Raw genomic sequence first — 72,089 nt, 5'->3', positions numbered from 1 at the left:
GGGAACACGCATCTCTGTGGTTTGGCGCAGGCCGCAGTTTTGTCTTTAATTGCTGTGAAACTTGCTGTTAGAGATTGTCCTGGTTTTCGTGTTTCTGGCTGGGGGTAGTTGGTGCCATCGTGTCTGAGAAGTCAGGGTAGCGCTTCCCACGAGCTGGTGTTTTGCAAGCCTGGTGGTTTGTTGGGTGGTCAAGGTTCAGGGGGGAGGCGAGGTAGCGCCCAAAAACCGTGTGGGTGGGAGAGAAGAAGCGGGAGGTAAAGCCACAGTTGAAGGCGGAAGGGAAAGTTGAGAATCCTCCAGCATGTCTGCTTTCGTTTTTTTTTTTTTTTTTTTTTTTTTCACAAGACACACTATGGTTTCTGTTTTCTGTGAATGTCTAATAAACAAGCAGACGTGCAAGCTTTTGTGCAGTTTTCATAGAGATGGAGTCAAACCCGGTGATCTTACTAGATATTTGATTTCGATCTCTTACTGTTCTACTGAGAATGCTCCTCTAGATCACATGTTTCAAGGCCAAGAGAAAGTGCCACATCAGGCAAATTACTTTTCTTTTTCTCCTACTTAGTTTAACGGAAAACATTTTTTTTTTTAAAGATTTTATTTATTTATTCATGAGAGATGCAGAGAGAGATGCCAAGACATAGACAGAGGAGAAGCAGGGTCCAGGCAGGGAGCCCGACACGGGACTTGATCCCAGGACCTAGGATCACGCCCTGGGCTGAAGGCAGGTGCCAAACCGCTGAGCCCCCCAGGGATCCCCTAAAGAACAGCTTTTTATGTTGTATTAAAATCCCTGAAAATTCGCCTTCCTCTTTAAACTTTTTTTTTATCCAGATTCATTGATTCCTTAAATATCCCCATTTTCATGCGTTCTCTTGAGTTAAGCCGAAAATGTTTCTTGCACTGCAAATGAAGATGCACTTGAAAGGGGTAACATGTGGAGTTCTTAGCAGTCATGACACCTCGCTAAAAATGTGCTGATCAGATCGCTCTCTTTTAAAATAGGAAACATTTGGTATTACCTGGCTGCTGCTTATGTGGATCCGGCTTATGTAGGCGAAGGCGGAGGAATGGGGAGGAGGAGGGCGTGGTAAAATAGGTAGGAGACCAGTGTGCTGGGAAAGAATGGTGAAACGACCCAGAAAGAGGAAGGACGCCGTCTGTAAGACTGCCTGCCTCCTCCACGGGCTGGCCTACCCCTACCTGCGCTACGCACCACGCCCAGAGAAAGCCCCGCAAGTGCTTCCCTAAAGCTCTGCAACGTTGACTGCCCTTGCTGACCTCAGGTTGCTGGAACTTAAGGCATTGTCCTGCTTTGATGGCTGGGAAAGATCCCAGCTGCAGCTCCCAGAGGGACACCCGGCTCGTCACCACTTGGCGATGGTTGCAGCTTCTGTCACGGCCAGGACAGTGCGCTGCTGTTGTTGCTGTTGTTGTAGTTCAGACTTGTTCAGACCCTTTGAATTTGGCCACAATCCAGTTCTGCAGCTATTTATTCAGCACCTTCTTGTCCTCTGTAGGCACCGTGCCAGGAACCGGAGGGCGAAGGTGAGCGACCTAGACAGGTTCACCCCCGTAGGTGTATATACCTGAGCAACACAGACCAGTAAAAGGATAGCGACACTGGAGTATCACCTGCTGATTTCAGGCTGTTTTTTTTTTTTTTTTAATTTTTTATTCATTTATGATAGTCACAGAGAGAGAGTGAGAGAGAGAGAGGCAGAGAGAGAAGCAGGCTCCATGCACCGGGAGCCTGATGTGGGATTCGATCCCGGATCTCCAGGATCGCGCCCTGGGCCAAAGGCAGGTGCCAAACCGCTGCGCCACCCAGGGATCCCTGATTTCAGGCTGTTAAAAGGTCCTTCCTGCTCTGGGGCCTGGGTCCACCACCACCTCTGACCCACTGCAGCTGTTGATCACGGGGTCTTGATGATGCAGATGCTCTTTGCATGGCAGCCTTATGGTCCAAGTAATGAGACCATGGAATTTCTGGTTTGCACCAAGAAAATCGACTAGTGGGCACAGACAAGTGGTACTAAGATTTGCTCTCTCTCAAAGATTCAAATGCAGAGAATTTCGGTCAAATATCCTCCTGGAACTCTCTAGGTGACTGAGCCCCCAGCCCTCCTCTCGATGGAGATATTTGAAATCAGTTTGAATATGCTAGGACTCTGCTAACACTAACATATTACCTTTCTGCCTATTTTAGCCAAAAAGACAATTTGATGAACATTTCTCTACTCCTTTATACTATCATTTGAAACACGTCAAATATGTGGGGGCAGAGTGACATCAACACCAGGGGTTTAGCTTTTAGGCACAACCTTGAAAGGCAAGGCCTTGCCTGCATGTCCGCTCTCCCTCCCTCCCTCTTCTCATTTGTAGTTTGCTGCTGGCATCGACTCGTTGCCGTAGTTCTTGAGATACTGTGCTCACGTTAAACTGGGGAGTAGCTGTGAACGGGATGGTCATTTAAAAACTATCCATAGCCACTCTGCCTTCTAGGCGGAGGGCTTTGGAATCCTTTGTAACAGAAGTTCGATTTATCCTCTTTTCTCTATGGTGACTGGTGGGGGGAAACGTGTAACACAGATGTTCACGGGGTCACTCTGCTCCTCAGCATCAGGATGGGACAGGGTCAGGTCACACTCTGCAGCTATGTTTTATGGCGGGTCCAATGCCCCCAGGATTTCTGCAAATATATTTGTGCTAGCCACTTGACTCCAGTTTCCTGCTTTTGTTGAATTCTCATTACTCTGAGTCTTGAGGCTGCTTTATCTCTGCCCTGGCTCCAAGTCAGATGTGGGAGCATTTCCTTCTCTATTTTATGTCCTGCTTGTCCTCCTATTGCTCACAAGAGGCAGCTGTGGATACCAAAAAAATTCACTGACACTTAGGGTTACAGAGTGTAGGGAAGGGGCATATACAACACAGATAGCTTGAAGTTGGATATTACATCTTTCTGGCCTCATAAAGTTCCTCGGCCATTATTTCCAAACCAAGCTGTGACCCCTGACTTCTCTCCGTGTAACCCTTTCTTTGCCTCATCTTCTGTCCCAACCACACAAATAATCATCTCACTTTTTAATATGCAGAAAAACGCAGCTCTCTTCAGACTAGAATATGTCTCCTCTTGGCACGTGGTTCTGCGTACACTCGAAAAGAGTGTACATTCTGTTGATGTTGAGTGGAGTGCTTTATAAATGTCAATTAGATCAAGTTTAACAGTGTCGTTCAAATCTTCTACGGCCTTGTTTTCTGGTCTATCAGTGATTGAAGAGGGGTGGCGAAATGTCTAACTAAAATGTTGGATTTGTTTTTGTGGTTCTATCGGTTTTTGCCTCATGTGTTTTGAGGCTCTGCTTTCAGGTGTACACGTGTTTACCATTCTTATCTCCTGTTGATTAATTGGCCCCTTTATCATTATGAAATGACTTTTTCTTTAGCCTTGCTAAAATCCTTGGCTCTGAAATCCCATCTTGTCTAATTCCAATATTGTCGCTCCACCTTTATTTCGATTAGCGTAAGCATGGTATGTTTAAAACCTCCAACTCCATCACTATAACACCCCCACCAGAGGGGCATGTTTGTTATAATCCATAAGCCTAGATTAACCACTCATTATCACCAATGTCCATGGTTTACCCGAGAGTCCCTCCTGGTGCTGCTGTGCATTCCATGCGTCCTGACAGCTGTAGAAGGTCAGGTGCCCACCACTGTAATATACAGAACAGTTGTACTGCCCTAAAGATCTCCTGTGCTCTGCGTATTCATCCTCCCCTCCCGCCGCAGCCCCTGCCAACCACTGATCTCGTCCCAGTTTCCACTGTTTTGCCTTTTCCAGAATGTCACAGAGTTGGAATCGTACATCTAACTTTTCCAGTTTGAATCTTTCCCTTAGTAATATGCATTTAAGGTTCCTCTCTGTCCTTCCATGGCTTGATAGCTCCTTTATTTTTAGTGTTGAAGACTATTCCATTCTCTGGAGGTATCACAGTTTATCCATTTACCTACGGAAGGGTAGCTCAGTTGCTTTCAAATGTTGGCAGTTATGAATAAAACTCCATAAATCTGTGTGGAGATTCTTTACGAAGATGAGTTTTCATCTTCGTAAAAACCAAGGAGTATAGCTGCTGGATCACATGGTAAGAATATGCTTAGTCTTGCAGGCATTTGCCCAGTGGTCTGTACCATTTTGCATCCCTACCAGCAATGAGCGAGAATTCCTTTTGAAACAGCATTGGTCTTGAGGGTTAACTTGCTTCAAGTTGACACACTCTTTGCTTGCCGACTTAAGGGCCTTGATATGTAACAGAACTACTTCACTTTCTCTGAGATTGGGAGAGAGCTGGCCACAGGGGATGAAGGAGCAGAACATTCACAGGCCACAGAGGCCAGCAGGTCTGTTTGAAGCCCCTCAAGCTTTCTGATTAGCCCAGAAACCTTTCAGCAAAATGTTTTTTTCTTTTTAAAGGTCACACAAGTGACTTTACTAACCTCCCTACCCTTCCATAGACCTTGCCCTCCTTCTCAGAAAGAACACAGTGCTCTTGGGTGCCAAGGAATTAGAACTTCTTGCACAACCTTCAAGCACTGAGATAACTTTGGAGCTGGCATCATCAAATCTGTACATAATCATGAAAAGTCACAGACCCCTGCACTCCCTTAGCTGATGAAACCCCTTTAAAAAGCTCTGTGCCAGGTGGAAGCCCGGGAGTTGGCCTTTGGAACCAGAGTCAACCTCCTCCCCAGGTGGCTGGCCTCCTGAATAAAGCTTCTATTCCTTTCCGGTCAAAACTCTGTCTCTTGAGTTTGGCCTCTCGAGTGCGGGGCAGCCGACTTGGGGTTGGCTGATGCTCTCGCTCCACATCCTCATCAGCATTCGGTGTGGGCAGTGTTTTGGATCGAGCCATTTTAATAGGTCTATGCTGGTGGTTCAGTGTTGTTTAAATTTGTATTTTCCTAATGACCTATTATGTTGAGAATCTTTTCATATGTTTATTTCCCATCTGTATATCTTCTTTGTTGAGGTATCTGTTCAGTCCTTTGCTCATTTTTTAATCAGGTGGTTCATTTTCTTATTGTTGAGTTTTAAGAAGTCTTTGTGTATTTTAGATGATAATCCTTTACCAGATGTGTCTTTGGCAAATATTTTCTCCAAGTCCATGGCTTGTTTTCTCATTCTCTTGACGTTATCTTTTGCAGAGCAGAAACTGAATTTTAATAAAGTCCAGCTTTTCAATTATTTTTTTTCATGGATGACAATATAGTTTGTAAGGGAAAGAATGTCATATTCATGTTTATATCTTCTGCTTCTGGCACAGTGACTGGCACATTTTAGACACTTAGTATTGAATGAATGAGTGAATGCCCTGTTCAAATAATTTATCTTTTCAAAACAGGTTCACCCACATTATTATATTAATGAAAGAACTTAATGGATTTAATAAGTGAAAAGAGTAATAACAAGTGATTGACTATTTGCTTATCTAGCTGATTCAGCACTGACGTTTGCATATCTTGCTATCTACTTTCCTTCATGAGTTACACTAGAATGTTTATTATGTTTACCAATTGTCCCTGCTTCAGCTACGAGAAAACTTTCCGTTATACACAGGAAACCTCTAATCTTCTGGGGTGATTGAATCCTGACATTTATCTGTTCAGAAATCATCTCATTTTCCTTTTTTTAAAATATTTTATTTATTTATTTATGAGAGACGCAGAGAGAGAGGCAGAGACACAGGCAGAGGGAGAAGCAGGCTCCATGCAGGGAGCCTGATGTGGGACTTGATCCCAAGACCTGGGATCATGTCCTGAGCTGAAGGCAGATGCTCAACCGCTGAGCCTCCCAGGTGTCCCCATCTCATTTTCTATAACCTAAAAACTACACCTAGATATCAAAGTTGCACACTATAGTCAAATGCCATTCTCTTATTAATTAAAATCTATTCTCTCCCTCTTTATAGTATTTTAGTATAAGCATCAAAAAATGCTTGAAAATTTAACAGAAATATTATTTTTATGAAATTTATGATGTTCAACTGTTAATTCCGAATGAATCCAAAGTTATGCCAAATATATTGTGCTTGGGCCTTAAACCTGAGCATGAATACTGTATAGAGATAATGAAAGTATTCTTCAAAATAAAAATGTTAAAAGGTAGGAGTTATGAACACATTTTTATAAATATCTCTTAAAGTTTTAAGTATTCTGTTTAATAGTTACTTGAATATAAAGTAAACTGAAAAGAAATTGCTTTGGAGAACCAAGATGCATGGCTTTTGGATATATAAAGGGCAAAATCATTTATTTTGGACCCCATTAATTAGAAATTTAAAACTATGTAGTACGGGAGCATATTACAGTAAAACTTTGTTTTGAAGCTTTTTCTCAACATGAAATGCAAATTGCAATCTACCTAAGACTGTAAAATAAGACTATAACATGATATTAACAAACAATTTCAATCTGTACATTCTGGAAATTTATTAATAAGCAACAACTTTGTCTACAGCGTAATTCCTTAGGGATATTCCATAATTTATACTTTTCTTCATTCACCCACTGGGACTGACTTTCCTCCCGGTTAACTTGAATTTGCGATTAAATATTTTTAGTTTCCTTATGTGAATTTACTTTCTACAGTGTTATCCACATGTAGATTTTGACACTATTGTCACTAAAAGAATAAAGAATGTAAGCGTGTGCACTGTACGTCATTTTTCTTTGTTGAACACTTTCTGCATCTAAGGTGCTCCAGAATGTGTTGGGAGGCCCATGACACAAAGATGAATTAGAGAGTCTGATTTTTTTTAAAGGATTTATTCATTTATTTATTTGAGAGAGAAAAAGAGTGTGAGTGAGAGAGAGGGGTGGGAAGGGCAGATGGAGAGAGAAAGAATCTCAAGTAGACTCACACCGAGTGGGGAGCCCGACGCTGGGCTCGACCCCAGCCCCCGGACAGCATGAGCAGAGCTGAATTCAAGAGTCAGCTGCTTAACCGACTGAGTCACCCAGGCACCTCTAGAGGGCCCGATTTTTATTCTCTATAGCTAATAGCTATTAGTAGCTAATAATCCAGCAGGCTAAAACAATTCTACACAACTCACTGTGATGCTGGGTAGCAGGTAAGGAGTTCTGAATAACAGAAAGAGATACTTAGTGTTTGAAATCATGAGTAGTCTTTAAAGAAATATATTATTACTCATGACGGGGTTTTATTTTTAAGGGAGAGCATTCATTATTAGAAAACAAACCATGCGTACGCAAGATTCACAAACAACGGAATCCTAGCTATTAACCAATTTTAACTCTGTTAAAATACCTTTGAAATGAATTTCGTGTAATATTACTATATTTAACTTTTTGGTGACGATTATAATCATCAGAGGCTTGTGTTACCGTCAGAGGCCACTGAGCTATGGAAGGTGGCTCTCCCACACTAAATGGCCACAGACTGGTCTACTTTTGGAGCTCTGATTTCTGCTTTCTAAAGCCTTTTTTCTTTCACATTCCTTTTTATCTGTCATCACAGCTTTTCTGCTGTTAATGTGCATGGCTCAAAATGAGGTCCTGTCTGCAGCCAGCTTATTACTTCTAATTTGCTTTTAGGCAGTAAACTAGTTAACCAAGCTTGTTAGAAATTTCTAAAATAGGAGTTAATTAAATCTGATTAGGACTTTCCTAGGAATGAAATGTATGAGTTTTAATGGATGTATTTCTTGGTAGTTAATATATAATGGATTCCTAATCATTTGTTTGCATTTTTACTTAGAATTTCATATTTAGTTTTAGACGTAAGCCCAAAATTACAGCCTTTCTATTCAATATTTATAATATCCATGGAAATATCTTTCATGGAAACAATAGCACATTTATATGTCTGTCACTTGATTAAATTTTTTTTTCCTATTTCAGCAAATAGGAAATTCTCGAGTCATTATATTGGTTCCAGTTAAAGCTGGTCTTAATAACTCCAAGTACATTACTTAAACATTGCATGGAATATTATACCAGGTGTGGGCAGGTTAAATATTAGCAGCAATATGGTTGAAAAATTCTCTCATTTCGAATTTATGAGGCTAAAAATGCCGTGTGGAATTCTGCTAATTTTTCTCCTTAATCACATGATTGTAACTGCCATAATTAGTGTAAAGTCTAAACGAGAGCCATTTACTGAGAATCATTCTAAGTGCAGATGTTATTTTGTGTGTGTTGGGGGAGGGATATTGAATTGTATGCATGACCAAATGTCCATTGTAGAGTTTTTCCAACTAAAACTCCTGTTTTTCCCAACTCAGAGCAGAATGCCTGTTCTGTTGGTAATATCTACAGTTCATAGTGAGCCACTGTAGACTGGCTTTATGGGTTTGAAAGTTCTCCGACTTTGATGAATTATAATGTCTAAGTACACGTTTTGAAAGTTGAATTAACAAAATAAATTTCTGTTGATGTAGTGAGATCGTAAACTCTGCCCAACCATAAAATATTAGTATTCCCAAGTTTTTGGCCTCAGCATTTAAATCGTATCTCAACTTTTCTTAGGCGATCTCATCAATTAATACTTTGGTTCAGTTATCAACTGTCTGGTGAGGACAAAGGATCCTACCCCACCCTTTGGAATTTCAGTCCCGTTACACAACTACCTTTTGGGTATAATTATTTATGTGTGTATTTCAAATTAAATATGTTAAAAAATAAACTAATGTTTTCATGTCAAATCTTGCCCCTACACTTGTGTTCCAGCCAATTGCAATTCAGGTCCCAAATCTGAAATCATTCTTTACTGATGTTTTCACACTACCACTCCACCAAGCAGATACCAAGTCTTGATTACTAAAGGTCAATAAATGTTTGAAAATCTGTCTATTTCTCTCCATTCCATCCGCCATATCCTTAGTATAGGACATTACCTTCAATTTGAATATTGTCATAGCTTCTTCTTCTCTTTGAGACTTCTTTTTTTCTAATAAAAATTTTTTCACTCAATTTTCTTTTTCTATTTTTAAGGTTTTTAGAAACTTTTTAAAGATAACTTGATATGCAATAAAATGCACAGGTTTGGAGTATACAGCTTGATAAATGTTGACATATTTATTATACACCTGTGAAATTCCTACAATCAAGAAAGTAAATATATCCATTATCCACAAAAGTTTTCTTGAATTCCTTTTAATCCTTGCCTTCTTTCCCGATACCCAGGCAACCATGAATCTGCCTAAGTCACTATACATTACTTTTCATTTTCTAGAATTTTATGTACATGGAATCATAACTATATATGCTCTGGGTTCTTTCTCACTCCTAGTTATTTTGAGATTCATCTATGTTGTTGTGTATCCGTAGCTTGTTCTTTTTCGTCACTGAGCAATATTCCATTGTAAGGATATACTGTAGTTTAGCTATTCATCTATTGATGAACATTTTAGTTGTTTCTAGTTTTATACTATTACCAAAAAAAAAAAAAAAGCTACTGTGAACATTCACATACAAGTCTTGGGGTATTTGCTTTCATCTCTCTTGGGTAAACACCCTGGAATAGATTTACTGGGTCTAAAGTAAATGCATATTTAGGTTTTTATGAAACTGCCAAATTATTTCTTAGCAGTCAATTCATCTTCTCACCAAGAGTAGGTATAGGACATTCTTTTAATTTAAGATAGTAGTGTTATCACATTGTGGTTTTGGATTGTATTTTCCTTAATAGTTAATGCTGTTGAACACCTTTTTCTTGTGTTCAGTGGTACATTTTTTGGACAAGTGTCTCTAGATTTTTTTGCCTGCTTTCTATTGTTTTTTTTTTTTGTTTGTTTTATTTTGTTTTCTTATTGAGTGTTGAAAGTTCTCATATATTCTGGATACAAATGCTTCAGCAGATATTTGATTTTCAAATATTTTTCCTACCTCAGTACCTTGTGTTACCATTTTACTAACAGTTTAGTGGAAGAGCAGAAGACTGTTTTGATGAGGTATATATGTGTGTACATGTATATTAATGAATCATGTTTTAGTGTAGTATAAATAAGAACACTTTGCCTAACATAAAATTGAAAAATTTTTCTATGTCTTCTAGAAGGCTTATGGTTTTAGGTGTTATATTGAAGTCTGTAGTCCACTTTGAGTGTATTTTTAAATATGATACAAGATATGAATTAAATTAAATTTTTATTTGTATAGAGTATCTATTTTCCCAACACTATTTGCTGAAAAGACTATCCTTTCCCTATTTCTCCTTTGTCCTTCAAACACTGCCAAAAATCACCTTTGTCTACCATTTTGTTGAAGAGACTATTCTTTCTCCACTGAATTTCCTTTTAAACCTTTGTTTGATATCAGTTGTCCATATCTGTTGTGTTTCTGAATTCTATTCTGTTCTATCTTTATGCCAAGCCCACGCTGTTACTGTTACTGTAGCTTTACGATGATAAGTCTTGAGGTCAGGTACTATAGGTCCTAAGAATTTGTTCATCCTTTTAGATTTGCTTTGATTTTGCTAAGTCATTTGCATTTCTATATAGAGTTTTTAATCAGCTTTTCATTTCTACAAAAAAAATACACTTTGGGATTTTGATGGAGTTCCATTAGGTCCATAGATCAATTTCCAGAGATTGCCAACTTAACAATACTGAGTCTTCTGTTCCATGAATCTCTCTCAGCATTGCTTTATGCTTTTCAATGTAAAGGTCTTGCACATATTTTAATATATTTATCTGAAGTAGTTCATATTTTTGGCATTTTATAAATATTATTTTTTAAAAGTTTCAACTTCTGAATTTTTTAGTACATAGAAATACAGTTGATATTTTGAAATTTTGATTTCATGTCATGCAACCTTGCTAAACTACCTTATTCATTATAGTGGCTTTTTCTGGTGGGTCCACAGATGACTATGGCATTTTAAAATAAAACCAGGTTTTTGTTTTTGCTCCTTTCTAATCTGGATGCCCTTTATTTCTGTTACGTATCTTACTGCACTGGCTACAACCTCTAGTACAAAGTTGGATAGAAATAGGGCAAGCAGAATTCCTTGCCTTTTGTAATCTTAATGAGGAAAGTTTTAGCCTTTCATTACTACTTGTGATGTTAGCTGTAGAGTTTTCATAGATACTCTTTCTCAGATTGAGGAAGTTCTTTTTTATTTCTATTTTGCTGAGAATTTATATCAGGTGTTGGATTTCGTCCATTGCTTTTGTCGCATCCATTGACATGATCATGTGTGTTTTATTTTTGTTTGTTTTTGTTTTGCTTATTAATACAGTAAATTTCATTGATTTTTTTTTTTGAATGGTAAACCAGCTGGCATCCTAGGGATAATCCTCATTCAGTCATGTGTTATACTTTTTATATGTTATTGCATTCAGTTTACTAAAATAAAATTTTTGTTAAAACTTTTCATATTTATGTTCATGTGAGATACTGGCAGATAGTTTTCTTTCCTTGAAATGTCTTTATGTGGTTTTGATATCAGAATAATTCTGGCTTCATAGAGTGAGTTGAAAAAAACTCTTTTTCAGTTGTCTGGTAGAATTTCTACAGAACTGATATTATTTCTTTCTTAAGTGTTTGGTAGCAGTCTCCAGTATAGCCATCTGGGCCTGGAGTAGAAGACGTTTATTAATTTTTTTAGTAGCTGTCGGGTTCTTCAGGTTATCTGTTTTTTCTTGAGTGAGCTTTGGTAACTTGTATCTTTCAAAGAATTTGTCCATTTCAACTATGTTGTTGAATGTATTTAGGGTAAATTTGTTCGTAATATTCCCTTATTCTTTCAATAACTCTATTTGTAGGGATGTCACTCCTAATATTGGTAAATTGTGTCTTTTCCGTTTTCCTTGACCAATATTGACAGAGGCTTATCAGTTGTATTGATCCTCTCAAATAATCTCTTTTTGAATTGATTGATTTTCTCTATTATTTTTCTGTTTTCAACTTGACTGATTTTGGCTCCGATCTTGATTTCCTTTCTTCTGCTTCTAGGATTGTTCTTCTCCACCACATGCCCTGCTTTATTGTGGTATAATCGTCAAATAAAAATGGTATATTTTTAAGATATACAATGTAGTAGCATTTTGGCATATGTATATATTGTGCAATGATTGAACTAATTAGCATCTTTTATTTTTCTTGTGAAGATCTATTCTTTTAGCAAATTTCAAGTACACAATACAGTATTATTAACTATAGTCACCAGACTGTCCATTAGCTCTCCAGAACCTATTTATCCTGCAAAGTGAAACTCTGTACCCTTTGTCCAACATCTCCCCAGTTTCTCCACACCCAGGCCCTAGCAGCCACCATTCTACTCTCTTTGTGTTCAACTTTTTTTAGATTCTACGTGTAAGCGAGATCACAGCATTGCTTCTCTTTATTCTCTGTGACTTATTTTTCCTCCTCTGGAAGATATAAACATTTTTTCTATATCCCTGGGATTTTGAAATTTAATGATAGTGTAACTTGGTGTGTGTCTTTTTCAGCTATTTTCCTGAGCATTCATGTAGTACTTTTAGTTGAGAAATGCATGTTCTTCAGATCAGGGAAATGCTATTGTATCTCTAATATAAACCTCTCTGTATTCCATAGTACTCATATAATTCAATGTAGGACCTACTGGATTTATCCTCTTCTTTTCTCTCTCTCTCTCTCTCTCTCTCTCTTTTTCAACTGTATCCTTGTTTTCTTATTTGGGACATCTTATTAGCTTTATCTTTAAACACTTTTCTTCTATTTAATTCTAAGATTTTTAAATCTGATGTTATCTCATACTCTTCCATTTTTATAACCTCTTGTTCTTCTTTCATTGATGTAACACCTTTTATTTTAGGATATAAATTATAGAATCCCATTTTGAAGTATGCTCTTATATTTCCTCCATTAATTCTGTTTTCTCTTGTTCCTTTTTTCTGTTTTTTTTTTTCTTTTTTAAAAAATCTCTGCCTTTCTGCCTTTTTTGCAGGATGCTTCTGTCATATGTCTGGATGTGTGGTTTTCTTGCCCCTCTGTTCATACATAACACTGAGGTAATAAAAGTCATATGAGAGCTCTGTGTCATGAGTGTGTTTATGTAGTATGTGTGTGTTGTGTAGAGAGATGATTGTCATTGAGTTGGCTTTATGGTAGGATGATTAAAGGAAACTTAACCAATTCACTGGCAAGTCCTGACTCTCAATGTCGGCATTTCTTTTCTCTGGGCTAGCCAATTTCTCCAAAAAGAGGTCAGTATTGTGTGAATCAAAGAGTTCGCCTCTCTTTAGGATGTAGAATTTCACTGATTTTTTTTCTGTTTTCTACTTGGATGTCATGTCTGTCCTTTACTAAATCTTATGGTACTGATTTTAGAGCTTATCCACCTCCATTTCTCTAAAAAATAAACAGCTACTCTTCCTCCAGGTTGGGAACAGAGTCACCTAGTTGTGTGTGCTGGAGTGGAGACTTGACATCAAATTACTCCTTATAAAAGCTTGAAATCAATCCTCCTATTTTAAGCCATGTCATTCTCTCCCGATCTCAGACACCTTGAGTCTCTATTTCCTAAGTCTAGCCTTCTTCTGTGAATCATTCTGATGCTCATTCTCATCCCTCCCTGTAGGCATTTAGAATTCCATTTTCTCTGCACTGCATAAATACTCTTCCATTGACTTGCCATCATGCAAAAATTTATTTCCTTCCCTTGTTCTATTTCCTTTCCTCTTTTTGTTTGTCCTCTTGGCTTCACACCATTTTTATTACATTATTCCTTTTTGTAGGTTTTAGGGAGGAGTCAATAAAAACCCATATGTTTGGATCTTTTGTGTCCAAGAGACAATTTCTAACAAAAATCTTTCATACTGTCTCTAGAGCGATCTTTCTAAAGTGCAACTCTAACAAGATTTCACTGCTTAGATATTACCATGGCCTGCCATTATCTGCAGGAAAAATTCTTTCTCATGTCATTCAGGGCTCCTTGTGCTCTATTATGTGCTTTCTTCTGCAGCTCTGTGCTTGAGAGCTGTCACACTCATGCTCTAAGTGTACTAAAACACTCATTGTTTCACTGACATGTGGCATTGCAGACTTTTTTTCCCCCTGCCTTTCCCCTTCTTACCCCTGAACTCTTTCTAGTTGTAGCTTGGATAGATCAGCAAAGATAAGCAAGCTTCCTGTGTACACCTTCTACATGGTATTGAAATTGTTCAGGTGCTTGTCTTTCACCTTGGCTAAATTATAAGGGCTCGTTATAAAAGGCTATCTTTTCATTGATTTATTCCCAGGAGCTATTATAGTACCTGAAACAGAGTAGTCAAATCCATAATTAAAGCTTAATTTAACCAATAAGTAAGTTTATTATTATTTCTATAACAGAATAAACCTGGCATGGGATGGGTATCCTGGGATGGATAATGGTGACATCTTAAAGAGATTGCTGTAAGGTAACTTTCTGAGTTCCTCAAACTTAATTTCTAAGGCTACATAGTATGGTGTGGGTACAGTTATGATTTCTAGTTTGGTCTATCCTAAAACATCTTCTGTTAGTAATATTTAAAGGTTTTATATGACAATAGTTATTTAAATAGTACTTTTTGAAAAGTTTTCTTTTTTATTCCTTGTTTTCCTTTTTCCCCTCGACTCACTTTATATATTACAGACAAATTATGACTTGGCTATCAGATAACCCGTTCTGGTTCAAAGATCAAGCTAATAACTTTGCAGTACACTTTTGATATATAACCTCACCTTTTAAAACACAAGACTCTAGGAACTCTTCAAAAGTCAGAGAAGGTGAAGTATGTTTGCAAATCACAGTGGAACTGCTCTTCACAAGTGCTTGAGGGGAGAGAAAGCAATAGTGTCAGGAGGCAACGCAAGGACTTACATCCGGTCAGATAGTTTCATGATGTATTTACTTTGGAATAAAGCTAACTCTTTAGCATCGTGTGTGTGTGTGTGTGTGTGTGTGTAGTCATTAAAACAGAAAACAAGACACCAGAGTCAATCCTCAGGTGTTCTTCTTTTCAGTTGTCCAGCATTAGATGCCAGTGCTATGTAAAAATGCATCCATATTAATCTGTTTCATGGGATTAGTAGAGAAGAGCAGAGACTTTTGTTTACCAATATAACACGCCTAGAAAATATGGTTTGGTATAGTAGAGGAAGAGGAGATATGAGGCATCTGGTGGGATTTTGGATGGATGGAGAATATGTGGAGGAAGGTACATGACTTTTTACTATAAGTGGCTTCTTAGCTTTTAGAAGTCATCATAAAATCATAAAAGATAGCGAAGGTCTTAGAGAATAAGAATATTCAAGAGAAAGAGAAGAATGAAAAAGGGAGAGAAGAAATGAGGATGGAGTGGGAGGGATAGCTTTCTTTAAAAACATCCAGTGTGTGGTCGGTGCAGTGGCATGGGAGTTCGCTCCCAAGGGCAGATCTGTCTCAGTCCTTCTGACAACTTAAATAATTTCACAGGTAATTGCTAACAACTGCAAAATACCCTTTTCGCCTCTTGTGTGTGGAGCTCAGGTCGTTCAAAATGTCCGGGTTAATTAACATGAACTCTGCTTTTTAGGTGGGGAAGGTGGCTGGTCCTAATTAGCCTTGCCCAGCTGATGAGTCCATTTGATCATAGAGGTTGGGACTCTTGCTCCAGGATATTCTGCAGCTCAGCCGTACAATCTGAAGTGAACAGGGTCTCTTGATACCCTGTGGCCTACTTCTCCCTCCCTGGCTCCCCCCCACTGCCTTTCTCTTTCTGTCTCACCTAACTATACACAGAACTAAGTCTATAAATGGTGAGAGAATCTTTAATCTTCAGTTGAGGAATCCATTTCATTTTCAACATCCACCAGTGTTTACCACAAAGACAATTTTTTAATTCTCTTTGTTTTCCTATTAGCTTAGCTCAAAATAAACAGTTTCTCTTCACACTGCTTACCTCCCCTTGTACATTGGCGGGGGGGAGAGTAATTTTTTTAAAGGTTGTATTTATTTATTCATGAGAGACACACAGAGAGAGAGAGAGAGAAAGAGAGAGACAGAGGCAGAGGCAGAGGGAGAAGCAGGCTCCATGCAGGGAGCCCGATCCCAGGCCCTGGGATCACGACCTAAGCCAAAGGCAGACGTTCAACCACTGAGTCACCCAGGGCCCATTAATTTTTTAAAACATTTTCTGAATATGTTTGCTTTTAGTTCTGGGATTTTCTAAAAACCTACTGTGGATCCATTTGCTGCTGAATCTCAAATCTGAGTCTCCAGTGAGGCCCACTGACTAACGATGGCCAGCTCGTCTGGTTTTCATTGCTGGGTATGTATCCCCGGTGGTTGGTTTGCTCTAACGCTGCTCCACCGTAAAAAGTAGCCCTACGGTTCTGAAGAACAGTTTCCTTTACACAGTGGGTTGATGCACAGATGGGGCCTCCTCCCTCTTTGGCTGGGTGTTCTCCATTTCTTTGGAGTTGTGCTAAGCTCTGCCCCGGTTAGAATACTGCAGAGGTGCTTAGGTGAACTATTATATCGTCAAGCTTGTGTTCTGTGGTTTATAATAGGTTTGGGGCCACATCAAAGAAGGAGAAGCCATATGGAGTGTAACAGCTTAAACGAAAGGCAACAGCGATTGTCAGAAGAAGTTAACCCAACGACAGCATTGAAAGACAGGGGTCAGGCACGGGGGCAGGAGATGCAAGCACAGCTGAGGCAGGCCACAGTGGGACATGCATTGGGTCATAGGATAATATTCTCTGGAGGAGAAAGATACTTTTAAGCCGTTAGAAAGAAATGCAATAAATATTTCACAAGCCTGCCAAGAAAAGCAAGAGGTGGAGAAGTTATTTATTACCCAGAGACCTCCGTATAGTTGATTCCCTCCTACACCAGGAAAGGAAAAAAAAAAATCTTTCAGTTTATCTTTATAATATGATTTTCTTTTTGCTTGCTGAAATTAAATTGGACTGAAATAAGGAAGAACCATGGACTGTCAAAAGGCTCAAATAAGTAATGGATGCGTATTTCATTTCGGCTTCACCTATTTGTAAAATAGACAAATAACGTAAACATGACCCAGTGCTCAGTGACTGAAAAACCAAAGGTATTCAGCCACGGGTAGGTGAGTGTAGCTGGCTTGTTTTCCGTAGCGGACCACGGCAGTTCTGGATATGCGTGTTTTCTTCCTCACTCTTTGCAGTCCCAGGTTGACTATTTGATTCCAGCTTTAACACACGCTGGATCACGCATGTTGGCCGGGGAAGGGCTGTCTCAGCCTGCCATCGGCGGAAGGCTGGGGCAGCAGTGGTTGGCCTCACGGCGACCTTCCCAGAGTGACACGCGAGCTGCCTCTTAGGAAGAAGTGAGTTGGTGGCCGGGCTCCTGGGCTGCACAGCCGCTTGAGTGCCGGCTCTGGGTTTCAGTGCAGAGCGGAGTCTGCTTGAGGTTCTCTCTCTCCCTCTCCTTCTGGCCCTGCCTCCACTCACTCGTGCTCTCTCTCTAAAATAAATACATCTTTAAAAAAAAAAAAAGTGAGTTGGCAGAGGTGGGCACCCAGGGGAGAACTGTAGGGCCAAGGCCGAGGTCAGAGGGCTCCTGCCTGCTGTGGGACCTGCACGCAGTTCCGCGTGGCCGGCCTGGGCCGTTACAACTCATAAGACACTAAACACAACAAGCTAAAAATACGTGAGGTCCAGAATGTAGGATGGAGACTTGGCCCTGCTGCTTCGAGGCAGTTGAACCCTCAACAATTTACTTCGTTTGTCTAAGCCTCAGTTTCCCAATCTGTAACAGGAGATGATAATTGTACCTCCCCCCGCATGTCACTGTGAAATCATTCATCTGAAGCGTTCTGAACAGCGCCTGCCAGATCACGAGGAGCGGGCGTTCACTCTTGATTATCAGTAATAAGTCCCAATTTTAGGATTAATTTACCTCCCTAATTATGCATGCATGTTTTGCCATTCATGGTGATTGTTGCTAAATCACCCTGTTACTGCCCTTTGATGGAGCTCCCAGTTCTCTTCTGCTGGCTCCAGAGATTTCTCTACTATTCCAATGAGATTGATGTCTGCAGTACATTTGTTACTTGTGGACTAATAAAAGAATATTACAGGCTTCGCTTTGAAAAGGATTCACTGGCTGGAGTCTATAAAAGTCCTCTGTTACTGTTCCTGCTACGTGGTCCAATTAATTTAGCTGAAGAGGGACTCACATTGTACGATTTGCAGCCCTCGTAGATGGGGGTACTGCTGAGCCTCGTTGGTGGGGATGCGCTTTCTCCCGGAGTGTTCAGCCCTAATGTTGGGTTGGAATGAGAAACGTAACCTCACACTCAGGCCTGTGCAGCTAGAAAACTTAGAAGCATCAACCTAAAAACTACACCTGCCTCAGTTAAGGCTGAAAGGGTTTTTTTCTAGATGAAAAAAAAAAAAAAAGTGGAAATGACACGTACCTGGCGATTCTAAGACCTTGTGCGGGGCTACTGAAGAAAACGGGGGGATCCGAGCTGCCAGTGGCTGCTCGGGCTTTGCAAAACTGAATAAAACCTAAGAGTTGTTTCTAGCAGTGAGTGGCATGGGAGAAACGTCCGGTGAAATCATACCAGAATCAGTTTTAAATCGTGGTTCTGATAATAGTCCTTCCACCTTGGACTCGTTGGAAATATTAGGTGATCTAAAAGCTGCACCAGGCCTTCCAGAGAGCGTGGCACAGTGCGAGGGCTCAATAAATGCCACCAGTTAGCGCCACCGGTAATAGGGTACAGGTGGCTTAGCTTGGTTTGATGATTCTGGAATACGGGATAGCCTGGGTTGGGGTAAGCAGCTGAAAGCCAGGGACCAGCGGCAGTGGCTCAGCCCTCCATGCTTCGGTGTCTTTGCTGAAGCTACACACGCAGCGTCAGGCATCCCAGAGGGGCCAGCGTCCAGAAAGCACCCGCGGTAGTGACTGGCCCATCGTAAGCGCGGTCCCTACTAATTACATTAATTCTTAACAGCAGTAATTCTATTGCAAACAATTTATATCTTCCTGAAAAGCACAGAATTATCATACTTTTCCATTAAATTGCCGTTTTTAGAGAAGGTAATTCTCTTGATAGTGTACAGATGTCTAAGTTGTGAAACTAATTTCGTTTGTTCCTACTGAAGAGTCAGATTCTATATTATTCTGTATTATTAATATTCCAGTGTTAACTGTTCTACAAACATTGCTGAACCACTCACTGACCTACTTTTTGACCTTCGGAAGTAGGATCTGCATCACGTTTTTTTTTTTTTTTTTTCCTTCAAGAAAACAGTTCAATGACTCTTCATTATCTCCTCTCTTTGGGAATCTTGGTGGTGGTGCAGAAAGTGGCATTGATTATTTACTTTTCACATTTTGATTTATCTGTGGAGAAACAGATGGGTTGTGTGTGGATGACACCAGTCTTAGGAGCTAAGGACTCACTTCTTGGGGCGGGGGGGGGGGGGGGGGCTTTTTGGCATTAAAACGGTCAAGAATGCAGGGCTTCTAGAAACAGTTTTTGAGACAAATGCTGCCTTCTGCTTTCCTCCCTTTATATAACCCCTCTCAAAAATAAACAAAAACCTGCAGCTCAATTCCATGCTGAATCACCACAGCAGGATGTCAAAAAGGATTGAAACAATAGTGTCAAAACAGAAATTTCTGTCTTTCCAGTAAACCTGACATTCTTGTTGGAACCTGAGGAGTAAATCTGACCTGTCTATGGCTGAGCAATCTGTAAAGAAAGGGGTCGGGAGAGAGAATGTTACCGAGGAGAAGCGTTCCAGAAGGGGAAGTTGTGGGCTCCAGTAGCAGAGAATGGGGAGGACTTGCCAGGCCTGGGACAGGAGCGGGGTCTGAGACGGGTCATGGGCCAGTGGTGAAGTAGTTGGACGGAGCCTGAGACGGCGCCGGCCTTGCAAAAGGCAGTTTCCCTACACCTGGAGTTGAGGCTCCGTCCGACTTGGATCCTATCACACATGCAGAAGATCGCCGGAGAAGAACCTCTGTAGAATAACTGAGAAGACTGTCAGTGTGAGCCTGGACACCGAGTCATAAGTAATTTGGATTCTGCTCGTTCATTTATGCATGAATATTTATCGAGGGACTGCTGTGAGCCAGGCACCAAACCTGAGCCTGGACGTATAGCAGGGGGAACAGAAGGAACAAGACTGCCGCCCTCCTGGAGCTTAGAGTCTAGGGGGATGAAACAGGTAATAAGAGAACAAGTTAATGGACGGGATGCATTGGACGGTGATGGGAACCATGAAGAGGCACCGGACAGGAGGGACAGCGTCTGAGGAGTTGACAGTTCTCCTTGAGGACTTTGGGAAGCGGGCCATGCATGTATAGATCTGGAAGCAGAATATTCCAGACAGAGGGTCAGCACGTGCAGGGAGCTCGGAGCAGCAAGGACCTGCCTGGAAGCACCGCACTGGCACCGGAGAGGACGAGAGGAGAGGAGATCTCCGACGTGGCGGGAGCAGGTCACCAGGCGCTCTGCGGCCCATGGCTCCGGGTGTAGGTTTTAGTCCAAGTGTGATGAGAAGCCTCAGGGCTTGGGGCAGAAGGGCCGTGACGTGGAGCCCGACTTAGCTGGCGAGGGCGGAGGGGCAGGAGGGGTGCTGGCCCCCCGTGGGACGCGGCGCACGTCAGAGACGGGGATGGCTCGGACCAGGGTGGCCTCCTGGGAGGCAGAGGACAGTCGCTGGGCTCAGGGGGCCCCTTGCAGGTGGACCCACAGGACTTGACTAACTACGTGCTGGCAGGAAGACAGGAAGGCAGTCGCAGGAAATTTCTTGGACTTTGTACGGGACGTGGTGACAGCCTGAACGGAGAATGGACGGCTGGGAACAAGAGGAAGGAGACTTCCTGGGAAGAAAAGCCTCCGAATTGGCCACGCTAAGCTTGAGATGACAGTGGACAGGCAAGTGCAAATGTCAGACTTGAAATCAGATACTTGAATTTGAGACTCGGCGGGGGAGGGGGGGGTCAGAGATAAAAATAGAAATCTGGCCCGCACGGGTGTGTAGTTGGTTTTTAAGACCAGAGTACTTGGGAAAGTCCCGTGGAGACCATCCGCTTTTTAATTATTATTTATCTTTAAACAGGCAATATCGAAATCAAAATGAAACAAAACACCTGCAACGTCTCATTCCAGTCATGGTTTTACCTTCAGACTCTCAAATACCGCTCTCTCAGGGCCGTTGTTGCTAAATACCTATTCCAATGGCTGTTTTCACACCCGCTGCCTCTTACTATCAGGACCGTCCTTCGCTCCAAGCCTTGATGGGTTTCTCCATCTCTAGTTGTGTCTCTGTACCTTCAGACCCTCAGACAAAGGCAGCTGATGCTCCATGATTCCCCAAGGCCACGCGTGTCTTAATGAGGACCCGGAAGGAGCATCTGAAGAGTCAGACGGTAATATATTTGAGCATAAGCAGGAAGATCCATATTTAGATAATTCTCTTCCCACAGCATCATTATCTCAATGCTTCTGCTGACAGCCTTGGAGATAATAGCATTCAAAATGTAAATAATGAAACAATACACATGGTAATGAGGGAGACTCAGAAAATACAGTAGTAATGAAAAAATAACAAGACAGCGACTCTAATATTGTAAATACACAAGTTTGCATTAGTGACACATGATCTCTGTAATGCCAAGCTGAAATAATTTAGAAGCCAGCGCAACAACTGCTGAACAACATACAAGGTGTCAATCCGGTGCCAGTTAATACAGTTAGAGAATTAGGCAGGCGCTGAATGGTTAGGGCTAGAGGCGGATTCGCAACGGGCAGGTTGCTGCGAAGTCTGGGGGTGGCGGGCCGCTCCGTGGCTGACATACAGAGCACTTCCAGGCAGGCGCATGTGGGAGATCACAGGCAGAAAGAGATCAGAAGCTACAGACTTGGCTACATAAGCAAAAAAAATGTCCAAAAAACCCACTGGAACCACTTTGTTGAACGGGCCGAAATGTGTTTTCCACAAACAGGAAAGGGCTTAATTATTTTCCAACCGTACTCTTCTAGCACGCTCTGTTGAATTTCTTTTTCTCTGTCCCTTGGTTGCCTTGCAAGCAGAATTCATGCTTTTCCAATATTAGAAGCGTTGCGTCTTATGAATAGAGTCTCATATTGGGGGAGTCAAAGTTGCAGGGTGGTCTACACCTCACGTTTAGTTCACAGCCTCTCACTTCCTGTTGTCTTAGGTCTGACCTACCACAGAGGGCAGGGCTTGTTGTGTTCTCTCACTTCTCCTTGTTCTTTGCTTCGACCCCAGATAACACCCCTGGGTCTTCCAAAGAGAAGGTTGGACTAAAGGAAGCCTTGACTTGTTGGGATAATGCAGCAACACGATACTGTTGTCTGGGGAGGGCAGAGGTTCAGATATTGGGTCCTTGGAGGTCCTGAGAGCTCTGACTTGGGTCATGTTGTCCTCAATCATTTGAGATGCACCCATGCCTCCCCCCAGTATCATACCTCCAAGCTTATTTTTTTTAAAAGATTTTATTTATTTATTCATGAGAGACACAGAGAGAGAAGCAGAGACACAGGCAGCGGGAGAAGCAGGCTCCATGTGGGGAGCTTGATGTGGGACTCGACCCCAGGGCCCCGGGATCATGATCTGAGCCAAAGGGAGACACTCAACCACTAGCCACCCAGGTACCCCCACCTCCAAGCTTCTTAATGCTGGGGTCCCTATGACCCAACAATCTGCCTCCTTGAGTAGGCTCTACCCACTTCCTAATCCCTGGAATCGGAATGTTCATGGTAAATGGGACTTTGTAAATGTGAATAAATTAAGGATCTTGAGATGGGGAGTTTACTCTGGATTATCCGGATAGATCCAGTGTAATGACAGGGGTCCTTGTAAGAGGAGGGTGGAGGGTTGGAGTCATATTGAGAACATGTAAGAACAGAAGGAGAACAGAAGATGCTACAGTGTTGGCTTCGAAAATGTAGGAAGGGAACATGAGCCAAGGAATGCAAGCTGTTTCTAGAAGCTGGAAAAGACAAGGACACAGATTCTTCCCTTGTATTCTAGAATGAAAGTGGCCCAACAGACCCACTTTAGCCTTCTGACCTGCAGAACTCTAAGAGAATAAATTTGTGTTGTTTTAGGCCATGAAATTGGTGGAATTCGTTACAGTAGTAACAGGAAACCAGTACAGGCACGTTCCAGGTGGCCTGGTTTTGCGTGACATCCTTTTGAGCTGGCCTTGCCAAACGATCAGAGTACGGACCCTCCCACAACTGCTCGCCCTCTCCACCCGGCACAGCGGCTCTGGCCAATCTCTGTCTTCAGACTCCTGAGGGCAGAGGCAGGCCCCAGTTTCAAGGTGCCAGGTTGCCTCCCAATCCCAAGGGAAGCACGTCAAACTCTACCAAGGATGTTTTCACAGTGGCATTTGAACTGCAGCTTATGGCCCACTCACGACTCAAGGAAGGGCAATGGACACCTCTTTTTCTTACTCTTCTAAGTATCATGGGTAGTCTGCAGAACCTTCCCTACTTTCTTTAAAAGGGAAGAGTTCTCTCTACTTGACCCCACTGGAAAAGAAAAGTCAAAATGTGTCCAAGACCTGGTACTACTAAATCTCAATGGTTCCCCCTGGAATTTGCTCTTCAGTTATTTATACAGGCTCTTTGGAGCATTTGGAAGTGAGGACTGATTTTTGTCAACTCTTAATAATTCACATGGATGTATTTGGCAGCTTTATAAAAATATTTTATCTATCTATCTATCTATCTATCTATCTATCTATTTATTTCATGCCCATGAGTAGGGGGAGGGGCAGAGGGAAAAGAAGAGAGACTCTCAAGGAGACTCCCCGTTGAACACGGAGCTGACTCAGGGCTTTGTTCCACAACCCTGGGATCATGACCTGAATCTAAATCAAGAGTTGGGCATGTAAGCAACTGAGCTGCCCAAATGCTCCTATTTGGCAGCTTTTTATAATATAAGGCTATCTATCACTTTTTGTCCTGTTTAGGACTTAATCTCAAATTCTAAGGTAACAGGACAAGTTCCACTTAACACGTTGTCAAACAATTTGTATGCTAGGTCCAAGGCTGATCTTCTAAATAGAGAGAGTGTGTACCTTGGAATTTGAGAAATCTAGGAGAATCACTTTTATTTAAAGCATGTATACTTCTGCTTAAAACTCTTTAGTCAGTGTCTGTGTCTTTGGATTAACAATCTACAAAGTACTTCTTTAAAAATGCAGCAAAGCGGGATTACGGATAACTGAGTAAGGGTCGATCTTTCTTACTATGGTGTTTATTAGGTTGGCGATGGTAATATTTTTCTAGTGACTAGCACAGTGCCCGGTGCTAAACAGACACTCAGCATATGTTTGTTGAATAACTGAATGATAAAATGAATCATTAGATCTACTTGTGTAAGAATAAGTAGCCCATTAGCTCCTCTAATAATGTGTCATACACAGCTTGATCTGGGAAAGACTACTTAGGCGGAAGGCTGAAGTAAGACGTTCTTATAAAGCTGGAAGGAAGCCAAGGGACTCTGGAATGTGGGAGGTTGGGGAGGATACGCAGGAGGGAGGTGTGAGCCTGATGAGGGCCTCATCTGCTTTGGACTTTCTGTCTCATTTTTGACCCTGGCTGTTAAGAATGTGCAAATGTTGATAAACACATTTATTAGGCCACAGTTAGAACAGTAATGAGAAGGCCTCGGATAAAACAAAACTTTAAAAATAATTGTGTTATTTCCCCCACCAAAGGAAAGACTAAACTTGGGTTCCGTCTTGATATGGAGCATTGATATCTGGCCATTGAGCCATCTGGGAGTCTTTTAAGTAGAAACTCTATATCATCATAAATTATGGAACTAGACCACTTGGCTGAGCTTCTGGGGACCAGATGGGCCCCTTGATTTATATATAAAATGTAAACACTTTTTTTCACTCATATGTTTAGCTATATCATGGAGAAGCTTTTTACTATCTGATTATATTGATCATTTATTGATAAAAAACTTAATTTGATGAGTTTGTCATAAAAACAGATTTATTTTTCTATTTCATGTTATATGCTTCCTAAAGTTAGGGAATTATAGATTGGTATGATTTCATATTTTGGTTAAATAGATTTACCTTAGTTCATATATGCTTTCAACTTTCAGTAATTCAAATATAACAAAATAGGGCAGCCCGGGTGGCTCAGCAGTTGAGCGTCTGCCTTCAGCCCAGGCCCTGATCCTGGAGACCTGGGATCGAGTCCCGCATCAGGCTCCCTGCTTCTCCCTCTGCCTGTGTCTCTACCTCTCTCTCTCTCTCTCTCTCTCTCTCTCTGTGTGTGTCTCATGAATAAATAAAATCTTAAACAAAATAAAATAAACTTATGCTTAAAGTTGAATATAACAAAAGTTTTCTTTGAAAATGCAAAAAAGACTTGTCTTGGGTGTGAGGATTATCTTGTGAACATCTTTTATAGTGGTACTTGCAAAGCACAGATATGTTGGTTAATAGATGCTGCTGGATGCTGTTACTATAATGAATGAAGTGTTGAACCAGTTGAAACGTATCCAGGAAGCGAACTGTAGTACATATTGTAATGCCCTAAGTTAAAGAATTTTTAAACTTGTCAGTTACCCTTGACACACAGGTACATGTACTATTTAAACGAGATATTATAGCTCTTAATTAATAGATGTTTTACCATGGAGGCAAAAAGTAAATAATGAAAGGGGTATTAAGTTCGTGTAGCTGTGGTCAATGAATGATTTCCAAGTAGTAGATTTTTTTGTGTAGGAAAGAAGAGTCGGGGAAGGAGATTAAAATTTAAAAAGTGAAACCGTGTGCTCAGTGTGAGAGCTTGGGCTTTGAACCTGGGCAGATGGCTTTTCACCTTTGCTTGCCTCTTAGTGGCGTGTGTATTTGACAATTTGTTACTCTCTTGTGCCGCAATTTATTCAGTATTAGAGAAAATAATTCCTGCCTTCCAGGGCATTTATAAAACTCAAATAAAGTAATGTATATAAAGTAAATTGGTCAGTGCCTGACACTATACTTTGGGCACAACAAATGGTAATTCCTTTGTCCCCTCTAAAGAAACTCAAGACTGTTGAAACAGAATCACAAAATCATAGAATTTTACAGATGTAGGGCTCATTTAGGAATTACCTATTGCGATTCCTTTTAATGGGGAAATGCAAAATAAGCTTTGGGGGCCAGAAGCAGTCCATGAGGACAGAAAAAGGAGGAATTTATCTCCTTAGTCTCATTTCACATTTCATTTCTCAATGGTGAAATTTACTCCATAGGAAGCTCAGGTCCCATACTTTTAGGCAGGATTATCTAGGAGCTTAGTGTCCATTCAGCAAGCCCGATCCCTAGGGTATGGATTTCACCTAGCCATAAAGAGGCTATGCAGCTCAGCAAATTGCTGACCAAGAGAAAGACAAAGGAGGCAGTCGGGGGAATCTGAAAAGATCTGTACCCAACACACACGTATCATCAAATTGAATCTTTACAACAGCCTTAGGAGATTGTTGTATCCCAACAATGGTACCCTCTGGGCACAGTCAGCACATGTTGGTCATCTGAATTACTGAATGATTGAAAGAATAGATGAGTGAAACTCTACTTCCTAGCTTCCAAATGAAGACACTCCCCATTACAGTGTAGTGCCCCCTGTCAAAAGGATCCCACATTTGTATTTTTTCAGAGTCTGACATATCAAGTAAGCAAAGGATCCAGAGTCCCTTTCACTTGCCTGGCCCATCTCTTAAGAAAATGTTTGGCTTCTCACATAGATGTTCATTTAGAAATGGATCATCAAGCTCGCTGCCTCTAGGGACCAGTCAGATAATAGAAACAAATAAATCCGGTATAAAAGCAATAGGGCACAGGCAGTGCAAGTGCCACCTAATGTCATTCAAATTTAAGTCTTAGCCAAATAAAACAGGTGTGAAGCCAAAGTAGGCCCTCACCAATTAGCTCTTCACTTAATATTACTTTTCTTTATATTATTACAAGTAACTTAGATATCTACATTTAAACAGAAAAAAAAAAGTTTTAATGAAAATTAAGGTCACTTGGTATTAATACTGAATTAGTATGTACAATCACCAAAAGTATCTTTCCTAAAATGTTGCCAAGTCTTACTAGGACATCTACTGGCATTCCCGGCTGGACCTGTTTCCATTCTCACCAGAGTTTATCAACACAGACTTGGAGCTTGGGATCTAACTTATTACCACTAAGACGCATTGGTATGCATATTAGGAATATGTAATGAATCTTAATAGCATTAACTTATTATCCCAGAATGCTCAGTCATACTAATGCAGGTTCGCACTGGCATACACGTGCTCATAATTATGGAAGGGATATTTCTTTACTCTTCTATCTGGGCTTCTCTGATAAGTTGTTATGCAGCTGGCATTCAATGCAAATTGGAGTTTGCTGGCTTCTGATATGCATACTCTAACTAATCAGCAGATTACTTGTGTGGAGGCTGCCCACCTCTCAAGCTATGCTGTCACATTTGGAATAAATCATAGAGTCTTGCTTTGAATTTATAAAAAATGGAATGGCTTAGTTCAGACTCATGGAGTAGAGCTTGGTGAGTATGGTTTTCTTGTGTAAAAAGGACATTTGCTGGACATTGAAAAGCCTGGGAAATGAAAACTACCATATCATTTTAACTGTGATTACCATGGAACAGAATTTGGTGTAAAGTGGTTACAGCAACTGAAATACAGAAAGTTGTTAATATAATATTGTCCTTCTGGTCTGGACCAATAAAACCTTTACTGAAAATGCTAAATATCCCCATTACAACCAGAGGATTAAGTTTAAAGTACCTTTTCAATTTTACTTTAGGCTACTAGGTCTTCACTAAAGTGGAAAAAAAAGTGATAAAAAAAATGACTATGCTCCTGGGTTTTCAATAAGGATTTTCTTCTAAAGTGTCCTTAATTCAGCCTGATGACTTTAGTATTCATTCCTTGATGAGGAGTAAAAAGAACTATTGACAAAAGCAAAAGGTTCTAAATGCCAAGAGAAAAAATTTCATAGTGCAGTTGGAGAATTTTTTGGTGAAACTTGTAACGCTAGCTGGAGAGACCAAAACAACTCAGTTTCAGAAAAAATATTAATAAAAATAGGTCCTATGAATTAGATTAGAACAGTGAAACTGTGGACTGACTTTAAGTAATCCTCATCTTGGCTCTAAAGGCATTTCTTGGTAGATGAGAAAACTGAGATGCAGAGGTGTTACTCAGCTGATAAATGGTAAAAGTTGGCATTTATACTTACAGCTTGTAGACTCCAAAATCTTTGTTCCTGTCCCTATCCATAATGATCAGGCTGTCTTGGTGGCACGTTGAGAACAGTTAGGTAAACAAAGTTATATGAACAAAGCTTTGAAGAGGGCGTTTTTTTTTTTTTTTCAGACCACTTTTTACAGCTACAGTTTAATGTTAAAAGAAAACCTGCTTTCTAAATGATAAAAAAGAAAAATAACATTATGCTCCTGGGTTTTCAATAAGGATCTTCTTCTAAAATAGCTAAAACCAGAAGATTGTTCAATACAAGTGAAGGCAGATGTTGAATTTTACAATACTCTGACACCTGTGCAAAATACATATGTAGTAGCAGATGTCAACTGTGTCTCTCAGAACCAGATTCTTTTAATTTTTAGAAAAGAGTTTTGTTGTTTCTATGAGTGAACTTCAAGTAAGTTATCATCATGTACCAACAAGTTTACTTTTTGCATCTTCAACCACTAAGGGGCAATTCCCACTACTCTGGTTTCAATACCCCCTTAGACAACCAGTGTTGCTCTAGATTCTTGACAATTTATGCTGCTGATTATAAATTTAAATGTACACATGTGAGAATAAAGAAAGTTATGCAGAAATTTGTGAGAAGCCTGTTTTAGACAGCATGTGGTCAAGATGCTTTTTGGATCATCCCTTCAAGTGACTTTTGATTAGTAAACGAGAGAGATTAGTATTTTTTGAAATGTGGAATTTGTCGTGGAATATGTATTCAGATATCAGGGCAGGGGGCCATTACTCAAACCACCTTTATCCTTGGTCGTGTAGTTCGTTTTTATGTCTCGGCTATATTAGTTTTCTATTACTGTATGACAAATTGTGACGTGCTTTGTGGCTTAAAACAACATCCATTCATTGCTCACCATCTTTTATGTGAGAAGCCCAGGTCTGCAAGGCTGAATTCTCTGCCCAGGGTCTCATAAGGTCAAGATCAAGGTGTTGGCAGAGCCGAGTTCTTGTTCTGAAGTTACTGGGAAGACTCCGCTGCAAGCTTACCCTTGTAGGCAGAATTACATTCACTGCAGCTGTTGGACTAAGGTCCCCATGTCCTTGCTGGTTGTCAGCCGGCTACTATTCCCAGCATCCAGAGGATGCTTTCAGGTCTTTCCCATGAGACCCCTTCTATCCTCAAGCCAAGAACCTTGTTTCAACTCCTTTGCATGCCAGAAATCGGACTTCCTCCTCCACTGCACTAGAAAACTGCTTTTATTTATTTTTTTTATTTTTATTTTTTTAGAAAACTGCTTTTAAAGGGTTCATGTAATTAGGTCAGACTCCCCTCAATGGATTTCCCTTTTGGTTAGCCAAAGTCAACTGATTATAAACTTAATTACATCTGCAAAAACCCCTTTTGCCATTGTATTAGAATTCTCTAGAGAAACAGAACCAATGGGATATTGTATGTAAACATAGGCCAAGGCTGCTTGGTCCAGCCATCTAGCTCAAATGCTCTCAGGAACAAAATGGTCAGACTTTAATGGCAATGGAATAGAAAAATACCCAAAAAGTTAACCAAAGGTGAGCTCAATGTAATTGGTGCTATGGTTCAGCCCCAGCTCAACCTCACTTTGAAAAAAATCTAAAACCCCATCTACTTGCTCTAATTGTAAAACAGAGGAAAAGCCTTAAATTATCTGAAAATAAAATAAATAAAAAAATAATCATACTTCAGCCTCTGTTCCTTTAAATGAAATGCCTGGTAAAACATGAAACTTTCAAGGAAGTAGGAAAATGTGACCCATAATCAAAGAGAAAATAGTGAATAAGAGCAGACCCACAAACAATTGGAGTCCCAGAAAAAAAATCCTATAAAGAGTATTCCAATATTTCCTATAAAGAAAATTCCAATAATGGAATTTTCTAAATTTCTGAAAAGATTTATTTGTTTTTATTTTAGAAAGAGGGAAGCAGGGCACAGGGAGAGGGAGAGAGAGTCTCAGGCAGACTCCCCACTGAACATGGAGCCCGATGACATGGGGCCCAATACTACAACCCTGAGATCATGATCTGAGCTGAAATCAACAGTTAGATGCTCAACCAACTGAGCCACCCAAGTGCCCCTCCCCAATTTTCCTTTTTTCTTTTTAAAGATTTTATTTATTTATTCATGAGAGACAGAGAGAGAGAGACAGAGAGGCAGAGACACAGGCAGAGGGAGAAGCAGGCTCCATACAGGGAGCCTGACATGGGACTCTATCCCAGGTCTCCAGGATCAGGCCCTAGGCTGAACGTGGTGTTAAACTGCTGAGCCACCCGGACTGCCCCCAATTTTCCTAAATATAAATAATGAACCCACCATTCTCAGAAGTTCATTGAATTCATACATACACACACACACACACACACACACACACACCTAATTATCAATCTGCTGAAATCAGGAACAAAGAGAAAAATATTAAAATCAGCAAGAGAATAAGAACACATTGATACAGGGGAGCAATGATACAAATTATGTCTGATTTCTCATCAGAAACAAAACGGAAGCCAGAGGACAATGGAATGACATTTCTAAATCGTTTGATGAAAAATCAAGTTGTTGTGATGATAATTATGTGCGTAGTTGAAATTTGAAGGCATATTTTCAGATAACCAAAAGTTGAGAGACTCATCAGTAAAAGACCATTACAGATATATTAAAGGAAGTGTTCAGGCTAAAGGATCCTGTAGATCCAGAAACTTGGATCTGTAAGAGGAATAGAGTGGTGGAAATGTTAAATATGTCAGTAAATATTTTTTAAAAATTAAATGTAAAATTTAAAATTGAGGCAATTTCTTAAAGCAAAAATAATTATAACTTTGGAGATTATATGACTGATGAACAAATACTATATATGGCAGCAACAGCACAAAAGACAGGAAGAAGGTAGTTGAATTGTAGTACAGCAAGTTTTTCACACCATACTTTTTGAGTGGTATAATGTTAAATAAAGGTAGATTATTATGAGTTAAAGATGCATAGTGTGATCATAACAGCATCCATTAAAACATTAAGACCATGAAATATATAGCTAAAGAGCCAATGAGATGATAAAACTGATTAATAAAAAGTTGACCCAAAAGAAATGAAAGAAAGGAAAAAGAAAAACCAGGAAGTGTAGGAAATAAATATCATAATGGTAGTTTGAAGCACAACTTAAATTATTATAATTAAGAACCAGTAATTTTAAACTTACATTTACCATATAAATCTTAAAAATTTAAAAGGCATAAATGATTAGTGTGGAAAGAAAAACTCAACCATATGCTACTTACAAGTGATCACCTTAAAAGGACACAGATAAGTTAAAAAATGGAGAAAACAACATGTTTTAAATTAGTATGTAAATACTAATCACGGAAAAGCTTTTGGGGCTGTATGAATGTCAGATGAATTAGGTATTACTACAAAGATCATTACAAGAGATTAAGTAGAATTAAGTAGTAATGAAAGAGTCAATTCATCAATAAGATATAGCAATCTTAATTGTACCTAATAATAACAGAGCTTTAAACTACATGAAGCAAAAATTGGCAGAATAGGATAAACAGATATTGGGACAAATAGATAAGACAGTAAGAATGAAGATTTGAATAATATATTCAACAAACAATATAATTGCTATCCATAGACCACTATTCCCAACAACTATAGAATATGTATTTTTTGTATGTTCACGTGGAATATTCACCTAGATGGACCATATACTGAAACACAGGCCCTTTTTTTTTAAGATTTTATTTATTTATTCATGAGAGACAGAGAGAGAGAGAGAGGCCAAGACACAGGCAGAGGGAGAAGCAGGCTCCATGCAGGGAGCCCGATGTGGGACTCGATCCCGGGTCTCCAGGATCATGCCCTGGGCGGAAGGCAGCGCTTAACCGCTGAGCCACCCAGGGATCCCCTGAAACACAGTCTTAATTAAAATAGTGCAAAATATGTTCTATCACCAGAAAAGAGTCAAATTTGAAATTACTAACACTAAGATATTAGAAGTCCCAAAATATTTGCAAACTAAGTAAAACACTCCAAAATAATCATGAATGGAAGAAATCATGAATGAAATTAGAAAATATTTTAAATTGCATGTTATTAAATATGCAAAATATCAAAATGTCTGATGCATTCATTGTTTATTTTTTTACATTATTTTGTTTATAAGTAATAATATTTATATATTATATGTAATTTTCCTTATTTTGTGAAAAAATTTCATGTAAAATATGTATAAATACAAGACTGGATAAACTATGTATAATTTTATGCTATGTGAAATTATTCCCCCAAGTAACATTAAGTCATTTTTGCGTGTGTGTATGTAGGCTACAATTTATTTGAACTGATTGGTATAAATTTTATTTACTCACTATATATCAGATTGATTTTATTTATTTTTATTTTATTTATTTTAGTTTCAGGTTTTTATTTAAATTCTGGCTGGTTAACATATAGTGTAATATTGGTCTCAGGAGTAGAATTTAGTGATTCATCACTTATATATGACACAGCGCTCATCACAAGTGCCCTCTTCAAAACCCATCACCCATTTAGCCCATTGCCATTCACCTCCCCTCCAGGAGCCCACAGTTTGTTCTCTATAATTGAGTCTCTTATGGTTTGTTTCCTTCCCTCTCTCTTTTTTTCTCTTCCCTCACGTTCAACTGTTTTGTTTCTCAAATTCCACATATGAATGAAATCATACAGTATTTATCTTTCTCTGTTTTATTTCACTTAGCATAATCCCCTCTAGCTCCATCCATGTCATTGCAAATGGCAAGATTCCATTCTTTTGATGACTGAATTGTGGGTCTGTGTGTGTGTGTGTGTGTGTGTGTGTGTATCTCATATTTTCTTTATCCATTTTTAGTGTTATGTATAATAAGGTCATCGTCAAACCCAAAGTCATCTAGAATGTTATGTTATATTGTAGGAGTTTTATAGTTTTGTGTTCCAAATTTAGATAAGTAATTCATTTTGAGCTAATCTTGGTTAAAAGTATAAGGTCTATGTCTGGTTCTTTTTTTTTATTTTTTTGGTACGTGCATGTCCATTGTTCCAGCACCACTTGTTGGAAAGATTATCTTTGCTTCATTGTATTGTCTTTGCTCTATTGTCAAAGATAAGTTTTCTGTCTTTATGTGAATTGTCTGTTCTGTTCATCTATTTGTCTATTCTTTCACTAATACTATTTTGTATTGATTGTTGTAACTTTATACTAAGTTAAAAAGTCAGGTAATGGGGGATCCCTGGGTGGTGCAGCCCTTTGGCGCCTGCCTTTGGCCCAAGGTGCGATCCTGGAGACCCAGGATCGAATCCCACATCGGGCTCCCGGTGCATGGAGCCTGCTTCTCCCTCTGCCTATGTCTCTGCCTCTCTTTCTCTCTCTCTCTCTGTGACTATCATAAAAAAAAAAAAAAAAAAAGTCAGGTAATGTTAGTTCTCCACCTTTGTTCTTTTTCCCTATTATTGTGTTGGCTATTCTGGATCTTTTGTCCCCTCATATAAACTTTATAATGAATTTCTTATTGTACACAAAATGATTTTCTGGGATTTTGATTGAGATTTCACTGAATTTATAGATCAAGTTGAGAAAAACTGACATCTGGACAATATTATTTCTATCCATGAATATTTATTAAATTATTCATTGATTTCACTTATTAGACTTACGTAGTTTTCCTCACATAGATCTTGTATATTATTAGACTTATACCTAGGTATTTTCTTTTTGGGGTGCTAATGTAAATGGCATTGTTTTAAATTTTAAAAGTCACTGGTTCATTGCTGGTATATAGGAAAGCAATAGATTTTTATATATTAACTTTGTATCCTGCAATCTTGCTATAATTTCTTATTAATTCCAAGAGGCTTTTTTGTTGATTCTGTTGGATTTTCTATTTAGACAATCATGTCATTTGTGAACAAACAGTTATATTTCTTCCTTCCCAGTCTGTATACCTTTTATTTCCTTTTCTTGTCTTATTTCATTAGCCAGGACTTCCTACACAATGTTGAATAAGAGTGGCAACAGCATCCTTGCCTTCTTCTTGTCTTAGAGGGAAAACTTCTAGGTTCTCACCATTAAGTACAATGTTAGCTGTAGATTTTTTGTAGATGTTCTTTATCAAGTTGAGGCAGTTTCTGTTTCAGTGTACCACGTGTTTTTATCATGAGTGGGTGTTTGCATTTTGTCAAATGTTGTTTCTGCCTCTGTTGGTATAATAATATGATTTTTATTTAGCCTGCTGAGATAATGGGTTGCATTAATTGATCTTTGAACATTGTACCAGCCTGCATCCCTAGGATAAATCCCTGTTGGTCATGGTGTATAATTCTTTGTATATCTTGTAGTATTCAGTTTTATAATATTTTGTTGAGGATTTTTACATCTGTTTTCATGAGAGATACTGGCCTGTAGTTTTCTTGTAATTTCTTTGTCTGGTTTGATATTAAGGTAATCTGCCCTCATAGAATGAGTTAGGAAATATTCCTTCTGTTTCCATCTTTCCAAAGAGATTGTAGAGAATAGATATAATTTCTTCCTTAAATGTTTGAAAGGATTCACCTATGAAGCTTTTTGGATCTGATGATTTCTAATATTTTAGAAAGTTATTAAGTATAGATTAATTTTCTACATGTATGCCTGTTTAGGTTATCTATTTCTTCTTGTGGGAGTTTTGGCAGATTTTGTCTTTCAAGGAATTAGCCCATTTCATCTAGGTTATCGGGTCTGTGGGTATAGAATTGTTTGTGGTTGCATGTTTCTCTTTAGATAATGATTATTTGCATGTCTACTGCAGAGGCATTTATGATTAGTTGTTGCTAATCTTGAATAACAGCATTAGGAGATGAGTGTCTGTAAACCAAACTTCCTGTTCAGAAACAATCACTAGAAGTTTTTTATGAATTGGGGTTAAATATCATCATGAATTTGTAATCTCCACAAATTTATACTAAATATCCACAAAAGGATATTTACCTTTCCATTAAGTATGCTCACTTATTCGTTCATTTACATGTTAGAATCTTTTTTTTTTTTTTAATTCATGAAAGACACAGAGAGAGAAAGGCAGAGATATAGGTGGAGACATAGGCAGAGAGAGAAGCAGGCTCCAGGCAGAGAGCCTGATGTGGGACTCGATCCTGAGACTGCAGATCATGCCCTGAGCCAGGAGCAGGTGCTCAACCGCTGAGCCACCCAGGCATCCTCACACATTAGAATCTTAAGTAAGCATCTTGGAAAGGTCAACTTCTATCCTAAAGTTCAGGAACTCTGTAGTAGCTACAGCTGAGCTTGCATAATTTATTAAATACAGGTTATTCACTTGAGAAAAATCAGTATTTATACCTTTTGGCCAAACCATAAATTTGTAGCTTTCAAGCAAGCTTGGTGCAACCTTACCAGGATCAAATTGTTTATCTCCTATGTTGTCTTATTTTAAAAAAGATAGCACCAACAAATGAAAATTTCCTGATGTCAGACTACTGTATGATTGTCTTTTTTGAGCCATAGCTCAAATCCACACACATTTGGGTGGAGGACGAGTTTTTCCTGAAGGGAATGGCAAATTGTTAGTCTGGAATTAGAAAATAAAGACCTCTACATTGGCCATGCATGGGAGTAGGGGTAAAAGAAGTGGTCAGCTGCACATGGTATTAGGCTGAAAGCAAGGGAAGAACCAGCCAAGAAGTGTCCCTACAATAGATCTGAGTCTAATAGAAGTTTTAGGCTAATTTATTATCCTTGAACTTTCCATAAATTCTTGTTGAAAGATACAGCCCAATCTCTCTGATGGTAAGGGAATTTTAGAGAAGGACTGGTACTATTTAGAGAAACAGATAATAGGGTTGCATTGCTTTTTCTTTTATCTATTTTCAATATTGCCCACTTGTTATGCCCATTAAGTATTAGAGAACCCAGCAGAGAGCTCCCAAGGATCACCTGAAGCAAAGAGGTGATAAGTTAAGAAAGCTGGTTGAAAAAAATCTGATGGACTCATGAGAGAGAGGACAGTGCCTTAAAACCTCTCATAAATGAAGCTGGGGAAAACTTCAAAGAGAGCTAATATCAGGGAAAAGTGCAGAGGACTTGAGGCATATAATTTAGATTTTACACGCATATACAGAAGCTCAAGGACTTATCAAAACACTGGTTACCCAAAACACCATCACAGTGGATTCTACTTAGTAAGTTGTTACTTGGATGGGTTGAGTTAGGAGATGAACCAGTCTGCATATAATCTTTTCTGGAATTTCACTTCTGTCATTGTTCTTTTTTTCCTAAAGTATTGCAATTTAAAAAAAAGTACATTATTGTTAGCTCTTCATCCCCCATTTACCAAATTAAGGATTTTTAGAGATAAAAGGAACACAAAATGAAGTAACTGAATTGTTTGAGATCAGTCTTTATTTCATACCAAATGCCTACTACAGTCATACATGTTCAGTAAGTGCTACAACAGGGGTTACTCTAGTATGGCGTAGTGCTTAAGGTCTGGTCTTAGTAGTAAGCTTGATTGGGTTGAAATCCAGGCCCCACTCATATTAACCATTGTTAATTATGGTACAGACTGTGCTCATACATGTTTCATTTTGGGAAGGCAGAAAGACTATCTGATGCCTTGCAACAAGATGCTAATATCTTATGACTGATTTTAGCCTATAGAACGTGAGCAGGAGTAGTATGTTTCACTTCTGAGCTGGAGTAGTTGTATAGCTCATGTGTCTTCCCCATGGGCTAGTCCCCCCTAACTCCACCTCCACCTGCTGGGTGGATGACACTAGTGTGATATTGAAAGTACAGAATTGCAAATCCCAATAAAGAGGGAGTCTGGACCCCTAAAAGAACACTTAGAAGAATGCTGCCCCGCAGAGCTACTTTAACTGTGTATGAGAGCTAGACTGTATGTGGAAAAGAAATGCAAGTTCATTATAAGACATTTAGAGATCATTCTATGTTAACTAATGCGGAGTACCCTAATAGATGACCTTAACCTCTCAAGCATTACTTTCCCCATCTGTTAAATGGAGTTAAATTAACACCTACTTCCTAGAGTCACCACAAATATTAAAAGGGATAAAGAAACTATCATTCTAATTTCAATAATTCTGTAAAACAGCAACTTTCATGTTCAGTTTTACAAAGTAGGAAACCAAGGCATGGAAATAATAGGCAGGTTGTATCAGTCAAGATTCTCTTATTGCTTGCTTAAGCAAGTGAGTATTTTGGTGTTTTTACTAGGAATTTTGATGGGTGAATCTGGCTTTTTGGCACACACAGATTCTCAATTTAAGCAACACTATTAAAGCTCTCTACTTATCTCTCTACATAAAGGGCCTCAGCTCTGCTTTCTTTTTCCTGGCTTAACTCATGTATATGCGGACTCGGTAGGTAGCAAAAATGGCCACCGGTGACTTAGCAGTTGCATCAACCATGAAGAGTACTCTTCTTGTCCTTGCCTGGCTCGCATTCTCATGCCTAGACATGTTACTACTTTGCAGGGAGTGGGGTATAGGTATTGACCATCCTGGCCTTCAACTCAGTCTGCGACAGGCAAGGCTGGACTATAAATTCGACAGTCTCACACAGACTGTATGCTATCAGGCTAAGAGGACTCTCTAAAGGCAAGTGAGGGCACAATGACCCAAAGACCAGGTGTGCAGGCAAAGTAACACATAGATACTTACTGTAAAAGTTGTCAAAGGTCTACATCTCAGAACGTGGACTTCAAACCAGGCTTATCTGATTCGGAGACCGAGCTGCCACAGACAGACATTTTGGTTGGCGACAGACTAGCTTTGTGACTTGTAGTATCCCGTTTGTCTCTAATACACATCTAAAAGTTAGATTGAAAAGACATGAGTGACATGCAGTCAGATATTTATTTGATTGGGTTTTAGGTATTCAAACGGATGCTCTTCCTAAAAGGATGCTCTTTCTAAAAGGATAGTTGCTTCATCCTTACTATGCTCTAAGACTATAATCATAATTAGTATTGATTTATTCATTGCCTCTTACTATTTATGAAGTGAGGAATACAGCTTACACATATTAGTTTCCTAAGATTCAGCCATCATCTTTAAGTACAGAAGATTAGTTTAACACCTTTGGCATGTATTCTAAGCAACAGAATATACTCTAATTAGATCTGCAAAAGCTGTTACCTTGATTACCAGATATACTAATTATCTTGTCAGTCATTGATCTTATAATTATGAAGGAGGATGCTGTTATTTTCAAATGATCTGGCCTAAATTCTGTCCTTGGGTTCAGGGGCTTTAATTGAGTCCCATCCCAGTCGATGTTTACGCTACCCTTGTATACACAGTAATTAGCTGCATTTCTTTATCCTAAGGGCTTTAAAATTAAAATATATTACAGTCATACCAAAAAGGCTCAAACCACCTAATTCCACCATCCTTACATAATGATTTAAATTGAAATCCATAAATGGTGAGAAAAAGCTTTATATTCCATCTCTGATTAATTAAATTAGCTTAATTTTAATCAGTACACATTATCTGGAGATTTTTCTTAATGTCTATCACAATTTACACCAAGTGTTTTATGTTGTTGATTGAGACTGTAATACTCTTTATTTTTCCTATATGGGCTATATAAAAAAGTATATTAAACTTTTTTGTGTTGTATATTTGCTTTTAGAGCATCACATGTGCAATCACTTTCTGCAGGTATAGACTCTAACATTTTACCGTATGCAACTTCAAAGTAGCGGCTACGTCTTTTTCATCTTTGCAACATTCATGGCCTTAGTTAGGGCTTAGTTACTTCATATGATCAGGGGCAGTCCATGTCCTCTACCTCTTTATAAAGCAAGAGTTATGATTGGACACTGAGAGACAAGCTGCTGCAACTGTACACCTAATCTAGTTCCTCACTCGCCTTCCCCTGCTCTACTTTCTCTGGTCTATTGGCTTTTACTTGATCACTATCAATAAGCAGCCTATTTCCGGAAGACCTCATTGTTCAAGCAGTTCAAGCAGTTTTTTTATGTCGAGCTAAAAATCTTAATTTAGTTAATTTGCTACAACTTTACCTGTCGATCTGATGAACCTAATATGACACTAGTTGGAAGGACGCAATTCAAGTCTAAATCCTTTTCATGTTATGTTATTGATGAAGAAAGGTCATAAATGTGCTTATATTAGACTAAAAACATGTAATATCATGAGCAAGCTTCAGATAAGGGTTCGAGGACCTGGACTGAAGCCCTGCCTCTCCATTTCCCCCCAGGGTAGTTTTTAACAGACCATTTAGACTTCTCAACTTACTTGTCTAGATATTAAAGTAGTAGCTCTTTTTATCTTACAGAGATTTAAATTTTTTTAAAAAAAATTTAATCTTTTAAACAGATTTTAGTCATTTACTCATGAGATACACACAGAGAGGCAGAGACACAGGCAGAAGGAGAAGTAGGCTCTCTGCGAGGAGCCCAATACAGGACTCGATCCCAGGACCCCGGGATCACGACCTGAGCCGAAGGTAGACACTCAACCACTGAGCCATTCTGGTACCCCTAGTGATTTGTTTTAACTCACATTTATGGTTGTATAATTTTCATACTGAAAATTTCACCCTCCAAAAGTATAGTCAACTTTTGAGACCTGCAGAGCTACCAGCACAATCAAGATATAATCTTAAGTTCTCTTGTGTCCTTTGACATCCTTTCCCTCTACCAACGTCCAGACATTTTGGTTTTCACATCTGGGAGGCGAGATATGCCACTAGATATGCCATCTAGTGAAGAGCTAGGGGTACTGCTAAACATCCTACAATGCAGAGGACAGAGCCCTGCTCCCCACACCTCTCCCAGCAAAGAATGGTCTGACCCAAAATGTCAATATCTTGAGGACGAGAAACATCTAAATAAAAGGGTAGAAAAAGATATGGATGTGTGCATGTGAGTGTATATAAATCTTTTCCTTAGCTCTGGTTGCCGAGAGTGCCTAAAAGTCCTGACCCACCTACGGGCCAAATCTTGCTTTCTAAATACTCCACTAATAGGAACCAAGGCTCCTTAGAAAAATGGCTAGGTCTAGAGAAGAGACATTTTTTTGTGTGTGTTGTAATATAACATTCAAAGAGAAATAAGGAGATGTTAAAAGGACACAGGAACCAGCATGAAGTGGCTCAGTAAGGCCAAATCTGAGACCCTTTGGTCATCTAAATAATGATAAGCATTATAAGCCACTGAATAATAATTTATGACTCCTCCCCCCTCCACACACATATACATACAAACATGCATACAGGGGGAAGACAGAGAAGCTCTTCTAACAGTAGAAAGCCAGCCAATGAGTGGGATGGGATTTAAAAAGTCACCATTTGTCAATCTTCAAAATAATATTTGATTCAGTCAAAAATCAATGGATACTGGGGCACTTGGGTGGCTTAGTCATTTAGCGACTGACTCTTGGTTTCAGCTTAGGTCATGATCTCAGAGTCGTGAGATTGAGACCCTTGTCGGGTTCTATGGTCAGCAAGAATCTGCTTGAAATTCTTTCTCTCCCTCTGCCTCTGTCCCTCCCTCTGCTTGCAGGTGCATGCATTCTCTCTTTAGATAAATAAATAAAATCTTTTAAAAAAATCCGTTGTTACTAACTAGTGGTTGAAAGTGTGAAAAGTACCAGGATATTTACAGTCTCAACCTATGTTCTCGCCAGATACTTATTTATTTTCTTTTAGAAAGAGAGGCAGCATGTAAGGAGGAGGGAAGGGGCAGATGGAGAGGGAGAGAAAGATTTCAAGCAGGCTCCACACTCAATGGGGCTCAATCTCAAGACCCTGAGATCATGACTTGAGCCCATAGCAAGAGTAGGACACTTAACTCACTGAGCCACCCAGTCACCCCACCCAAATACTTACTAATTAAAAGGCTGAAAGTAGTAACTTTACAGTGAGGAACCCAACAGATACTACTTGAAGCAAATGAGCAAAATTAACATCACCAACAGTGGGACGAGTTGACGTCATGTGCCTCTTTATATGTTGTGCTTAAAAGAACAAAACATCACTTCTATGACATTCTAGCCCCAAAATACATATGTTGAATCTAATTGTAGGGAACCATTAAACAAACCCAATTTGAGGGGCATTCTACAAAATCGTAAGTCTGTACTTTTTAAAAAATATCCATGAAATGAAAGAAATATTACAACTAAGTATAACTTGCAAACTGAGATTTTCTTTTATTGCAAGCAACATTGTTGGGGTAATTAGTAAAATTGAATGAGTTCTGTAGATTTTCTGATAGTATTTTATTAATGTTAATTTCTTGACCTTGATGATTGTACTGTGACTGTGTAAGACAACAGTCTTGTTTTAGGATATACACATTGAAATATTTCAGGGTATATACAATATCTTGTCCGCAACTTACCCTGAAGTGATTCTAATAATACATAAGAGTTGGGGTGATAAAACAGATATAGTAAAATATTAACATTTAGACAATCTGGATGAAGGGCACATAGGAATTCTAATTCTGGGTACTATTCTTACAACCTTTCTATGAGACTGAATTTATATATAAAATGAGCAAGGAGAGAAATCTTGTTTTCTGTCCAAAAGAATTGGGAAATGCCTCGATTCTCTGAATGTGAAAATAAGATAACAACAAAGAAAATACTCATGCTCTCTGCTCATGCTTATAAAATAATAAAATACATATATTATCAATATCCAATTAATGCAAAGTGGGATTTTAAAAAACAATCTCATTATAAAAGAATATTCATGTTATGTCTTTGCCACTTTTAATAGCATCATTAAGGGAAGACTTTATTTATTGCTTAATATGTTTTCTATTTTCTTGACTCAACACATTTATTGTTTCATTTTATTCACACCTTTCAGTGATAGATATTGACATTGGGTCAAAAATCTATGGGTTTTTCTCTGAAAACTCTGGACTGTATTTTGAAAAATATATCAATTTTAGCACCAAGGAGGCAAATGGATTGCTTAGTTGTTAAATAATCTTAATGAGATGTCAACAGCAGAAAAATATTCTCAATCCTCAGCAAGGTCTTCAGGTAATGAAACATTGATTTTTTTTTAAACCTCTACAGCCATTTTGCTTACTGTATGGGAAGAAAATGAAAAATAGTTATTTGTTTCCTAGAGCACAATCCATTTTAGATACTTAATTTAATATTTAAAATTATTTATAATATTTATACCTTTATTAGCTATTAGTTTGGTCTGCACCATTGCCTTTTTGAGTAAACATCCTGAGTTCATTCTCAAAGCAAGTCTCAGGCAAAGACTCTGTCATAAATCATTAGGGAGATTATGCTTGTGGGGAAGCATCTATATTTTAGTTAGAAAATGCTTTAGGAAACCAAAACACATGATGTAAGAATCATGTTCTCATTTATTTTTCTTTCATTCATTTAAAAATTAGTGAAATTGAAATTGCTTTGATATTTGAGTCAAAAGTTTACAGTATTCTTGAGAACTATTCAGCAGGTAAAGGTCTTTGTTTACCCGACTTGAATTTGCTAGCCTCTGTTCTAAGCATTAAAAGAAAATGAAATAAAAAAATCCATTATTTAGTAAATTGGAAGTACAGTAGTAATCCATTGCCTGCCTTGTCTATCTTGTTAAATAAGAATCAAACATCTTATTTTTGGGAAATAGCATTGTGATTCTAAGAAGTACGGATGTGCTAAAATAGGGTATTTTCAGAATGGTAAAGAACTCCTGGTCTCTAGAGAAACATTTCCAGAGTATCTAAACTTTGGAAATTACTACTTCAGCAGAGATGAGAAGCCATATTTTTCTCAGCGAACTCAACAAAGGGGGACCATTTTCGTCTACTCTCATTTCCGAATAGAAGCATTTTCTTTCTTCTGTATTTGAGGATGATAAACACCGTAAGTTAAGACAGGGATTTTTTGGCCTTGTTTTGGACTCTAGGAGAAGTCCCCATATATATTTCCAGCTAGTCTTGTTCCTGGTTTTCACAATGAAAGGTCAACGAATAAGCTAACTATTGTTGAATAACAGCCTATTTCAAAAATCAGTGGTTTTAATAAGAAATCATTATCACCCATGAGTCTCTAGGACTTTGGGGGTTTAGCTGGGCTTGGCTGGGCAGCTCAGCTTCAGATTGTGGAAGCAGAGCCCGGGGCCACACTCCTCACTGCTCCTCCGTGGGTCAGCTGGGGAGGTTCTGTTCTGAACACGTGTCGCTCATCTTCCTCCTGTGAACTAGCCAGAGCAAGCTCTTCTCGTGGCAATGGAAAAAGTGGGAAAGAGCAACTGGAAAACTGTCTCTACTCAGATCACATTGGCCAAAATAAGTCCCACGGTCAAGTCCAAAGTCAAGGGAAAGAATTGCAAAAGCGCATGGCATAGAGTATGGATACAGGAGGGATGAAGAGTTGGAACAGTAATGCAGCCTATGCTGACATGAGAAAATATCTGACATACTACTTAGAAACTATTCCTGTTGTGCATATTCTATTATGTGCAGTGCTGTTGAAAATAGTGTCGACTCACCAAGGTACAATTATGTCACTTTAAGAGAAGGACTTTATAGAAATCATGAATATCTTCTTTAGAACTAGAAGGTATCAGATTACTTGGTATCTCATATTGATTTGATGGACAAATTTTGTGAGAGAGTCGGTTTTAATACTTTTAAGAAGAATGAATCTTATAATCCATTTGGGGCCAAGAATATTAGGAATTAGTGAATTGGCAGGAAAACCATCAGCTCTGTGTTATAGAGGTGGTGGGCAGCGTGAACTTCTAAGGAAGCTTTGCCTCCTTTCTCCTTACACTTAGAACTCACACAGCCTGGTTCTGGTGATAAGAATTGTCTTCCTCTGTTACCATGGGAGAGAAGAATATTCACTCCCAAGTGAAACAGCAAGACGATGACAAAGTGAAATCACTTCAGAGGGCAATAACTCTGAGGGGTTGTTGTATATGCAGGAAGAATAAAATGTGTCTCTCAGGATTTGGGGATGATTTTCAAATTTAAATATATTACAAAATAATTTAAGAGCAGTAAACATTCCCTTTCTTGTTTGATAAAATGTTGTGAGTGCCCGAGATGGTTTTGAGTTATAAGCAAATATTTCTGAATTCTTTTTATGGCTGAGCGTTTCTAATGCTTCAGATGTCTGAATATGAACAGAATGCTTATGAGCTTGTTATAAACACCTGAAGAGAGAGGGTTTACAGTGACAACACATAAGGAATCTTAACAAAGGTGCTAATAGACTGCGATGAGAAACAGCATCCATTTCCAGCAGCGGTGCCATAGCGGTAGTAGGAGTTCACGGGATCTGACTGGGGTGGCTGCTAACATGTCATCCGTCAAATCTGAGTCACAGTTACCATTATTCACAAGACATTGATTTTTCTCTTGTTGACAGAAGAATTTATCATGTTTATCTCAGGATGGGTCTGATTTAAGCATATGCCATGCCATATACTCTGATTATACTGGAAGTCAAGATCCCTAGGATCGGGGATCTAGTCTTTACTTTTCCGACATCTCCTATGTGACCTGTGGCAAGCCCAGTTTTCAGTTCCTTATCTGTCTAAGGAGAGAATGGAAAAAAAAATCATTCCTCAAATCACTTTCAGCTCTACGATTTCTCTAAATCTGTGCTGGCTCAGTGTTCATGGGGCCCTCCCACTGACCTATAGGGGAAATCTTCCTTAGACCTTAATGATTCTTCAAATAATACGTAAATCATAACAGAACTACAAACTATAAATACTTGATAGTGTTATGAACATCCTATAAAATTAGTGTTTTAACCCTTTGGGACAAACATGAACTATATTTCTGTTTATGAGGAAAATACCGGGAATTATTTTTATGCTCTTTATACAGTTTGTTGAACTGTATGTAGTTCACTCTCTGTAGTGACTGATCACAAAGGGAAAGACTAAAGAGTCATTGAATTTAAAGATCAACTGAATCCTTCCTCATTCAATGGGATGACAAAGGTAGTAGTTATGTACTATGACTTTCTTTGCTAAAATAGAGAAGAGTACAGTTTGTGTAAGTGGTGTTTAGGGCTGACACAGGAGAATATGCAGGTGGTATGCTATCCAGTTCCAGAGAATGCAGTTCCCCCAGCCTCTGACGTGAATGCACTTTTGTTGTGCAGTGTAATGCCTGTTTCGCTGAATGTGGAGGCCCTGCCGGATAATGGTTGGAAATGGCATTTTCTGTGCACTTGACCTCACCAGACCCTGTTGGGTTGGGGTGGAAGCTGAGCCGGCTTCCTAGCCAGGTAACATGCGATTGTAGAGGTCTCTGACTTAGAAGGGCCTTGTACTTGGTTTGATGCTCTTTTGTCACCATCTTGAAATTCTTAATGACTTTAAACAAGGAACTCCATATTTTCATTTTGTAGTTGATAACCAAACATTATGTAGCTGATACTGAATGGTTGTGGGAGTGGTTTAAGACCGTAATATCAGAAATACAATTTAAGATTGTAAACAGGAAGAAATTATTACTCTTCAACTTCTGACATCCAGGTAGAATTTTTATGGCAAGGCAACTGGCTCAAAAGCCAGGCTTTCTTTCTTGAGATAGTAATATATTTCTCTATTTTCCTTTGGTATATCAAAGACCAAACCGGCAGGAGTCAGATTATACAGTCTCTCCATAAATATAGAGGAAATACCTTTTTCACAAATGTTAATTGTCAATGTTTATTTTATTTTTTAGTGTAAGTGGAAACTTACCTGGACCAATGAATACCTTGTGTTTGCCTTTGGCACAAATTTATATGGACTTATGCTTTTGCCATTTGGCCTACTTGAATTAATCCACAGATGTCAAACCAAATTAAAAAATTTCCTGTATGATTCTTATTAAAAAATATAAGTAAGTATAATTTTTACATGTGTACAAAGAAACTAAAATCCATTTTTCTTGGTTGGCTTGAACATTTTCCTTGATTTTTTTTTTTACCTGAAATAACTATATTTAAAAAAAATTTTTTAAGATTTTATTTATTTATTATTTATTTATTTATTTATTTATTTATCTATTTATTCATTCATTCATTCATTCATTCGTGAGAGACCCAGAGAGATGCAGAGACACAAGCAGAAGTAGAAGCAGGCTCCCTGGGGGGAGCCTGATGCAGGACTCGATCCCAGGACCCCAGGATCATGCCCTGAGCCAAAGGCAGACACTCAACCGCTGAGCTCCCCAGGCGTCCCTAATATCCTGATGTTATACTTAAAACATTGAAGAGGTAACCCAAAGAAAAGTTAACATATTCTCCTAAGGCTTAGAAGAGCTGATGAACACTGAGTAATAATGTATAGAATTGCAGAATCACTATATTGTACACCTGAAACTAATATAACACTATGTGTCAATTATACTGGAATTAAAATTTAAAAACTTAATAATAAAAAAAAGGTTAGCTAGACTGGTTTCCCAGGGCTTTCCCAGAATACATGTTTTTATGTATGAGTGTGTGCTTGTTGAAGAGAGAGTAAGAAATAATTCCTACTTCGTGGGAACAAGTGATATAGCAAATGACCATGATCTTGAAGGGCATTGACCCAAAAATACACTGAGTTAATACCATATTAATATAAGTTTTCAGCTTTGTTAGTGAGTAAATAAAGAGATCCATTCCCTAGGGTTTTAGTTCTGGCTAAATTGCTATCCTTTCATTGCAGAATGCTAGATTCAGAATGTTTGGAAAGATCTGAGTACTCCCTAGACAGTGAGTTCCTGAGAACTTGGAGATATAGCCTAAAGAAAAGTGAGTCTTTCCTTCTTTCTAAGTTTTAGAATGGCTACAATCAATTCTAACTGCACTTAGTTACCTGGAAAACTTGAATTACTTGCTCCACTTTAATTCATGCAAAGTCTTCAACAATTAATTTGCCTTTTGATTAGTAGCATTATTATTAATTTTTAGAGCCTGCCCTTATTTACTATTGGCTCTATGCTTCTCTGACATTGGGAAAATATATTGACCAGATCACATTTAAAAACACCTCCTTGCCAATATAGAGAAGAAAGGAGGTATAGGTTTCCATTTATGTTTTAGCATAAGGAGTTCTATAAAAAACATTTTTCAGTGGTTTAATCCATGAGACAGAAATGGTTGTGTACCACTTTATGGGGGAAGGGTACATATCTTAAATTGCCTAACCACTTGTTGTGGAGTATGTGACTATTTGCTTCCATCTTAGGGAAAAGATACTGTCAAAATAAATAATACAGGGTAATGTAACATAATTTCTCAAATATTTCAGAATCAGACTAAAGCATGCTATGTAATAGGACTTGTTTTTAAGTATTTGGTTTTTCTCATTTTATCTTCTTTGTAGGATATATTTTAAAAAATATTTTATTTATCTATTCATTCCAGAGAGAGCAGGAGGTGGGGTGGGGATGCAGAGAGACAGAGGAGCAGGTTTCCTGCTGAGCCCAACATGCTGCTTGATCCCAGGATCCCAGGGTCATGACATGAGCTGAAGACCAATGCTTAACAGAATGAGCTACCCACATGCCCCATAGAATAATAGATTATTTTTATTTATTCATGAGAGACACACAGAGAGAAGCAGAGACACAGGCAGAAGGAGAAGCAGGCTCCCTGTGGGGAGCCCGATGTGGGACTCCATCCCAGGACCCCGGGGTCACGCCCTGAACCAAAGGCAGATGCTCAACCACTGAACCACCCAGGCATCCTGATAACAGATTATTTTTAAATAAGATTTTACTGTCTAGAGGCTAAAATTTGTTTCAAAACCTAAAATAAGTTTCCTTGTATGTGAAAGTCATCTTTTTCATTTTACATGTAAGGAAAATGCAAACAGGTAAGCGGAGAGTTCTGCCTGTATCTATTCCAGGCAGATAGTACATTTAATGACCACTCTCCAAGCTGAATATCATCACTTTGGCCCCCTTTCTGGAAGTAGCATGAGAGGTGGGCATGTCAGACTTCTGCCCCTTTCCACTTGATGGAACACTGAGATGCCTCAAATTTTACGCTATGTGTAAGACCATATTGCCTACCATTAGGGTCATAGAGCTGAAACATCAGGAAGCTAAGAGAGTAAAATAACTAAATTTGACTGAAAGATAACAAAAATTTTTATTTTGATAAAAAATGAAAACTACCACCATAAGTGCTTTTGCTTATTGTCTTCAGGCTTTGTTTGAACAAAGGAGTATTGCAAATTAGAAATCCACAGTTCCTTTACCTGTTCTGGCTTTAATAAACCATATGGTCCTAGCCAATCATTTATTCTGGAGTAATCTTCATTCTTTAGTCTTGTTTCTTCTGGAAAAAAAATCCTAAAACATATCATGATTGCTATCTGAATGCCCAGAAGTGGGACGCCTAGGTGGCTCAGTCGGTTAGGCGCCTGCCTTCAGCTCAGTGTCTGGCTCCCTGCTCAGCAAGGAGTCTGCTTCTTCCTCTCCCTCTCACCCTTCCCCCTGCTTGTGTTTCTCTCTCTCTCAAATAAATAGAATCTTAAAAAAAAAAAAAAAAAGAATGTCCAGAAATGATAATCTCTAGTACTGGTGAGACTGTGAAGAAAGAAAGATTCTCATTCACTCTCAGTTGGACTAAAAACAACCTTTTAGAAAGTTATCTGATAGAACTAATAAAAATTTTAAATATATATGCCCATCTGAGCAGCAATTCCACTTCTAACTACTTACTTACTAGATATAAAAATACAAGTATTTGGGCTGCCCGGGTGGCTCAGCAGTTTAGCACTACCTTCAGCCCGGGGTGTGATCCTGGAGACCCAGGATCGAGTCCCACGTCGGGCTCTCGCATGGAGCCTGCTTCTCCCTCTCCCTGTGTCTCTGTCTCTCTCTCTCTCCGTGTGTCTCTCATGAATAAATAAATAAAATCTTAAAAAAAAGACCAGTATTTAAAGACACATGTAAAAGAAATTTGTCACGTGGTTTTGGCCACCAAGAACTAGAGACAGACTCAATTATTGTCATAACTGGATAATTGAACAAATTAGGTAGTTCATATTCTGGCTACTATGCATCTTTTGAAAGGGATGGACATAGATCTATACAAATTGACTTGCAAAGATGTCTATGATGCATTTATAAAGTGAAAAAGCAGTTTACAAAATACAGAATAGTATCCTCTCATTTGATATTAAATCCTTATATTTATGTATGTCTTATATTTGTGTTTAAATAAGAAAAATATGAATGAATTCATCCTAAATTAGAGGTAGATAAATCAAAGAAAAAATATTACTTTTTCTCAAGATGTATCAGTACTCTTTGTATATTTGCAAGAACCATATTACCCTTTTTAAAGAAACATATTAGTTTTAATGAATAATATTTTTCCAACATTTTATTATGAAATGCATTGAACATACAACAAAGCTGAAATAATTTGACATTATGCACCCATGTGCATACCTCTTGAATTCCATCCTGTTAACATTTACTATACTTGCTTTATCATATGTCTACCCATTTGCCTATTTTTCTATCCATTCTTCATTCCATTTTATTTTCTTGATGGATTTCAAAGTAAATTACACCCATCAGTCTATTTTCTCTTAAATTCTTCACTTTGTATAATAATGACATTTTTATCTAAATTTAAATACATTTTAAACAAAGTTGCCCTGGAGCTCTGGCTATGGCTCCACACACTAGGTATCTTGGATCCTTCCTTCCTGCCCCTAAGATAACAGATTTTCCTGGGGGTCTACAAAATAAACTGCAATTTGGTATTGAAGTTTGAGTGTAGGATCTTAGAAATATTAGAAAAATGAATACTCTTTCCTATGCTCTTTGGGGATCCATAGACTGTCGTATCTCTTTATAAATGTTCTTTGGAACTCAATGTAAATTAAATTTGCATCGTGAAAATGTAAACCAGAGATGTCCGAGGAGATTTCAGGCTTTTGGAAACATAGAAAGTGTACTGCTCATGAAATAAACCAGAGAGAGAGAGACAAATACTATATGGTATCACTTATATGTGGAATCTTAAGGAAAAAAAGTCAAGCTCACAGAAGCAGAATAGAAATGTGGTTTCCAGGGGTTGGGGATGGAGAAATAGAGAGAAGTTGATAAAAAGGTGCAAACTTTCAGCTATAAGACGAATAAGGCCTAAAGATCTAATGTAAACACATAGTGACTATAGTTGGAAAATTGAAATTAGCCAAGAGAGTAGAACTTAAATGTTTCCCTCTCTCTCTCTCTCTCTCTCACACACACACACACACACACTTGTATGCACAGTGATGTGTTAATGAACTAGGTGGGGAACCCTTTCACGATGTATGTGTAGATCAAATCACCACAATGTACACTTCAAACATCTTACAGTTTTATATTCCCATTAATACTTCAATGAAGCTAAAATTTTTTAAAGCTAATTTTTTTTTTTAAAAAAGAGTGTTTTGCATAGCATTCACTTGACAAAAATAGAATCCATTCTATCTGAGCAGACAAGGAGTTAATTACATGATATCATGTGACCTATAGAACCACCAGAACCACCGCGCGGGCTGAAGAAAACCCTTAGGTCGAGATTCCAGGGAGCATTTCCAAATCCGTGTGACAGAACTAGGCCGGGGAAGGTGTCGCCTCTGCCACGATCAGAAACTTCATCATGCAATCAGAAAGATGTCATCATGACCGCTGGTTCCAGAATGATACCTCAGCCTTTGCTAGGAATCTGCCAAAGGAGGAAACTACCTGTGGAATCAGGAAATCACTGCTGTAATTGCCTCATTCCAGAACCAGGCTGCCTTTGCCATGTTCTATATCAGCAACATGGAGAGTTCTTTTCCTAAAATAATTCAGTATCCAGAGTAAGATGATAATATGAAGTCTTACTACAAGGGACTGTAGGAAATGTTTTATGAAAAACGTTGTTGACTAAAATAATCAATTTTCTTCTTCTTGTATGTTTTTCAGTCTCCTCTGTAGTTATATGTAGCTGTGTGTCTGTGTTCTTGCCTAGAGAACATAAGCGGAAACAACATACACCTTAAGACAATGGTCATACCTTGTCCACATTTTTTTCTTTTCATTGTTGACTAGAACCTGACCCAGCTTCAACTATGCTGATGACAGTGCCAAGGGATGTAGAGCTACATTGCTAGCCTGGGTTTCTGGAGGACTTTGTGAGCAGAATCCATTTAACCACTTTGGATGATTATTACATAAGTGAGAAAAAAAAAAAAACAAAACTTGAATCTTCTTTAAGTCACTGGATTATTGTTTGGTCTTTCGATTATAATGTTCAGTCTTACCCTACATAATGCATGTGGGTTTTAACTCATTAGCTTCTGTCTGTATGTGGACATGTTGATAGAGTTAATGTTGATCCAGACAATTCATATTGCCCTCCAAAACAGGAATTCTCCCTCTCCCTTCAAAAACACACCCTTACTCTTGTCTTCTCCCCTATCTCTCATCACATACAACCAAACACACACACACACACACACGCACACACACACACACACACACACACACACAGATTCATTGTTGAATCATTAGTGCCTAACACAGAACCTAGTATATCCTAGATGTTCAACAAATATTTGGTTGATGAATAAATAAAAGTATCCTCACAATTTGAGAAACCGCATGGGGCCAGTTTAAACTATTGTCTTTGACATAGTTCAGTGGGAAGTGTGGTTTGAAGCTTGGAAAGGATTTCAACGTATAGAGATGGGGTATAGGGCATTCTGGGTGGCAGACAAGAATGCCTGAAGTATGGCAGCACAGGTGGGTGAGGGGAGCTGTGAGCTTGCCCTTATATCTGGTGGGAAGGCTAAAGAGAAGGGGTTTGGAATTGAGGTTAGATTCTGATTGGATAAATTCTTGAATTCTCTGCTGGGGTAATAGTAATTCTGTAAACTAAGAAGACATCAAAGGCTTATTTTGTCTCTGTCTTTGATTTTTGCTTAGCATTGTACTGATATGCTTGGCTCTCTGTCTGTTGGAAAACAAAGTGCTGGCAGTGTGAAAGAGAAGATTGGAGGTGAGAGAGACAGAGACTACTTTAATTGTCCAGGAAGGAACCATGAATGTTTAAATTAGGCAGAGGTGAAAAACAGATTTGAGGGATACTTTGGAGATAAGATTAAAAGGACCAGGTGACTTCTTAGATGATGAAGGGAGTGACTCTCTTGTTTCTAGATTGAGATGACTATACTATTTTGACTTAAGATAGGAAATTTTAAAAAAGGAAATAAAATAGGATGAATTAAAATTTGTCTTTCATACTGTTAAATTACATTTTAAGTCATGGAAATGTTATGTAGCTACATGGAAATATCCATTTACAAGTCAAGAGACAGATTAGGATACCTGTGATTGTATTGGAAGCCATGTGCAGGAGAGGTTAGTATTTCTCAAGACGTGATCTGAGAACTTGTGCATCTGAGATATTTGTCTTGAGGTACTCGTAAAAATGAAGATTCCTGGGCCTTATTGTAGAGTACTCGATCAGATTCTCTGGAGGATGGGTTCCAGGAATCTGTTTTCTAAAAATATTCTTGGGTTATTTTAATGCTTCACAGTTTTTGAGAGCCATGGGTAAAGGTAAACTAAAGCCTAATGGTATATAGGATTATCTGGGAGAAAGGGAAGAGTAAGGAAGGAGTACAGGGCAGGGAATAGATGAGAACGGTACCGGATTGAGAAAAGCAGAGTTTTAAAAACTGTTCAAAGAGGAAAAAAGAGAAGAGATTCCTGAGAACATGGAGAAGTAGCAGTGGGAAAGGAAATGTTTCAGGGAGGTGAGGTTGCTGGAAGGCTCTAGGGAGCAACATCTGTGAAGAGTCCACCTAGAATGAAGGGGGGGTGGATAGTGGTCCTGCTGATGTATTGGCCATCACTGACCCCTGAGACACTAGTTTCAGTAAACTGATGAGAGTGGAATAATATGACACCAGCAAAGCACTGAAGGAACTGAGAATCAAGAGATAGACTATGTTGGTATTGTTTATAACTCAATGTAATTTCTATTTCAAATTCTCATGGAAGAGAAAATGTCATATTAGTTAGGGATTTCTCCTCATACCTCTTTCTCCCAGGATGTGTGACCTCCACTTTGTGCTCAGGTGGATCCAGGCGGGTCATTGCTGAGATGTCTCTAGGTCCATCTTTAAGGATCTTCTGATCTGGCAGCTTTCTCTCTCCTTCTGGTCATACTCAAGTTGGGGAGGCTGTGGGGCAGGCATAGCCTGTGGAGTACATAGTTGCACCAAACATACATTTTGTCTTGGAGTAAAGCCTTATTTTGGGGTTTGCTCTGTTTTTTTAAAAGATTTTTAATTAATTAATTAATTAATTAATTAAGTCATGGAGACACAGAGAGAGGCAGAGACAGGCAGAGGGAGAAGTAGGCTCCACGCGGGGAGCCCGATGTGGGACTTGATCCCTGGAACCCAGGATCATGCCCTGGGCCAAAGGCAGATGTTCAACTGCTGAGCCACGCATTTACTCTTGAGCATCATATACCCGTCTTGGAGTTCTGTTTTGTACCAGGGCTATGATGAGACACTTTTTAGACGCCAGTCCCAGAGCGCCTGCTGCTTCCCTGGGAACTCTCTATGTTTTGCTTATCTGGGGTGTGGTGAAAAACATAGATGAAATTGAGGAGAAAATTGCAGTTCAGAGAATTAAGCTACCTTGTATAAAATTCTGTATGTGGCTAATGAGTGGTGGGGTGATCTGACCACTCATGTTGCCATCTTCCTATTTGGGGCAACGAGTATGCCAGGGGAGAAGAACAGATGGCTGTTATCTGACCATAATCGATGGCAAGGTCTTGGATAAATTAGGAGAGGATAGGATTAAGAGTATAGCTGGAGGAATTAATTAAAGACATTTAGTAAATGGGATGTAAGAAATTCAAGCAGAAGTATTTCAGGCAAAAGATTATAAACATATGGAGTCAGATAATAAAGCTAACTGAATCAGTGTGCAGACAAAGTAATTAGTTAAAGAAAGACATCTGGAAGAGGAGAGAAATAAGAGAAGCAGAGGAAATAAAAGGTAGGGTTGAGATCAACTAGAGTATGTTGGTAAAGTCAGATGATGTTTTTCTTCTCCTTTGCCTTACATATATTATGTTTTTCCTTAGCCACAATCCCAAATATTACACAATTCAACATGTTATATTTGTTTCTGGAAATATCTAGGAGCTAATGTAAATACATCCGCCGAAACAAATGATTCAAAGAAGATGAATGCTTTTCATGGCTAACTTAGATGTGTCTAGCTTCCCACAAAAGTCTAGATCTTATGTTTGTGATTACATATTTTGGGCCACAAATATAATAAAAATGGCGATTTAACCGAGTTTTCCATAGCAGTAGGAAACACTATCCAGTAAAGTGCCACTAGAAATATCTTTCATCATGTTAAGGCATGGAATAAGGCAATTTTGATGATGAGGGATTGAGGTGCATTATCCTTTTGTTTTTCGTTACTCTGGGAGGTAATCGCATCTGTATGAATGATGAGAATATCTCATTTTACATGGATTCTTCTCATCTCCGTTTGAAGTGTGTAATTTTAGTCTATGGAATGTCTTTAGTCATAGCCTGCCCTGCATCCTGGCGTAGTTGGCTGCTGATGTGATGTGCCTGGGAGGAAGCACCTAAGAAAGGCCTGCACCCCTTCCCCCAAACATTCTCTCCTCTAGCTGGCTGGATTTCAGAATCACTGATTGCTGTCATTTTCCCAATGGACAAGAGACAGCAAGTGAAGATTTTGTGATAAAATACATCCTGTTTGCACTTGACGGGATGAGCTCTGGTGTTACTCTGTTAGGCAAATTGAATTTAAATTTAAAAAATGTAAAAAAAAATATGTATCCTCTCTGCCTTGTTTATGAATCTATTGTTGACTCAGAAGTAAATTGGGATACCAAGTCCTTGGATGGGAGCTTGTACGGCTAAATTTTCTTTGGCACAAAAGAGAGCAATAATCACTCTGATCAGAGAAACAGGGTTAGATCAAAGGGATCTGTGGTGGTGAGCTCTGTAATTTCCAAGGCTTACAATAAAGTATATGTGGTACAAAAGGCTATGACTGTGAGCAAGCCATTGTCCCCAGATTGGTTTCTGAGGAAAATGATCTGCTCAAAGTATCCTTTAATGTGGATCAACACTAGATTGTTTTCTCTTTAACCTCTCAAAAACTGGATAGCTTAGGAGAACCAAGAGGACTTCAAAGTCACGTTATTGACATAGATACATAGATAGATAGATAGATAGATAGATAGATAGATAGATAGATAGATAGATATTCAAGGAGTATTGAGCAATTACTAAGTGCCGGACTCTATGCTAGGTAGTGAAAACATAAAAACAAAAAAGCTGACATTTCAGTCTTTGAAAATCTCAGCGTTTAGTGGGAAAAGAAGGATATGCAAACCCCCAAAATAATCTTAAAAATAAAATAATAAAATAAAGTCTTATAAGTAATAGCACAGACTACCTATACAAAGTACAATGGAAGCTCAGAATAAAGGGTAACTTTTCCTAGGAAGAATTCAGAAAGATTCATAGAAATTAATTTCCGTTGGGTGAGTTTAATTTTTCAAAGGAGCAGAGAGTGAGGAACGTTCTAGGAAGAGAGAGAAAAAGCTCATTAAGATAGTGGTACTGCAGTGGACTGAACTTTTGTGTTGCCCTGAAATTCATGTTAATCCCTTTTAAAGTGATGGTATGTGAAGGGGAGGTCTTTAGGAGGTAATGAGGTCATGAATGTGGAGCCCTTCTGATGGGATTAGTGCCCTTACAAGAAGAGATGAGAGATAATTGCTTCTTCTCTCGCCCTCTGCTCTTTGCCATGTGAAGATGTAGCAAGAAATGACCGTTTACAAACTAGGAAGTGCCCTCACCGTATACCGGATCTGTGGGTTCCTTGACCCTGGACTTCCTAGCCTCCAGAATCATAGGAAATAAATGTCTGTTGTTTAAGCCTCCTAGTCTATGGAATCTCATTATAACAGTCTGAGCTGATTAAGACAAGGAACCCATCAGACTGGATGGCATAAATCCCAGGGGTTAGTTGTCACTATAAGCAAGGGCTGAGAGATGGCCACACTCAGCAGATAAATTTCACAAAAGGCTGAAACATGAAGAATCTTCCAGGGAGGATGGCCCGAAATTAACAGGGATCCTACCCATCATGAAGGCATTGGGAAACCTGGTGTATGAGCAGCTGGCATGGGAGGAAAGATGCTGATAAAAAAAGATAGGAAAGGCCAATAAAAATAAATTTTGCCCTCTTAATAATTTTTCTTAGTATCAGTCCTAATCAATTTCAGCCCACAAGAGCACATGTATCCAAATCAGGATGACATTAAAAATATGGAAAGTTCAAAATCAATACCCATGGCTCTAATAAAGAGCTGAACTCAGCATGTACCATAGAGGGTGTCAAGATGTAACTTCAGGCCTTTTAAATTCTGCAAAGTGATGAGCTTTGAAAGCGTGCTGTGTCTGCTCCAGAATTTCAAGTAACTGTTGTAAAAAGTCAGAGCATACTCCTGGCACTCCAAGTTGCCTAATTTCTCACAGACAGTGTTAGTTTGTGAAGCCATGTGTGTGGGGATATATATATACACACAGACATATTTGCTTGCTTTGAGCTTTTTGGATTGTATCCGCCTTATAGACGTGAAAGGTCACGTTGAGGTCACAGAGATTTTGTCTTAGGAAAGCAGCCACTGACTCTGAACTGGCTCTCAGAGAACATCTCAACAGTAACACACTTTCAGGGGGTTGTGAGGGATCATGAAAATATGCCCCCAAAGCCCTGAAATCTCTGTTTCAAAAGTGCTGTTTGGATGCCAGAAGTAATGCTGCATTTCTCAGAATTAACAGAATTGCTAGATGCTTCTCTAAGATAATAGGTAGGTGTGAACTTTTTTTTAGTTAAAAAAATCTTAACATGAGAATTTGGCTACGTATGTGGAAAGCAAATGCTGGATCAGACAGTAGTTTCGTGAGAGGTGAAGGGCCTCTCCAGGTAGATAGCAGGAAGCAGCCTTCTCGTTCAGAGAGGCAGAGAAGAGTCTGTGTCACACAGTGTCCTGCTTTCTGAACGACACAATTTCTATATCCCCTAAATATAAAGAGGACTTTTGATGAAATTATCATGGAATCAATCTTAGTGTCTGATAAAGGGATGTCTTGCTTCATTGATCACCTTGAGGAAGAGAGGGCCCTCCAGAGCCCTAGAAGCTATACCGCGAGGGCCAGGCCTTGTTCCCAAATCTGTGCAGAACCCCGAGGATGGCCAAGGCCCAGTTCTGGAGACTGGGGACAGAATACCTGAAGAGTGAAAGCAAACTGCTCCCAGGTGACTGAGGACCGTGACAGGTTTCGGAGGCACATGTCAATGTGTGGTGTTTCGGATGCTTTGCATATATCAACTTGATTCATCTTCACCCAATCATAGGAGGTAGGTGCTATTAGTATCACTCGTTATGGAGATCATTTTCCCAAGGTCACACAACAAGTATTGGTGGTGGTGGCGTTTGAAACCAGGTAGTGACTCCAAGGCAGGTGACTTTCACCACCTTGCAGTACATACATGCATACGGGCAGTATGTTTCTGTTTCCTTCACCTATAGAGTAAGAACAGGGCCATTAAAATGGTCTACCAAAAGTCTAAAGTGGATCAACTGAGTGATCATATCTTCTGTGAGTTTAATATAAGGGCTTCTAGAAGTCTCTAGGGTATCAGAAGGATTTTGACAGCAAGGAGGGCCTCGAGTGCCAGAGTGAAGTGGTTATGTTAAGTCGGGTGGGTTCTTGGAAAAGAGCAGCAGAGGAACAATAGGGACGTCAGCTGAAAGCTCAGCAGGGGGCACTGTAAAGCGTGGGTTAACAAGAACCGTCCAGGTGGCTCCTGGAGGGATCTCTATTCAAAAACATAGTCCTTTTCCCACTTCACCTGTATTAAATGGGCTTCTCCAGAGAAACAGAATCAGTAAGATTTATAAAATTTTAATTTTATTTCAATATATTTACAATATATGCCATGTAAATATATTTTATATATATATATATGAAGAAAGTTTGTTATGATGAATTGGTTCACATGATTATGGGAGCTGAGAACTCCCACAACCTACCGTCTGCAAGATGGAGACCCAGGAAGACTGGTGGTGTAATTCGGTCCGAGTTCAAAGACCTGAGAACCAGGGGAGCCAATACTTTAAATCCTTAGTGCTGGAGAAAGTGCGAGATGTCCCAACTCAAACAGGGAGACAGGAAGCAAAAACAGGCTAATTTCTCTATTTGCCACTTATTTTTTTTTTTCCTATTCACATCCTTAGCCGAGGGAATAATGCCCATTCACACTGGGGAGGGCATGCTACTTTACTGAATCCGATTCAAATGCTTATCTCATCCAGAAGCGCTCTCCTCCACAGGTCCAGAGGTAATGTTTAATGTGCATATCCTGTGGCCGGTCGAGTCGATGCATAAAATCAACCATCACTACATTCTAAGCCGCCGAAAGATGAGGACCACGTCAGAATGTTCCCCGTGCCCTTCCCTGCGGGCCAGGTGGGTTGACTTTCCTTCTATGTAAGTTTGCCAAAGACAAAACCTAGTAATCCCAACCACCTGCCACTTAGGTCGTCATTTATTTTTTGTATCCTTGTCACAACAGGATACCAGTTATGTCAAGGGAAGATCAGGGGCCAGCTGTGTCCTCAGCAGACTGCGCAGGATGCTCAGGGCATCCCCTCCTTCCCATCACTGCTGCATTATCACTGCTGCTCTGATACCTAAATTGCAACCAGGAAAGTGACATCATTGACAGGTGCTTTGTTAGTGAGAACCCAAACTGCAGACACCCCAACTCCATTCTTCACTCCATGGTTCCAGTTTTTTTGGAGTTCACTGCAAATGACTTCTGTCTACTTATTCATTGGTAAGAATGGGATAATATGCATCATCCTAATTCTAACGAGCCAGGATGGAGGCCAAGTCGGCTCTCTTCTGAATTAAAGTCAGAATGGAAATCCAGGGGCTGGTCGCTGTCGCCGTTTTATCAGTTGCTGTCACAAGTAGGCAGAGGAGGAAGCAGGAAATAAAGGTTACATGAATTATTCAATGACCGGAGGACTTAGGAGAACATTACAGCCGTCAGCTTTATCACTTTCATTGATAATCTCCCCAATATCAATGAGTCTGAGAGTTAGGGTTGATTTTTTTGTTTATAAAGACTATTCGCAGGGCAGGGGTTACCGAATGAAAGTACTCCGACAGGCCCTGAAAATGGCTAGTTGCCAAATGGTGAGGCTATGTGCATGCCGGGAATTTAAAACATTCCTTATAGACTCTTACTAAAAAATGAGAAACTGACGACACAGAGGCAAATTAAGAGCCTGTGCCAGTAAATACCAGCTTGTACAGGGATGACAACTGCGAGCTTGGAAAGGAGGAAGCAAATGTGAAGATGCTCATCGAGACAGAGCAGGCAAGATTTGGCAAGTGGTGTAACGCTGCAAATGAAAGGATTAAAGGATGCAAAGATGATTCTAACATTTTGAGCCAGGAGAAGATGATAACTTTGATAAGAAGTAAAGACCAAAGAAAGAGCAAATTGAGGGGAGAGGGTGCTGACACCTGAATGAGACAGATTAAATTCAAGGTCATGGGGAGAAATCCCGGGACCAACGCCTAGTGGGCCGTTGGCAGTGAGACTCTGGACTTGAGAAAGAGATTCTCTCTGTAAGGAAGGTAGGGGGCTTTGGAGAAGCCTTGAGAAGAGCCTGGAGACGGCCCAGCAGTTTAATCTAGATCATTGGATGCCACAATATTAAAGAGGAAAAGATAATTTAAGCAAGAGGCCAACAACTGCAAATCCCGTAGACAAATAGTGGGATTTGAGGGATAGAAAACTTGTCTGGATTTGATCACACTAAAAGAGGTACCTGTGTGGAGCAGAAGCCAGACTGTAGGGGGGTAAGGAGTAAAACCAAGGCCTCAGAGGCCATACGTAGAGACTGATTTCCAGTAATTCGACAGTGAAGGAGCACTATGATGATTGCCCGATAGGCCAGCCCTACGGAGGGAGAGATTTTAGACAAAGATCTAAACCTAAGAGGATGGGACTATGGATATGAAAAAATAAGAACATTCAAAATGTACTGGAAGAGAGAATTGTTCATAAAAATTGCTTTAGAATTGGCATTAAAGCAGTAAGATGAAGAGCAATATTCACAATTAGGGTACGGATGCTTCTTCCTCTGAGTCAGGAGACACGGGATGAAAATGATGGAAGATAACAAAAGAGTTGGCAGGTAAGAAAGGTAATATGAAAAAGTTTGCACTGAACTGTCTCAATCGTATCAGTAATAAAAGGAGTCAAAACCTTTTTTTGAGAGTAAAAAAAATGCATCTCACACTTTGCAGTAAAGACGGGGGAGTACTCGTCGTAACCACGTCTTTCATTTTCTGTATCCTGATGCTTTGCCATCAGGGCCTGGCTGACCCTGTAGGGACGGCCTTTCCCGGGGTGAGCTAGTTCCTAGTAAAGATATTCCTAGACGTAGGGGAAAGCCAGGGAGAGTGCTTTTCAAACGCAGACCAACCAATGCAGAGCCCACACCCCAGCTGGCTTCTTTATCGGGCTCTCGTCCACCTGCCCTAAGCACCCCAAAGGGGTAGATACCCCTATGCCTCAGGGCCCCCTGAAACGACTCAGACTAGCTCACCCCAAGACTGTTTGCACGCCTCACCTGCACCTTCCTGTAGAAACCACTGGGGAGACTCCTGCTCATAATTTCTCCCTCTCCCTCTGCCTCCTGACTAACTGGTTTCTCCTCCCTTCCCTTGTGACCCTCTGAGGACCTCGGAGCTCAAACCATCTTTTCAATGGAAATATCATTTGATCTCTTAGCCTTGCCATACCTGAATCATAAAACCAGCTAAAAAAAAAAAAAATTGTCGGGGTGTGTGGGTGTCTCAGTTGGTTCAACATCTGACTCTTAGTTTTGGCTCAGGTCTTGATCTCAGGCTGCGCGCTGGGCATGGAGCCTGCTTGAGATTCTCTCTCCCCCCGCCCCCTTCCCACTGTCCCTCTCCCTGCCCCTCACTCTGGAGATGCTCTCTTAAAAAACCAAACCAAACCAAACCTGGTAGTTGTGTACGTTATGCTAATAGTTGATACACTTAAGTTACGAAGCAGGTAGGTTTATTTATTTTTTATTTTTTATTTTTTTTTATTTTTATCTATTTATTTATTTTGTAGGTTTAAATAGCATAAGGAATAATTGTTCTCCAATTTCAGTTTTAAGAATTATCTTATATCCTTGTGCACATCTTCTGGTTGTTTGAGCAATCGCAAATAACATCAATTTGAGATGAAACTTAAATATGTATTTTTAAATGCGGGAGTTGCTGCGTGTGCCAAGTTGGAAAATATCCACGTAAACCATGTGTCGCAGCTGTAGGGTTTGCAAAGAGAATCGTCGGACTAATGGTAACAAGAAGCTGCATGTGACTTACTCCATGAAGCAGGACATCAGCTCCACCAAACCCCCTGTGTACTGTACGGTTGAGTGAGGAGTGAGGAGGCCATCCGCGGGCCTCTCAAATTACAGCAACATCCTTTCTGTCCGCTTCCATTTGCTCTTAATTCATGGCACCAGCACCATTTTGAAAGCAATTTTCTTTCTGATGGATTGAAACACAAACTTGTTTCACACCGATCTTGAGTAAGGGTTTAGGGCTGTCACTTTTCTGTTGCATCTGCCATCATCGACTGGCTGTCTCGACCCGAACTAGCAGGATAAGAGGTACGCACGCAGCAAGGGGCGAGCTCGAGACCGAACTGAACCATCACTTGCTGTTCTGCGCGTGGTAACAGCAACGACGCGGCCAGGCCATTTATACAATCAGCCTATTATATTGCATTACGTGTATTCCCTGTCTCCTCTGAGTAGCTTTGTCATAATGGAGACTTTTATAATTATATAATTACTGGTTACTTTAAAATTTTGTACCAATTACACAAAAGCTCTAATTGGAAGGTTAATGGTTAATGGGGTGACTCAGCTTGTAGCAATTTTCTACTTTGAAGCTATATGGGTGAGACACAGCTTCTAAACTTTCTACTTTAGCCTCACTCATGACTTTTATGATCCTGATTATTTTGATATTAGTAGATTTTGCTCATTTATTTACCTAAATGTCCTAAGGGGTGGATGCTGTGGAGCAATCCATTTAGAAAACCAACAGATGCATTGAGAGAAGAAATACCTTTGGTTTTCACTTTCCAGTGTCAACATCACCCTTCAGTTTCCATGGTTTATAGAAACAATGGTCTCATCTACAAAAAACTCAATACATGTGAATGTAGAAAAGAAAGTTTTATAAGGGCTGCTGAGGAAGTATTTGACGCCACAGTTGTGTTGAATCTTTACCATTTCACAAAGAAAAGAATATTACTCGGGATCCCTGGGTGGCGCAGTGGTTTAGTGCTTGCCTTTGGCCCAGGGCGTGATCCTGGTAGACCCGGGATCAAATCCCACGTCGGGCTCCCGGTGCATGGAGCCTGCTTCTCCCTCTGCCTATGTCTCTGCCTCTCTCTCTCTCTCTGTGACTATCATAAAAAAATAAAAAAATTTAAAAAAAAAAAGAAAAGAATATTACTCATGTATTTTTCTAGGCGAACTTGCACGCTGAGTTCATAAGATTTCGTGTGTAACCCATTAAGCGAATTTTAGTCAGGCGTTCAGTTAGACTTTTGGAAAAGACTGTCATTTTAAGTGTCTGTTATTTCTGTGATTTCTGAAAGCTTCTTTTTACATTTGTAAACTACATGAAAATCACGTGGTCAAACAACGTTGTTTATCTTCTGTCTTGGAATTCTACAAAAACGTTCTGGTTTGAAATTGTAGCTGATTTACGGGGCAGCGCCTCCTGCTATGAGCATCACCATCATTCCCCAGCTAAGCATGAAGCTCTCAAGGTCCTTGTGAAAGCTGTCCTGTATTCTCATTTAGCATACTGCTTTGCTTAACATCTAGAAAGGACTTGAGTCATTCAAGAAAATTTAGAACACGACCTGAATAATTAGGACTTGATTTTTATTCCTGCCTTGGGTGTTTATCTCAAGAAAATGGGTTTTCCTTTGGTTTGGTGATGTGTCCGTCCCCAGATATACAAGTGCAAACACGAGAAGCAAAAATAGAATATATTTGGCATTTAAACTCGTTTATTATTCATCACTCATTTACCGTTTTTTTTTTTTTTTTAACCAAACAGATCACTATCACTATCACTATCACTATCACTATCACTATCACTATCACCAGGGGGATAGTCTGGGTGCTGTTCTTTATGGGTCAAAAAAATATTTAAGACACAAAACGTCAGCCGTAGACTACTTTTTCTGGAACGGCCTTACAATGGAACAGAGAGAGCAGGGGATTTTAAGGGGAGGCACTGGAGGAGTGACATCCTGACCCTTTGGAAGGACCTTATTTCTTCCAGACCATAAGGATCAATATAGGGAAAAGCACTTTTCTCTGAGTAAGCAATTCCCTAGGGCAGGTGTGGCTTCGGTCCTGGGGGCCAGCGGGGAGCCCGCACAGCGAGGCCAGGGCCTGGTGGACGCAGCCGGAGGTCATACAGAGGGAGCGGCCTGCCTCTCCTCCAAGTAAACTTTTATTTTTGGACGCTGAAACTTGGATTTCATGTGCCACAAACATCACGTTTAAAATTTTTCTTTCAATCATTTTACCTTTTAGCTCACTGGCTGTACAAAAAACAAAAGTGGGGGCGGAGGGAGGAGTGTTGGATTGGACTGCACGAGACCCCTGTGCTCGGTGATAATCGTGTCTTTAAAACTTCCAAACACAGATACTCACATAGACGTGGAGCTATTGACAGATTCTAATGTTATGCTCCTGCCAGGAGAGTCCATCCTGACGACAGGCCTGTCTTTATTACCACAGGCTTCTGGACGTGTCCAGGCCTCGGCCCAACCACGGCGGTGAGGCGACCGAGGAGCCGGGCTTAACCCAGGGCCCAGGAGCGCCCCAGCCCTGCCCCGGGCCTGGGTGTCCCCCTAAGGTTTTATTCGTTTATTTGCTGATTTTTAATGCACTAGAGGCACGTGCTGCAGTCCAAGACCTCTTTACCTCCCCCTCCCTTGCCCTGTTGCCGAAGCCTCCCTTTGCCCAGTTTATGTCTGTCTTAGGCCTCACGGAACAAAAGGGATTTGGGGTTGATGCAGCTCAGCCAAGAGAGAAAATGGGAAAGAGAAGGGAACCCATGCAGCCAGAAAAGGAGAGATGAAGCAGGTGAAAGAGCTGCGCACAAGAAGGAGGTGGTTTCCACCCCATCAGGAGAGGCTGTGTTGGGGGGTCTGGGGGGCTCAGGGGTTGAGCACCTGCCTTGGGCCCAGGGCGTGACCCCGGGGGCCCGGGATTGAGTCCCATGTGGGGCCTCCTGCATGGGGCCTGCTTCTCCCTGTGCCTGGGTCTCTGCCTCTCTCTCTGGCTCTCTCAGGAATAAATAAATACAATCATGAAAAGAGAGAGAGAGAGTGTGAGTAATGAGAGGCGGATCACACTGTCCCCCCTACTTTTCCCAGGGCCCCCCTTCTCCCCTTCTCCTGTTTTACCCCCGCGGCTCAGTCGCCCATTTCTGGTCTGCACCTAATTTCCTGTGTGTCTGAGCCCCTCACGGGTCTCTGGTCCCCTCTGGCCGGCCTCCCCGCAGAACCTGGGCTCCCCTGGGCCTCCGCAGGGGCCCCGCAGGCAGCCCTGGGCATCTCCATCCCCGCCTCTGCAGAAATAGCACCCCTGGGCTCTGGCCGTCCAGGCCCAGCACTGCTCTGGCCCCCCTAATTGGCCCTTTAAGTGCAGAATTTAGCTTTTATCACCTTTTCCCACAGACTCTGCTGCCGCGTCTGGGGATTGGAGAACTTGCGTGCATCTGTGGTGCCACTTTCGAACTCAAATGCGAGGTCCAGGTATATGGTGTTTTTTTTTTTTAAACAAATGGACTCACTAAAGAGGAGGATTCAAAATTACTGTAAAAATTATGAGGCCTCTAGTAAACATACGCTGTTCGCTGCTCAAAATTTAGAGCACGAATATGAGCAAACAAAAATAAAAAAATCACTGCCAACTCCACTCCTCAGACGTAGTCTCTTAGCATTTCGGTGTATCATCCCCCAGGCCTCTGTAGGAGCTAAACATGCGTAGGTTTACACATGTGCATCAGTCACAGTTTGATCAGAGAAGCGCAACTATTTGGGGATAGACATAAAATAAGGGATTTGACCTTTCTCAAGCATGACAGCTAAATTCTCTCTCTATGCTGTTGCTTTCCTATGTGGTGCTGGAGTCAGAAGACCTTTATCAAGCTAGATACGATCTCTCAACCTCGATTATTTCATTTGCAAAGCAGAAATATTACTTACCTAAGAGGGTTATTCAATATTAATGTCATTATTAAACAAAGTGATAATGTGTTTCATCATAGTTCCTCGTTTGCAGAAAGGACTCAGTCAGTTTTATCAATAATTATTATTAATGATTATGTTGGTTACATTTGCCATCATCCAGACGCCAGCTCTGGACTAGTAATGTGGCTTTTTTGATGCTCAGTTGCATCACCTGTAAAACGGAGCCTTAATACTTACTTCCAAGTACTATTGTGAGAACTGAATGAGAAAATACTAAAATACTGTCCCTAAAAATACTTGGGACAGAGTCTTGCGTGAAGAGAGCACCCCGCGAAGGTCTACCGTTCTCCTAACGCCAAGACTGCGTTGGCTTTCATGAGTCGCACTGCCGTGTCGTTGTCTCATGTGGAGCCTTTGTCCTTGACGTCCTTGGAGCGCCACCTGCACCGTGAAATATCTCTGCTATTCTATACCTGAAAAATATTGTTTATCATGCTCAGTATGGGGTTTTATATCTTATCTTTATTCCTTTCCATTGCAACGACTTTCTATTCCATACCTCAGAACACCTAGATTTCTTTCAAGCTTGATTCTGAGTCCAACAGACTATTCTCCCTTAATTTTTCACGCTCCCTATGAATTGAGCTAAGATATTAGGTTGAGTATTGTAATACTCGGTTTTTGTAAGTAAAAAACGGTTACACATTGGCTGTTGCATATGGTTCAACTGAATGTTTATTACAAAGTTGAATAGAACTAAGGATGTGAATGTGAACTAACTCTTTATTAGTAGTTTTGACCTTTTTTTGCGTCATGCGTCTCTGAGACTATTGTGGCACTATTTATGACGAAAAAATGAAAGCTATTTATTTCCTATTGTGGAAATTGCATTGGATATTAATTTCCTTCATGGAGATAGAATACAAAACAAATTTTCTAAAAGAAAAAAGGCCTCTCTTATTTTCAACTTTATTTTTTTTTTTAAAGATTTTTATTTATTCCTGAGAGAGAGAGAGAGAGAGACAGAGACAGAGACACAGGCAGAGGGAGAAGCAGGCTCCATGCAGGGAGCCCAATGCCGGACTCGATCGCAGGATCCCGGGATCACACCCTGAGCCGAAGGCAGACGTCCAACCTCTGAGCCACCCAGGCGGCCTTTATTTTCAACTTTAATGTGAAAAATGGTACTTGCTTAAAAAATTATAGCAACATAAATTGTGTATGAAACTAAAATGCAAACTTAAATCATGTTTAAATTTCAATGAGAACACAGGTTTTTGTTTGTTTGTTTGTTTGTTTTTGGTTTTGAATATGAAGTAAACATTGTGGAGCGAACTTACATGGCTGTGAAAATCTATCTTTTGACAGTCCTTTCTGAGTTTTCATTTCTTTGCCTACAAATGCTGGCAACCCTGACAGACAAATGCCTGGCATAACAAAACAATGCAGTGAGAACTCCCGTTACTGGTTCTGCTAGATGAGAGCAGACTTGTTTCAGTGAGCAGCAGAATTCCCAAGGTCTTCAGGTGGGATTTATATCATATCTTGTCCTTTGCTCTCAAGTCAAGGAGATGAACTTTCACGAGACCTGCAAGTCAGCACAATAAGGATTATGAGTCCACATTTCATTTTTAGGTTATCTGAGGGGAAGGAAGCTTCTAAAAAATTTTATGGTGTTTCCAAGTGTCTGTAGGTTTTGGTTTGCTTAAAATTTGACAGGACTGTGTTGCTTTTGATTTCAGCCTACAGAATCACTTCCTCCGGCAAAGGGAGGTTTTCAGAGTTGTCTCTCTCCAGTCTTTTGTTCCAGAATGTCTCTTCAGCCAAAAATTCTCATGGTTTTTTAACAGTATTTATAATGCTGACTGTAGGGGCTTAATGGAAAGGTTTACATTATTCTTGTGGCTGAAAATATTTGTCAAGTGAGCCAATTCAGAAAGGCATTGTTCTGTGCCAAATGGTTTTATGAGTGGATTTCTTCTATCAAATAAAAAGAGTAATGGGTGGATGGGGTTTGGGGGGCGGGATCTGTCCTAAATTAATCAAGCTCGTATTACAAAACTCTTTCTTCTATATCATATGAAAGCCTCCATATTCTACTCCTCTGTCTCAGCAAAACTCTTTGGCAAAGTGATTCACTTTCCTGGCAGTAGCCGAATTTTTTAGGCTGTTGACCAAGTCTTTTACATTAATGCATCCTGATGTGCATCAGTAGGTTCATAATTATGGGTGGAATTTATTTCTTTGTTCCTTTTATTATCAACTCACTTGACAAATGTTGCCCCAAGACTCTCAAGGACAAGTATCATGCAGAAGTGACATTTACCTGCCCTTATTTGTTACTTCTCATAGAGAGAGATGAGCATGACTCACCTTTTCAGGACACGGGGATGGCAAAGTTATTATATATCTTATAGTACTTGAAAGATGAGTAGCAACATGCATGTTCCAGATAAAAATCCTTAATTGATAAGACATATGTCTTTATTAATAACAAGTTAGTTTGTAAATGATGCATTCACTGTCTTATCATTATTATAAATTATCATGATTATTGGTTAAAATATAACTGTAGCAACTTAGTTCAAAATTTATCCTTTAAATTCCCATGATAAACGACACTTAGCCAACCCCTCCATTGGTTTAGCCTTCACCAAGATAGTTCTTCTTCTATTCTATATTCATTTTTATTTATGATCCCAACTTATATTGTGGTTATATGTCTTGTTCCAAATTCTTTCCCATAGGCCAACCTAATCTTAATATAGTTATTATTTCCATCTGCTTTGTACCTTTATTGGACATCTCCCATTGTAGAATTTATCCTCTTCCCAGACTTCTTCCTCCTACTCGTTCTAATGTATTATTGCCTTCCTTCTAACCGCCCTGAAAAGGACATTGATCAAGACTTCCCTCTGGCCAACTGCCTGTAGGACACTTTCACAAGATAATGTGTACGTGAACCTCCTTCTCAAGTTCAAAGATTTTCTTGAGAATAGCATTTGGCGTATTGTACTCTTAATTATTCTCCCATTAGTAGGTATGTTTCTGTCTAAAAATGATTTTCTCCCATTCGGCATTCCTCCCATTCACATTCCTACTACAAATGTGAGTATTACATAAGACCATATTTACTTGTTAGGATCTAAAATTTAATTTTAACTGCTTAAAACATTTATTCAGTGGGTAGCTTATAAAAATTGGAGAAAATGAGCATTTCTTATTTTCTGTTACTATAAATCTCCAGCATAATCATTTTTATTTATATACATTCTTATTGCCTGCCATAATGTTTCCTTTTCCCTTCTGTCCTGAAAATATTACTTTAAAGCTTTCTTAATCAAGTTAGTACATTTCCTGGAATCGCAATTCCCTTGGAATTTTTAAAATGCTCTTTGTCCTTTTTCAGGGGACCAAATTTAATCATTGTAAGAATACCATTTTCAGAAGTTTTAATTCATGGGGTCCCTGTGTCCTTTAAAGGAAATCTCACCCAGAGCCCTTATATATAAAATATACAAAATGTATAAAATATATAAAAGCAAAGTTCTTCTAGTTGAAGGACATATGTGTGTGGGGAAGAAGGCCTTCTCTAGGTGACCCCTCTGTGGCTCCAAACCCTTTTCAGAGCATAGCTTGAAAACCAGTTTTGCGAGCCATGGTCAAGTTAAGTAAATTTTTTGTGTGTGTGTGTGTGTGTGGCAGTTCCTTTCTTCTGTGGATGTTTACTGAGCACCCAGCATTTGCAAAGCACTGTACTATTCATTACTTATATCCTGTTCGCATTTCTCAAGTGATAACCTTTCTAACGAGAGTAAAGGGAAACACTGTCTACATCTTCAACTATTTAAAAAATCACCAGCTATCTGTTCTGGGTAGCTTCTGGTGATTACATTCTTTCCAAGATAAATAAACACACATGAAAACCAGTTTTTCTCTTTTTGAAGATTCTGGATCTGAACCATCAAGTTCAAATTCCATTGAGCCGGGGACACAAAATGTAGTGAATGTAACTGTCACAGAGAGAAGCTCAAGTTCTCTAGTTGTATTTCCTTCAGTGACCCAGACCCCAAATGAGAGGACTCCGTGTGCCCTGTACACAGTGCATGTCTTCCCTCTGTTCCTTTATTCTGTTGTCCGTTCTAATCCACTCTCAATGGACCACTGGCTCACTTTTCTTTGTTCAGTACATTTCTGTCTTTCAAATCTTTAGCCCAGTCAACCAAAAATAGTTTCCTCTTTTGTGCCACAAGACACATGTTTACTTTAAAATCACACATTTGTCCTTTTACTACTTTTTTTTTTTTTTTAACGTTTTACACCTATCTAGCTACAAGATGATAAATGCCCCAAGGACAGAAGGCGGCACCCTATCTAGGGCTTAACTGCAAGAATCAAGTTAAATTGGGACTTTATTTATTTTAACTAAAGAAATTGGGGAAAATGACAAATGGGTACACAGAAAGAAGAGAAATAAGGCCACAATAGGTATCATGTTTAGGATTTCTGGATGAAATAGTGTGTCTCAATAATAGGGAGAACCATTTATTTTCTACCAAATACCAACATACTCTATGCACCTCCAGGGGGGTAAAGTTTGGGACCATTGGCAACATAGGCTCAGCATCGCACTGTCCTCCTGGCAGAGGTTAGCCATGTCAGAATCTCAAGAGGAGAGGACGCTGACCAAGATGATTTAGACCAGGACAGGAGGAATGTGGAAAACACCACATGGTCAAGGGGTGACTGTGGCTGATGGACCAGGTCACAAACACAAAAGAAAACATTCTAGAGCTTATGGGGCAGATGGAGAAGAATTTGCAGGAGATCACAGATCCTGGTTATCAGATGAGGACAAGATAGGTGAAATTTGTACTAGCGATTAATTTGCCCTACATCCCCAAACTGGTGGGTCCAGAAGTATTTGGGTTACATTTACTTTACAGAAAATGCAAATCCTTTAAATTTACAATTATTAAAAGACTTTTAAATGCAAACACCCATTAAGACTAAGGTATAAATGACTAATATAGTTGTATACATGCCCTATGTGTCTGTTGCATGTGTGTATGTCTGTACATCTATCCTCAAGAGGAGATTTTGCTGAAAGAGCATAACTGGCTGGTCAAAATTGAAAGAAGTCATAGAAAAGAGAAACAGGGATCCCTGGGTAGCGCAGCGGTTTAGCGCCTGCCTTTGGCCCAGGGCGCGATCCTGGAGACGGGGGATCGAATCCCAGGTCGGGCTCCCGGTGCATGGAGCCTGCTTCTCCCTCTGCCTATGTCTCTGCCTCTCTCTCTCTCTCTGTGACTATCATAAATAAAAAATTAAAAAATTAAAATAAAGAGAAAAGAGAAACAGTGGATTTCCTGGGGAATCTAAAGAAAGCAAATGAATCCCGCTTTGGCTATGATTGTCTATCTTAGTGAGCAATTTATTTAGTATTAACTTAGTACTTTGCCCAATTCTCTACAAAATATAAATTGGCCGGAAGGAAGAAGACATGCTTCAACCCCAAAATTGAAAGTAGTTGTTCTAAAACTATAAAAATAGTGAGTCCACAAGGGTGACTATAAGCAGATGTCTCTGAAAAAAGTGTAAAACCCACAAAAATTCTAATTTCCTTCTATCACTGGAACACTCCCTTTTAGTTTTTAGACTGTCAGCTTTAGACAGCCAGGTGGGCTTGGAGAAACAGCATATATAGATTTTCCATTTTTCTAAGTGCAAGTATTTGGAAGCTGGTAACATCTGAATCATCCCTAAACCATCTTTCACCCAATAATTTTTTTGGATCGAGTTAAGCCAATGTCTGCAATCTACTGCCATTTAAGTTATTTCTGGCCCTAAAGTTTTATTGAACTATGCAGATCATCTTGCATTTCATAATGAAACATCAACTTACTATTGCCGCATTCTTCTCTTTGATTCAGCCGTTTTTGGACACGTTTGGAAGGGACTGACTTAAATCAGTGTTATCTAGGCTCTTAGGTGACTTGTCTGACAAAACATAATCATGAAAAGATGTCTGAGCCAATAAAACCATCTGGGGCTTTCACGTTTTTAAGACTCAAAATCTTTCAGATTTGTGAATTGTGCCAATACATTTCAAACCATTTGGATTGAACCAGGTAAAAAATGACCTGTATCTAGGTCACTTTTTTTAAATATATATTTTAAGCTACAAATATTTGGATTGGGATATTCTTCTCTGAAGTATCTCTTATTTATAGCTGCACAGCATATGATATTTGCACAATTAAAGCTGATGTTATTTAAACCCCAGGGGAATTAATGCCAATATAAACATATACTAGTCATTTTTAGTGGTATTCTAATTCTCACGGTCAGCAGTTCTTGGAGTTCCTGTTGCCGGGGCCCCAGAAGGTAAC

General features: G+C 39.5%; 1 long non-coding RNA gene across 2 annotated transcripts; it reads left to right on the top strand.

The window, feature by feature from the left end:
- Positions 1–21,075: 21,075 nt before the first annotated feature.
- On the top strand, positions 21,076–61,195 carry LOC119864408. 2 transcript variants are annotated; one of them, XR_005373848.1, is made up of 3 exons: positions 21,076–21,379; positions 58,697–58,832; positions 58,939–61,195. It is a non-coding gene; the product is annotated as an uncharacterized LOC119864408 (long non-coding RNA). The 2 variants fall into 2 exon arrangements; XR_005373847.1 differs by lacking the exon at positions 21,076–21,379 and adding an exon at positions 57,482–57,720.
- The last annotated feature ends 10,894 nt before the right edge of the window (positions 61,196–72,089 follow it).

This window comes from Canis lupus, chromosome 19 (genome assembly GCF_011100685.1).
Source record: "Canis lupus familiaris isolate Mischka breed German Shepherd chromosome 19, alternate assembly UU_Cfam_GSD_1.0, whole genome shotgun sequence".
Lineage (NCBI taxonomy): Eukaryota > Metazoa > Chordata > Mammalia > Carnivora > Canidae > Canis > Canis lupus.
The sequence above is the reverse complement of the archived record's forward strand: the minus strand, read 5'-3'. Positions and strand labels throughout refer to the sequence as shown.